The sequence below is a fragment of the Scyliorhinus torazame genome, chromosome 15, assembly GCF_047496885.1.
Source record: "Scyliorhinus torazame isolate Kashiwa2021f chromosome 15, sScyTor2.1, whole genome shotgun sequence".
NCBI lineage: Eukaryota > Metazoa > Chordata > Chondrichthyes > Carcharhiniformes > Scyliorhinidae > Scyliorhinus > Scyliorhinus torazame.
This window is the reverse complement of record NC_092721.1, coordinates 120,373,537-120,445,625: the sequence shown is the minus strand read 5'-3', so window position 1 is coordinate 120,445,625 and position 72,089 is coordinate 120,373,537. Positions and strand designations below refer to the sequence as shown.

The window sequence follows — 72,089 nt, the reverse complement described above, 5'->3', positions numbered from 1 at the left end:
GCAAGGGTACAAAAGGAAGGTGAATGAGTTGCTTTAGAAATCTCAAGTTTCGGTAGATAGTTAATGGTGCCGAGCAATATTGGTCACTGTGGTTTCTAGGGGTGCACTTGATTGCCTTCAAGTTTGAAGAAGGAATTTCCCACAGTTTTTGCTGACCTAAATTGACAAAGTGTTCAAAGGATTGTCGGAGGAGGAATGGGGGAGTTCAGTTTGGACCATATAAGATGGAAAGATATGATAATAATTTCATATAATGTTTCATCTGTTCTTATAAACAATGGGAGATGTTTTCTGAATCCGGTGTGTATTTGGCGGTTCTATTTAATAATTCCTTGGAAGTTCTAATTTGATCTGGTTTATTCATCAAATCAACAATTCATTTGAAGGGCATGGTTCCAAATAATTACAACTCTTCGGCAACTTTTAAAACTTTCCTTTGAGCTGGGTGGTTCATTATAAGAGGCTAATTATATAATGGGAACGTGTGGAATACAGAATCTGTAGAACAACCTAATCATTTAGCAGTGACAAAGCCACAGGTGAATGGTCAAGGATTCATCACAAGTGGAAGAAAAAGACACATTTTGTGGTCCAACATTGAACGTTGTGTTTATGCATGTTGTTGAATTATGTTTATTTATCTGTAATGAGCTGCATGAGGTCACCCACCATAGATAGCTGTCTGAAGTGTTCTCAATGCAAGTTCAATGACCTTCAACCTCCTAAACTGAGGTTGCCTTGATTGAGCACCAGGATAAGTAATTGACTACAGAAAGCATCAAGCCTTTTCTCAAGGGAATTTCTTCAGTATTTCTGTTGAATTGTAAGTGGAATTGTATTATTTGGTTAATTGTTCTGAATTTGCTGTCAATATTTATATTGATACTGTGGTTCATATTTGTGGTGATGTGATGGCATGAATGGGCTGAAGGAATGTAATTGAATATGGGTGGTAAGGACGGTGGGTTAAGCTTTGCAGAATTGTTGGTGAATTGAGGATGGGAGGGTTGGTTCACCTGAAGAGGTCTTGGATGAGCTGTTAGCTGAGGCCCAGCAGCTACGGACACCGGTGATCACTGCTACTCCGGCAATTCATATTCTCCTCTTTCTGTTCCAGTTCCCACTCCTGCTGCAATTATTTTTTGTCTGGGTGGATATAAGGCTCAGTACCACATTATCACAAAGTTACAAAGTGACAGTGGAAGCAATGTTTGGCAGGGTAACTCTCTGCTTTGCAGTTGTGACTATGTTCCAACATGATTCATGATCCACATCCTAAGCAAATAACACTTGTAGCCTAGAAGACACCTTATAATCTGACCACCTGTTTGGAAAAATGGTAGCACAGAGGACCAGTGTAGAATGAATGTGTACATGTAGATGAGAAATAGGAGGTGTCCAAGGATGGATCCTTGGAGGACACCGGAGGTAACAATGTGGGAGGGGCAAGAGAAGTCATTCAACATGGTACTTTATAAGATATAAAGTATCTATAATGATACTTTATAAGATATAAAGCAGATATAAAGTATAAGCTGAACTGGGTGAGAGCAGAGCCATTCAGCTGGTTGACGGTGGACAGGCTTTGGAGGAGGGTGTGTTCAACCGTTTCAAAGGCTGCAGACAAGTAAAGAAGGACAAAGAGAAATAGTTTACCTTTGTGAAGTCACATAGGATGTCATTTGTGACTTTCATAATAATAATAATTTTAATTAGTGTCACAAGTAGGCTTACACTAACAATGCAATGAAGTTACTGTGAAAGTCCCCTAGTCGCCACACTACGGTGCCTGTTCGGGTACACTGAGGGAGAATTCAGAATGTCCAATTCACCAAACAGCATGTATTTTGGAACTTGTGGGAGGAACCCGGAGCACCTGGAGGAAACCCACGCAGACACAGGGAGAACGTACAGACTCCGCACAGACAGTGACCCAAGCCGGGAATTGAACCCAGGTCCCTGGCACTGTGCTAACCACTGTGCCGCCCAAAGAATCGGGTCGATAATGTGGCAAGGGTGGACATGCAATTAGAGTCATTTGAACACACAATTCTTGGGAAGACAAGCATGGATTTGGAAAGTGACAGCATGGATACCAGAAAATGGGCACAAATCTGTTTGAAGCATTTCCTAGGGCCCTAAAGCAATTGGGCACTGAGAGAGTGGAACCCTTCTCAATTCAAAAAGATGCCAGAACGCTGATGCAAAACAGGGAAGGTAACACCGGAGCATGCCTTAGAACCATGCACATCTGAAATGGCAGGAGAGCCCAGAATTTCTCACATACAGCTTTTGCCCATGGGGAAAGTAGGAGTTACTTCTGGTGGAGAGAGCCTCTGTCATCTCCCTGATCCAATGGCAAACTGGAAGACGTGGCTGGCCACAGTGCTGCAACCTGAACCAGTTGGTTAAAAGCTAGAACCATAGAATCACGACAGTGCAGAAGGAGATCATTCGGCCCATTGAGTCTGCACCGACCCTCTGAATGATGCCCTATATTCCCCACCCTATCACCGCAACCCCACCTACCCTGCACATAATCTGGACACGAAGGAGCAATTTTATCATGGCCAATACACCTAAACTGGAGCACCCTGAGGAAACCCACAGAGAGACGGGGAGAAAGTACAAACTCTGCACAATCGTCCAAGGCCAGAATTGAACCTGGGACCCTGGCACTGTGAGGTAGCAGTACTAACCACTGTGCCACCATGCTGCACTGACAACCATAGGCAGTGCTGATCGTTTCTTGCTTTGAGTTTTGAGCTGGTTGCAGTGGATGAAAGAGCTCAGTAATAACCCTTTTTGTGAACCTGCTGCACCTGCTATTCAGAGAGAGAAGAAATTCTCCTCTGGGAACCCAGAGTGGGCACAGCGTCCTGCAGCACACGCAACCTTCTCTACTCTCAGCTTCTGCCCTTTCCGATCCTTTGCTGTTCCTCCTCATCCTCAGGTTCCCCAAATGCAAGCCTACCAGACTAACCATGAAGAAAGCCCAAAACAGCAATAATTTCTCAGAAATCAGAATTTGATTTTACATTCGAAAACAGAAATCAACCAGCAGTTTAAAAATACAAAGAGCAGGTGGCACAGTGGAGCACTGCCGCCTCACGGCACCGAGGACCCAGTTTCGATCCCGACCCCGGATCACTGTCCGTGTGGAGTTTACACATTCGCCCTGTGTCTGTGTGGGTCTCACCGTCACAACCCAAAAATGAGCAGGGTGAGTGGATTGGCCACACTAAATTGCCCCTTAATTGGAAATAAAATACAAAGTGCAACTAACTTATCCTTTAAAAAAACATTGTTGATGGGTCTTTCATGCCTGTTGTGTTTCTGGGTGGGATTCTCCATTGGCGGGATCCTCCGCTTCACCGGCAGCTTGCGCTTCCGCGTACACTCACCCCTCGCCATGTCAGGAGCCCCTAGACGCAAGACCCCAGACGCCTGCGAGAACATTAAGAGGACTGAGCTCAGGTACCCTTCCCTGATCCACACACTCACTCTCTGGTCGCAGGGATATCCCCAGTTTGGAGGCAAAGCTCTTCGGTGTTTGATTGTTGGCTGCCTCTGTGGTGTTGATGCCCCCAGGGTTTCGGCAAAGTGTCCGGGTCTCACAGTATAATTAAAATGCTGTGCAATAAAACTCGTCTGGGACATTGCACATGTACTCACGAGAATGCATTTGAGAGCTATGCAGTGCTCACATAACTAACACTGCCAATAATGTATTAGCAAGAGTCTTCAGCTGTGCAGCAAGCAGTTGCTCACAGTCAAATGGAGTGAAAGTAAGCTTCACCATATAACCATGATCAGGCCTCTGTCCTGGAGGTGTATGGCGGAAAAGACAGATAGCAGCTGTAGTTGCTTCTGTTATGGGTACACAATTTGGGGGATGGTCTGTGGGGCCCGTAGGGGTCGGTTGATGTCTCTAATGTGGTGAAACTCCAATGTTTACATACATTGACCACATCAAAGAAATGTGAGTGCATTCCAATCACTCGAGCATGTGGTTGCACTTACCTCTCTTTGATGTGGTCACCATTTGTGAACATTAGTGAAGGGAGCTGAATGAATCAAGGCTGCAGCTGGTTTGAACAATAGAACATTACAGCGCAATACAGGCCCTTCGGCCCTCGATGTTGCGCCGACCTGTGAAACCACTCTAAAGCCCATCTACACTATTCCATTATCATGCATATGTTTATCCAATGACCATTTAAATGCCCTTAATGTTGGCGGGTTCGCTACTGTGCAGGCAGGGCATTCCACGCCCCTACTACTCTCTGAGTAAAGAACCTACCTCTGACATCTGTCCTATATCTATCTCCCCTCAATTTAAAGCTATGTCCCCTCGTGCTAGCCATCACCGTTAGAGGAAAAAGGCTCTCACTGTCCACCCTATCTAATCCTCTGATCATCTTGTATGCCTCTATTAAGTCACCTCTTTACCTTCTTCACTCTAACGAAAACACCCTCAAGTCCCTCAGCCTTTCCTCATAAGATCTTCCCTCCATACCAGGCAACATTCTGGTAAATCTCCTCTGCACCCTTTCCAATGCTTCCAAATCCATCCAATAATGCGGCGACCAGAACTGCACGCAATACTCCAAAGTCGGCCGCACCAGAGTTTTGTACAGCTGCAACGTGACCCCATGGCTCCGAAACTTAATCCCTCTACCAATAAAAGCTAACACACCGTACGCCTTCTTAACAACCCTATTAAACTGGGTGGTAACTTTCAGGGATCTATGTACACGGACACCGAGATCTCTCTGCTCATCCACACTACCAAGAATCTTACCATTAGCCCAGTACTCTGTATTCCTGTTACTCCTTCCAAAATGAATCACCTCACACTTTTCTGCATTAAACTCCATTTGCCACTTCTCAGCCCAGCTCTGCAGCTTATCTATGTCCCTCTGTAACCTGCAATATCCTTCCGCACTGTCTACAACTCCACCAACTTTAGTGTCATCTGCAAATTTACTCACCCATCCTTCTACGCCCTCCTCCAGGTCATTTATAAAAATAACAAACAGCAGTGGCCCCAAAACAGATCCTTGTGGTACACCACTAGTAACTGAACTCCAGGCTGAAAATTTCCCATCAACCACCACCCCCTGTTTTCTTACAGCTAGCCAATTTATGATCCAAACCGTTAAATCACCCTCAATCCCATGCCTCCGTATTTTCTGCAATAGCCTACCGTGGGGAACCTTATCAAACGCTTTAATGAAATCCATATACACCACATCAACTGCAACACCCTCGTCCACCTGTTTGGTCACCTTCTCAAAGAATTCAATAAGGTTTATGAGGCACGACCTACCCTTCACAAAACAGTGCTGACTATCCCTAATCAAACTATTCCTTTCTAGAAGGTTATAAATCCTATCTCTTATAAACCTTTCCAAGACTTTGCCCACAACAGAATTAAGGCTCACTGGTCTATAGTTACCGGGGTTGTCTCTACTCCCCTTCTTGAACAAGGGGACAACATTTGCTATCCTCCAGTCTTCTGGCACTATTCTTGTAGACAATGATGACATAAAGATCAAAGCCAAAGGGTCTGCAATCTCCTCCCTAGCTTCCCAGAGAATCCTAGGATAAATCCCATCTGGTCCAGGGGACTTATCTATTTTCACACTTTCCAGAATTGCTAACACCTCCACCTTATGAACCTCAATCCCGTCTAGTCTAGTAGCCTGTATCTCAGTATTCTCCTCAACAACATTGTCTTTTTCCTGTGTGAATACTGACAAAAAATATTCATTTCGTGCCTCTCCTATCTCCTCGGACTCCACGCACAACTTCCCATTACTGTCCTTGACTGGCCCTACTCTTACCCTAGTCATTCTTTTATTCCCGACATACCTCCAGAAAGCTTTAGGGTTTTCCTTGATCCCACCTGCCAAGGACTTCTCATGTCCCCTCCTGGCTCTTCTTAGCTCTCTCTTTAGGTCCTTCCTGGCTAACATGTAACTCTCAAGCGCCCTAACTGAAACTTCACGTTTCAATACGGTAGCATAGTGGTTAGCACAATTGCTTCACAGCTCCAGGGTCCCAGGTTCGATTCCCCGCTTTGGTCACTGTCTGTGCGGAGTCTGTACATTCTCCCCGTGTGTGCGTGGGTTTCCTCCGGGTGCTCCGGTTTCCTCCCACAGTCCAAAGATGTGCAGGTTAGGTGGATTGACCATGCTAAATTGCCCTTAGTGTCCAAAATTGCCCTTAGTGTTGGGTAGGGTTACTGGGTTATGGGGATAGGGTGGAAGTGTGGCCTTGGGTAGGGTGCTCTTTCCAAGAGCCGGTGCAGACTCGACGGGCCGAATGGCCTCCTTCTGCACCGTAAAGTTCTATGAAATCTTTACATAAGCCTCCTTCTTCCTCTTGACAAGTGATTCAACTACTTTAGTAAAACACGGTTCCCTCGCTCGACCACTTCCTCTCTGCCTGACAGGTACATACTTAAGCTCCACATTTCAATTGTGCCCATCCCCTGCAGTTTCCTTCCTCATCCTATGCATCCTAAGTCTTGCCTAATTGAATCATAATTGCCTTTCCACCAGCTATAACTCTTGCCCTGCAGTCTATACCTGTCCCTTTCTATCGCTAAAGTAAATGTAACCGAATTGTGGTCACTATCACCAAAGTGCTCACCTACCTCCAAATCTAACACCTGTCCTGGTTCATTACTCAGTACCAAATCCAATGTGGCCTCGCCTCTTGTTGGCCTATCTACATACTGTGTCAGGAAATCCTCCTGCACACATTGGACAAAAATGTACCCATCTAAAATACTCGAACTATAGCGTTTCCAGTCAATATTTGGAAAGTTAAAGTCCCCCACCACAACTACCCTGTTACTTTCGCTCCTATCCAGAATCATTTTTGCAATTCTTTCCTCTACATCTCTGGAACTTTTCGGAGGCCTATAGAAAACTCCCAACAGGGTGACCTCTCCTTTCCTGTTTCTAACCTCAGCCCATACTACCTCAGTAGACGAGTCCTCATCAAACGTCCTTTCTGCCACCGTAATACTGTCCTTGACTAACAATGCCACATCTCCCCCTCTTTTAACACCCTCCCTGAGTTTACTGAAACATCTAAACCCCGGAACCTGCAGCAACCATTCCTGTCCCTGCTCTATCCATATCTCCGAAATGGCCACAACATCGAAGTCCCAGGGACCAACCCATGCTGCAAGTTCACGCATCTTATTCCGGATGCTCCTGGCGTTGAAGTAGACACACTTCAAACCACCTTCCTGCCTGCCGGTACACTTCTGCGACCTTGAAACCTTACTCATGACCTCACTACTCTCAACCTCCTGTATACTGGAGCTACAATTCAGGTTCCCATCCCCCTGCTGAATTAGTTTAAACCCTCCCGAAGAGCATTAGCAAATTTCCCCCCCCCAGGATATTGGTACCCCTCTGGTTCAGATGTAGACCATCCCGTTTGTAGAGGTCCCACCTACCCCAGAATAAGCCCCAATTATCCAGGTATCTGAATCCCTCCCTCCTGCACCATCCCTGTAGCCACGTGTTCAACTGTTCTCTCTCCCTATTCCTCGTCTCGCTAGCACGTGGCAAGAGTAACAATCCAGAGAAAATAACTGTTTGTTCTAGCTCTAAGATTCCACCCAGCTCCCTGAATACCTGCCTTACATCCCCATCCCTTTTCCTACCTATGTCATTGGTGCCTATGTGGACCACGACTTGGGGCTGCTCCCCTCCCCCATAAAGATCCCGAAAACATGATCCGAGGCATCAGGGACCCTGGCACCTGGGAGGCAACACACCAACCGCGAGTCTCTCTTGTTCCCACAAAATCTCCTATCTGTCCCCCTAACTATGGAGTCCCCAATGACTAATGCTCTACTCCTCTCTCCCCTTCCCTTCTGAGCAACAGGGACAGACGCTGCGCCAGAGACCTGTACCCTATGGCTTACCCCTGGTAAGTCCCCCCCCACCAGTATCCAAAGCAGTATACTTGTTACTAAGGGGAACGACCACAGGGGATCCCTGTACTGACGGCTTCCTCCCAGCCCCTCTCACCGTCACCCATCTATCTTCATTCTTCGGAGTAACTACATCCCTGAAGCTTCTATCTATGACCACCTCTACCTCCCGAATGATCTGAAGTTCATCCAGCTCCAGCTCCAGTTCCCTAACGCGGTTTTCAGGAGCTGGAGATGGGTGCACTTCCCACAGGTGCAAAGTCCCTCACCGCAAATATTCTGCGGGAGGAACATTTCACTGCCTTCCCTGCCATCCCCTCTAGATAACTTGCGGATAAAACAAGAAAAAGAAAGAAAGAAAGAGCTTACCTGATATTCACTCAACCCCTTAGGTTAGAGGAGGTGGCTCCTCTCCCGCACTTTTAAATCTCTGGCTCCTCTGCTGCTTTTAAATCTCCGGCTCCTCTCCCGCTTTTAAATCTCCGGCTCCTCTCCCACTTTTAAATCTCCGGCTCCTCTCCCGCTTTTAAATCTCCGGCTCCTCTCCCGCTTTTAAATCTCCGGCTCCTCTCCTGCTTTTAAATCTTCGTCTCCTCTCCCGCTTTAAAATCTTCGGCTCCTCTCCCGCTTTTAAATCTCCGGCTCCTCTCCCGCTTTTAAATCTCCGGCCCCTCTCCCGCTTTTAAATCTCCGGCTCCCCTCCCGCTTTTAAATCTCCGTCTCCTCTCCCGCTTTTCAATCTCCGGCTCCTCTCCTGCTTTTAAATCTTCGTCTCCTCTCCCGCTTTAAAATCTTCGGCTCCTCTCCCGCTTTTAAATCTCCGGCTCCTCTCCCGCTTTTAAATCTCCGGCTCCTCTCCCGCTTTGAAATCTCCGGCTCCTCTCCCGCTTTTAAATCTCCGGCCCCTCTCCCGTGCTTTTAAATCTCCGGCTCCTCTCCCGCTTTTAAATCTCCGGCTCCTCTCCCGCTTTTAAATCTCCGGCTCCTCTCCCGCTTTGAAATCTCCTGCTCCTCTCCCGCTTTGAAATCTCCTGCTCCTCTCCCGCGCTTTTCAGTTTGTGCAGGCTGTCAATCACAGCCCACTATTAGAATGTTATGATTGGCTTGTAACTAATGGATCTGTGGAGTTTAAGCACAGGTCACAGCTGTTCTTTGAGGAATGGACACGTGGAGCATCCGGGTAAATGATATGACTAATTTTTTTCACTGCCCCTGTCTGGTCTGCTCTCTAGCTTGACATTTTTTTCCTTACGGCCCACGGCGAAGAATCACTGAAATGACTACATGATGACATTAATAAGTTCCATCCAACCATCAGACTCACCATGGACTACTCTCCAAAATCAGTTGCATTCTTGGACACGCTCATCTCCATCAAGGACAGTCACCTCAGCACTTCGCTTTACCGCAAACTCACGGATAACCTCACGATGCTCCACTTCTCCAGCTTCCACCCTAAACACATTAAAGAAGCCATCCCCTATGGACAAGCTCTCCATATACACAGGATCTGCTCAGACGAGGGGGAGCGTAACAGACATCTACAGACGTTGAAAGATGCCCTCGTACGAACGGGATATGGCGCTCGACTCATTGATTGACAGTTCCAACGCGCCACAGCAAAAAACCGCACCGACCTCCTCAGAAGACAAACATGGGACACAACCGACAGAATATCCTTCATCGTCCAGTACTTCCCCGGAGCGGAGAAACTACGACATCTTCTTCACAGCCTCCAACACGTCATCGATGAAGATGAACATCTTGCCAAGGTCATCCCCACACCCCACTACTTGCTTTCAAACAACTGTTCAACCTCAAACAAACCAGAGGCCTCCATGGTGACAGACACGGACAGGGTCAGAGATATGGGAAAGGACATGCGGGAGCAAGGACCGCAGTGCTAACCGGGGGCACCGTATAGCCCATTTGACCTGGTTAGGCACGAGAGTACACACCATGATAACATGTCGACCTTTCACTCCCTGCAGACAATGGATATTGGAATTCAACCAGCAATGGTGGCCTTTCTGCTAGTCACCGCAGCCCTGGGGATGCACTGCAGCAGTACGAGCTGGAGCTGCATTGTTTGGCCCCTTATTCCGCACTGTAACCAATCACTGTGTGTCGATGTACCATTTGTCAATGTACTCTGTTGATTATTCTTTTGTCTACTATGTACGTACTGTGTACGTTCCCTCGGCCACAGAAAAATACTTTTCACTGTACCTCGGTACATGTGACAATCAATTCAGATCAAATCAAAGGAGGAGTATGCAGCAGCGAAAAAGGAGGCAGGTGCTCAGGATGGAGAGCATGCCCCCCAACAGGCCAAAGAGGAAGAGGAGGAGGTGTAAAGGAGGCGCACCATGAGACCTGCTGTGCCTGGCATTCAAGGACCTGCTGAACGGGCGTGGCGTCGAAGATTCCAGCTGAGCTGGGGTCAGGTGCGACAGGTTAGGTGGATTGGCCATGATAAATTGCCCTTAGTGTTGGGTGGGGTTACTGGGAAATGGGGATCGGGTGTAGGTGTTGACCTTGGATAGGGTGCTCTTTCCAAGAGTCGGTGCAGTCTCGATGGGCCAAATGGCCTCCTTCTGCACTGTAAATTCTATGTCTATGTTAATACCTGCCAGATAATAGCGCACCTGGCACCGCAGGGGAACGGGGGAGGACAACCCCTCCCAGTGTCCATCAAGGTGACGGTCACCCCGAACCTTTACGCCGCAAGCTCCTTTGAGGCACCGAGTGGGGACTTATCCAGGATCTCATAGAGCTCAGTGCACAGATGCAGCCGTGCTGTCATGGAGGCCCTATATGCCCAATCAGCACAATATATCCATTTTAATGTGGACTGAGCCCATCAGGATGCCTGGACAGCGGGGTTTGCTGCCATCGCTGAGATGTCTCGGGTCCAGGTGGTGAATGACGGAATGCTTGTCGCTCTATGAGCACCTGCAGATGACAGGCCGCTCTACACAAACCGAAAGGGGTCCCACTTGATGAACGTGCAGCTGATATATGACGATCAGATTCGCATCATGCACGTCTGTGCCTAAGACTCGGGCACTGTGCACAACTCCTTCATCCTTGCACACCCGATGATACCCGGCCTCTTTCAGACGCCCCCCCCGGCTGGGGGGATTGGCTCCTGGGTGACAGGGGTTGTCCACTGTGGTCGTGCTGATGACACATATCCGGAAGCCACAGACCGATGCAGAGACCCGCGACAACGGTGCCTATGCAGCGACCAGGGTTGTGATCGAGTGGTGCTTCGGCCTCCTGAAGATGCGGTTCAGGTGCCTGGACCGCTCTGGAGGGGCCCTCTAGTATAGCGGTGAGAGGGTCGCCCACATCATGGTGGCCTGCTGCATCCTGCACAACATCGCGCAGCAGAGGGATGACACGCTGGAGGAGGAGGATGAACGGAGGAGGATGAACTTCAGTCCTCGTCCGACGAGCAAGATGCGGGGGAGGGCGAGAATGGATAGTACATGGTGCCCAGGCAGGCACGGGAGGCTGCATAACATGCGCCAGGGCCAATGCGTACCTGCTGCTCTGATTGCCTCCAGGTTCACTGACTGCGGGAGAGGGGAGCTGGCCTGGAGCATGGACTCCGCATCCCATTCCCCCTTCCTACCACCCCTCACCTCCGGCCAACACTCCCCCCCCCACCCCTCCCCCACCTGCAACCCCCACCGTGATCCATACCTGCCATACTTTGGGGGGGGGGGGGTGCGGGGAGGAAGACCTGCCTGTGCAAAATTAATTAGATTCCAAGTGCAGGTTGCGGTGCAAGTTCCTGCCATTCTGGTGGTGGGACATCGCACTTAGCCTCAAATGGGAAAAATCCACCAGTATTTCTATCCAGTTTAAGGACAAAGTTGTACAGACGATATGGTCTGATATTGTGCGATAAATCGCCAGAATATTTCATATCCTATGTTCATTTTCAAACTTGCTTTATCAGAAGAACCTTGCCACATGACAAGCTCAAATGTCATTGACGGATGCATCAAAAAATCATGCTCAATAAAAAAGAAGGCACACTCTCAATGTCATTGGGTGTGTGCTTGGTTGCTAAGCAGTAACTGGGCATCATCTCAACATCTGTAAGTTCAAAGCAGTTCCATCCATTTAGCATGGAATGGAGGTAGTGGGAGATGATATAAATGCAACAACAAAAACGCGTTCTTGACTGAGGAAGGAGCAGAATAACCAGTGTGTTTGTAAAAATATTACAACATTTATTATGGCATGCTTATTTTTTTAAATGTGTTGTCTTTAAATAAATGTTAGGAAACACAGGGATAGCACCATCAACAGCAAAAAACTTCCTCATTAGATATAAGGGGAATGTTCATTCCGTTGCAAATTATTTTCCCTCTACTTTTAAATGGGGTTTCTAGCAGCACATCAATGGTTGAGAGAGCAGACTAGAGGTCAGGCCCAGGTGTCTGAAACCCTCTGGTAGGAGAGACACAAAGAAGAATTACTTACTGATTATATTTCTCTCTGGCCTTTGCTTGGTTTCTTTATTCTAATTGATGGGCAGATTTTGTAACAAGTGCCAATATTATAGCTCTTCCGGTCAGCCACCGCCAATTACAATAAAACGTACATTACCTTTTCTCATCCTTCCTGTTCAGAGCAAGGAGTGAGTTATAGTCGCACAAATCCATTAGCAGAACTGATGAGCAGAAGGAGCAGCAAGGCCCCGTCCTATTTCACCAGCTCAATTAACTTTCCTTCCAGGTTCCTGACTTCCAGGTAAGAAAACCACAAGGAACTAATGTTGTGATTTGCTGAAAAATCCATCTCTATGAGGGAATCCCACAGCAACTTTGATATATGACTCTGGCTATTTGACTCCACCTGGACTGCCCCTTCATAAGTGAAAACATTTTCTTAAACTGGCTTGCAACATGCTTCTTCCTATGATAAGCCAAAACAGAACTGTTCCTTAGTTTGTAATCAGTTAAAAGTACACTATCTTCTTGAACTGTATCTTTCCCAAGTGCAAGTGTATGTGCGTTTGCATGAGTGTGTGCGTGTGCATGTGTGATTGACTGAGATAGTGTTTCGACCTTTGGGGTGAATGTGTGAATAAATAATCATCTTTATTTAAACCTACAGGAGCTTGCTGCTGGTTAAATAATCAGGGGCTTAGAAGAAATGTACAAAATTCTGAAGGGGCTTGATAGAACAGACACCGAGAGATTGGCTCAATTGGTTGGGGAGTCTAAAATATGTAGTGGAGGGAGCACAGTCCAGGATAAGGGCACAATCACTTAGAACTGAGTTGAGGAGAAATTACATCATTCAAAGGGTTGTGAATTTTTAGAGATCACTACCCCAGAGGTTTGGGGATGGTCCATCATTGAATTTATCCAAGAATGGGATTGACAGTTTTTTGGTCTCTCAGGGAATTAAAGGATGATGGGAGGTGATTGGTAAACCGGGTTTATCCCAGGATCAACCATGATCACAGTGAATGGAGGTACAGGCACAATGGGCCATATAGTCACATCTACTCCTACTTCTGGGTTTGAATTTTTCAAATAGCGAGGTCTTGCTTCCCAATATCCAAAGAGTCATTGCCAACTTCGAATGCCCCACAGATATTTTGTGCGCAACTAAGCGTAAAGTGGCTGCATGGGGGACTTCTGCCCCTGACCTGGGAGGAAGTCGCACCTTAGAGAGCTGCCGGACAATTAGATTGCCCGACAGCTTTCCATGAGTGACAATGCTGCAGTAAACAGAAGAAGAAATGCAGGAGGATGTCAAAGCCAAAGTCGGGACACCAGAGGTGCAAATAAGTTCAAGGGGTCCCACGGCTTATGGTGTAGGAAAGGCCTGGAGGGCATGAAGAGGGTGATCAGGGTCTCTGGGGATAGGCCTCTGGGGAGACGCCACGGCAGGAGAGAGATCTGAGGCCACCAGACCGCCCGACTTCAGAGAATGCTTCTGATGGAGGCACCTGCTCAACCCACCCCTCACTTCACTTCACGAGATGTATTTCAAACCTCCCCCACAGATGCTTTATCCTCAATTGAGACAAAAGTAGGCTTCCCGTCTAAGGCTGCCCCAGTGTAGAATCGATGTGTGGTTAGGGTGGGCAGGAATGGGAACTCTGTGGGAATCCTGAATCTTCAATTCCACACATGCATGCCACCCGCCCCATCCCCACCTAAAAACCTGCTGGTGGGGAGGGTAAAATTCTGGCCCTGGTGTTCTTGCCAGTAAGGGAAAGGGATTGGAGTTCCAGTATATCCCTCGTCTATGCCTGTAACATCTGTCACACTGTACTCCAGAACAAAACAAAACAAAAATATATAGAAATGATACCAATTAAATGATAAATTGTAATTCGAACAACTACTTTAAAATCATTTCACTGTCCTACTTTAATCCATAAATATTGTGCTTATTGAGCAAGTGAAACAACTTTCAGGCCCATCTTCCAAACTGACCGCAATGCTGGGTAGTAACACATCGCAAAAACCTGCCTGGTGTGTCCACAAACTGTATCATAAATCTGCATAGCAACAGCGGTAAACAAATTTAACAAAAATATAATAAGATTCAAGATGTCCAGCAACAGGTAGAAATCTGCCTAGAGACAGCAGTAGACAATGTATAAAAGGTCCCATTGGATATGTGTCTTTCCAAATAACAAGTTTGATGGCCATTTAGATAATAATCAGATGTGAACAGCTTATGAGGAGAAACAACTTATAGACTTTTGGGAAGGTTCATGAGGTATATATATGTTAATGCACAGTCAAGGAAGTTAATAGGGGCAGACAGCAAAATACTCAGAGGCATAATCAAAGTAAATCAAAGGTTGAATTGACTGAATGATCAGAAACCAGAGGAGGCAGTTAACATTCAGCAGTCTCAGAAAGCAGACAAGCCAGCTTCCAACCACCAAGCCTGAAGGCCAAAGTTTTTCAACTAGCAGTCTAGAGGTCGTATTTACAAGAAACAAGCCTCTGAGCCTTAGAGCCAAGGCAGTGCAGAAAACCTCTGTAATTGTAGTTTGAAATATCTTCACTGGACTAGGAAAAGACATTTCCCAGACTTGAGTATCTTTCCTGTATTGTGCAGTAATTATAAGCTAGTTATTAATTTGGATGTTGTTTGGGGAAACTGGGAAGTCTTACGGATTTCAGGTATTTAAAACAATTTGTTCCTGGGATGTGGGCATCGCTGGCTAGGCGAGCATTTGTTGCCCATCCCTAAGTGCCCTTGAACTGAGTGGCATGCTAGGCCATTTCAGACAGGGGCAGTTAAGAGTACCACACCATTGAATGGGTCTGGAGTCACATGTAGACCAAGTCTGGGTAAGGAAGGCAGATTTCCTTCCCTGAAGGACATTAGTGAACTAGATGGATTTTTATGACAATCGGGAATGGTTTCATGGTCATCATTAGACTTTTAATTCCAGATCTTTATTGAATTCAAATTTCACCGGCTGCCATGTTGGGATTTGAACCCAGGACCCCAGAGCATTACCCTGGGTCTCTGAATTACTAGTGCAGTGACAATGCCACTACGCCACTGCCTTCCCTACAATCTACTATCATAGATATATTTTGGAACAAGTTCTATATAAACTGTGCGTGTGTTTAGTAATTCATACATGTTAAGTGCGTAAGGGCAAAGTAGTCCTGTTTGTATGTATTTGTCTTTTCTTTACTTTAACAAATGTAATGTAAATGATAAACATTTTCTCGTTAGGATCTGCACTATACTTTATGTATTTTTGACTGTTTTATCGTGGCATCAGATCTGCAACTTTAAAAAGGATCCCGCAAATGTCTTTTTGCTTTAATTTGTAGTGATTTTTAATGCGGAGGACAATGATTTAGTGCCTCCAAACCAGCATACAAAAGATGAAGCAGGAAGATGGCATGTTATTCCAGACCTCTAATAGTTGTGCTAAATTTGTGCTAGCCTTTCATCAGTCTTTACAATGGACTAAGATCTTCAGAAAATTTCTGATAGCAACAATAGTGCTATGTCATTGCAATGTCAGGGTAAATCATTTGGGGGGAAATCATTTTTTTAAAAACAATTTGTAGCACAGAGAATGAATTTGAAAAACAGAATCATTTTACGGTCTTGGATACTTTTAAAAGAGATGTATCCTTGTATCTTATACTTTCAGTACATCACAGTTTTTGATAAATGCGAACAATATAATTTGACAAAATGAGGTACAATGGCATATTTGCATGCAGGTGATTTTTAAGCAAATAGAATTTTTAAAACTATCCCTTTTCCCCTCTCCAGATGGGAAAAGCTCTGAAAACGTAAAATCTGAATTTCTTGATGATAAAAGAGTTAATAACTTGAATAGTGAGCAGATAATAACTGTGATGGTGCAGATCCCCGCGTACGTATACCACCCTGCCTCTGGCAGTAATCCTGGCTTTAGGGAGCTGAAATTTCCTAAAGATGTATTAGTGTCTCATACACATGTGCTCTTGTGCACTCTTAATCCCTTTCACCAGCTTCTTAGCGAGTTTCTTTGTATTTAAATTTTTTCCCTCTGACCAGCTAAATCCCTTTGGACAAAGTGACAGGAGCTTTTCAGCACTCAGGGCTGGGTGACAGCTGGTGTGGAGTTTCTAAAAGACTGCAAAGTGTTCCTTGCTGGCTTTTAAAAAATATATACTTTTTTCATAAAATATGTGAAAGAAACATTACAAAATATTTCAAATTGTTCTAACAGTAAAGTGCAATGATAGTCATATTTTCTCCAGAGACCAAGATGCACCCTGAGGTGCTTCAAATCAGTAATGAGAACATTACAAGCATTTCAATATTTTCATTACAGTGAGTACAGTTCTGTTTCAACTATATACATTAGTCATGATGCACTCTGAGGTGCTTCAAGACAGATACATATGGTTAGGATTAAGCACACAGTCCGAGGGGTTTTGCACGGTTTCCAGCCCCTCGGTCTACATTGCCTTACACAGTGGTCTTTCTCCATTGCTCCTTAGTGGCGTCTGCCCCAAGCTTGAGTGCGATCCTGAGCACGTCGTCCTGGACCTTGGAATATGCCAGTCTGCTACACTGGGTCGAGGACGATTCTTTGCACTGCATGATCAACAGGTCTCGGGCAGACCAAAGAGCATCCTTCACTGATTTTGTGATCCTCCAGCAGCAGCTGAGGTTTGTCTCGGTGTGCGTCTGTGGGAACAACATGTAGAGTGTTCTTTGCAGGCTGTCTTCAAGAACGGTGTCAGCCACCAGCTGAACGATTTGTTTGTTTCTCTCCTCGAGCAGCAATCAATCGAAAAGACTCACAGCACACTCTGATGTATGATCATGGTTGTCCATACAGATATTTTTAGAAAAGTTAAAAAAAGGTTGAGATTTCAGCAATTTACAATCCAGTATTTACATTAATTTAAAGAAAAATAATTTGACTGAAAATAGACTCCTGATTTACTAATCTGTAATGATAATTGCTACATAAAGTCCAAGTGTTTGTTATAAGAGAAAGATGTGCATCCAGCATGTGATGTCTCAGTGAGTTTACTCAGTGAGCAGCAAGCATTTTGGACCAAAATGGGCCAAGATTTAGAATTCAGTTCTGTGTTGATTAAATTGTTCTCAGTGGAGCAGCAGTGTGGTGCTACAATTGATCTTCATGTTCCTGGGCCGGATACTCCGTGAAAGCCTGCAGGTGAATTATGGACAATTAGATAAGGTACTGGTGAGGGACTGGCACTCAAGGAATTGTACATGTGTCAGAAATCAATAACTCTGCGAGAGCACAAAAAGAGATAAAATTCATAAGAGCAATAGAAATTGTGTGGATTGAGTATAAATCTTAACATTGCCCCATGATCTGAAACATTCAATTCTTCCATCTTGATTGCTATGTAATTTAAATAGTTAATTATTCAAATTCTAGACAGCATTTATGAGTCAACCATGGTCAACTGGAAGTTCAAGTTTTTATCAGAAATAAAATCCTTTGAAGCATCAAGTATTTTACGCCTGAAAATCATGAATTTTAAGCAATTAAATTCAAATCAAATATTTGAACTGAGAATCATTTTGCGACTGTAATTTACTTATTTTTGACATAATTTAACTGCTTGGTAGTGGCTGTTTCGCATTTGTATTTTTAATAAAATACCAGAATCATCATTAGTGGAGACAGCTCAGCAAACTGTTGACGGTTATTGTTGAATGGGACAGTTGTAAAAGACTGAAAAAAACCCAGAGAAACCAATGTATTTTCTGCATTTCCATATCTGTACTGTGATGTAAATCTGTTTCTAAGTGCTGCAGGTGAATTTTTACTGATCAAGATATAGTAAATAATTGGTCGCAATGGCAGTTGCGCTCATTACCACAGAGATGCACTGTGAGTACAATTCTTTTGTGCACTTATAGGCTTTCTTTAACATTTCTGAAGGCTCTGAATTCAATCAGATGAGTTCAGTCAGTAACTAAGCATTTCCAGAGCTGCATTTTACTAGGCTGTTGTGATTAGATTCTCCAAGTTTTCCTGGTAAAGCTTCTGCCTGATATCCAGTGATTTGCATGTGACAGCAACGTTAAATGTAACAAGATGAGCGAGGAAAGCAAAGCGATCTCAGACATATTTAATTGAGAACAAGTGATGGCATTTAATGACAACAAAAAAGTGGTGGGCTATAGATTCCAAAACAAAGGCACAGTTCTGATTTAGCTGTGTAGTAGGCTGAACATAATTAACCAATTATGATGCATGGAAGCTGGGGCATGGTACAATCTTGTAGCAAAGGGTCTGTGAAATCGATGAAGTCCTACGTTATCACATTAAGTTGTCTTCTTATTTCTAATTACATTGTGCACAAAAGAACATGAAGTAAGAAAAGATCTTTGAAAGCATCAAGCCCATTTCTTCCAATAACCACATGCAGTCTATTGGCCTGAAATTTGTGGTCGTAATGATGGTGGAACTTACAGAGCTTTCTGGTATCACGGTATAAAACTGACAACAATTTCTGGTCTATGCATATATGCAGTTAAATTTGGAAATCTGAAAGTTACTGTCAGGGTGGCACGGTAGCACAATGGTTAGCACCGTTGCTTCACAGCGCCAGGGTCCTAGGTTCGATTCCCGGCTTGGGTCACTGTCTGTGCGGTGTCTGCATGTTCTCCCCGTGCCTGCGTGGGTTTCCTCCAGGTGCTCCGGTTTCCTCCCACATGTCCCGTAAGGCGTGCTGTTAGGTGAATTGGACATTCTGAATCTCCCTCTGGGTACCCGAACAGACGCCGGAATGTGACGACTAGGGGCTTTTTCACAGTAACTTCATTGCAGTGTGAATGTAAGCCTACTTGTGACAATAAAGATTATTATTATGCTTTTCTACAGGTAATGCTGTTACCATCTTCACATATGCAGTTTAAGGCTTATAGAGTTTTCGTAATCACCAGACATCTGAAAGGACTTTATAACCAATGAAGTACTTTTTGAAGTGAGTCACTGTTGTAATGTAGGAAACACGGCAGCCAGTTTTCACACAAAAAACTCTCACAAAAAGCAACGTGACGATGACCAGATAAACTGTTTTTGTGATGTTGATTGAGGAATAAATATTGGCCAGGACACTGACGAAAACTCCCATGCTCTTCTTTGAACCACTGCGAGGGGATCTCTTACAAACACTCGAGGAGGCAGATGGAGCCTCAGTTTACTGTTTAATGCAACAACAGCACCTCCAACAGTGCAGTATTCCCTCAGTACTATACTGCAGTGTCAATCTTCACCTTTGTGCCTTAATTGTAGAGTGGGACTTGAACCCAGGACCTTGTGATTCAGAGATTAAAATCCTACCAACTGAAGCTCTACTGATACTTTATGTGGAATTATTTATTTGATGTGAATTGCAACTTTTAACAGACTATTCTTTTTGTACAAATCAATAAAAATGTTAAATCTAACTGAGTTTTAACAAAGTACTTTAAGTAATAAGAAACATCATGGTTTTTAAAAATAGTGAAAATACTTTTACATTAGTTCTTGAAGTATGTTTATGATATTTAAGTTATTCTCTTAATCCAAAATGAGAGCCAAATCTTTATCCCACTTTATGTACAATGGTGAAACTGTGAAATTTATTCCACGCTTTATACTCACAACTTTGCTGTCGGTGAGAATAATTCAATCTGATTGGCAGAGCAGCTTGCCTGTTGCTTGCCAGTTTGGATGCCACAGATCCTGTATAAATGATGCCAACTCCAAAGCAACATTGGTTTGGAGAAAATATTCACTCTAGGGCAGGCTAAGGCCCAGATTTCAGGAGCGAAATTCTCCATCCCGCCCCGCCACATTTCTGCCCCGACCCGCCGGCGGGATGCTCCGTTACACCAGCCGGTCAATGGGGTTTCCCATTGTGGGGCAGCCCCACGCCGTCGGGAAGCCCCCGGGCGCCGGCAAAACAGAGACTCCCGCCGGCGGAGAATAACGCCCCTGGTTCAGTTCAGGTGCACAAGGATGGAACCATTTCTGGCTCTGCAAACACGGTCTTTAAAAATGGCCACTACAGGTCGGATGTTTGTTCCGGGGTCGGGGTGCTGGATTATAAATTGAGTACCCCCTGGAAACTCACAAGCTCTCAGCACTCACCCTCACACCCGACGCACCCCCATGCCCCATTCATGCCAATCTATGCCACCTCATACCTCCACCCATGCGAAGGCTCATTGCTACCAATGCCCCCATATCACATGTCCTTTAATAAGCCCTGTGCCAATGTATTGCTAACTCATGCAAGCCCATACCCCCCCCCCCCCGTCCACCACTCTTTAATATTACCCCTTCCATGCCAATTCACCTAGTACGTTTGACAGTTCCATGACAGCTTTGACAGGTCCTTGACAGTTTCTGACAGTTCATTGACAGTTTGAAGGTTCCTTGACAGCTTAACAGTTCCAATGCATTTATGCACTCTTTACCCACAAACATGTTTACTTTTAATAATCCCCCAAAGAATGTATTACCTCCCCTAAAGGGTGTCTTACTTCTACTAAAGGTGTCCTGAGACCAGATCTGAAGGGGTATCTTACATCTACAAAGAGGTATCCTGGCTATCCAAATGAACCGATCTATTTCAGGCTTCCCAAAACCTGGTCTAATTTGCATACTGTAGCCTTCACACTCCTGGTTTACCAAAATCTCACTTCAGTGGAGGCAACTGGTGATTTAAATGGCCAGCTGGTTCCATAACCTGTTCATGCGTGAACCCTGATACGACTCCATTTTATCCTGCAAAAATGGAACATACTGTGTCTGGAGGCGGGACTTAGAACCTCCAAGATTTTTGCCATGACAGACATGCTCTTCAACTTGTTAACAATCTGAACTGAAGTCTTTGTGGGCAGCTTTTTTTGAGGTCACTGGCAAGCCGCACCCCTGAAAAAGTCAGGCTATTGTCATGAGTAGGCACTATTTACAAATCCAAAACCAAATATATGAAAGCTTGGGAGGCATAGGCTTAATCACTGTTTCAGTTCTGATACTTAACTTACGATTTGAAAATTCAACAACTTAAATAAATGTATAAATCAATATACCCATATAATAATTCATAATGTTTAAGATTCATTTATGTCCTGCCACTAAGCCACCAGATCGTGGAGGTCAGTTGAACTTTTGGCAATGGTATAAATGGGGTGATATTGGATCATTCACCAGTTATACACCACTTCTGCTTTCAAATTCCACTTCAGGAGCCAAATATAGATTCAGTGATGTATGGAGGAAATATTGCTTCATTTATACAGTTGTCTTTCCAACGAGACATTCAAGTCAGGCCCCATCTGGTTGCTCAGGTTCATGTAAAAAATACTATTCCCTTAATAGAAGAACAGCAGAGACATTTCCTGATACCCTGGGCAACATTTATATCTCGATCAGCAGCATGAAAATGGTCATTGCTGTTTGTGAGACAATATTGTTCACAAATTGACTGCTGAATCTGCTCGCAAAAAAGCAGTGACCACATTTTAAAAGTAATTCAGTGGTTGTAAAGTGGTTTGAGATACAATGATGACCTGAAAGACTTTGGGCTGGATTCTCCGGTCGCCGACACCAAAATTGCGTTTGGTGATCGCCTAGAAAATCCAAGTTTCTGGTCAAATCAGGGGTGGCACTGCTTTCGCAATGTTCTATGCCCTCCAAAGCAGCGTACTCTAGGAGTATGCCGCGCCACGTATCGATGGCCTCAGAACATTTCCTGAGGCCCGCCCCCTAATGATCCACCCCCGAATGGCTGAGTTCCCGACGGCGTTGATCACGTGTGCTCTCATCCGGCGGGAACTCGGTGTGATGGCTGTGGGCTTAGTCCAGCGCTGCCACAGTCGGGGGAGGGCCGGTCCGTGGGCAGGGGGGACATTATTAGAGGCTGGGGGCACTGTGGGAGGTGGTCTGGGGCGCGCGAGCGGCCTCCGCCATGTAGCATGGTGCGGCTGCAGCAGGCTGCCGCTGTGCGCATGCGCGGCCACGGCAATTCTCCGGGGTGTATCAGCAGCTAGAGTCGGGTGCTCTACACTGCCATCCTGCTAGCCCTCCAGCAAAACAGGGAACGGTGGCCGTTTTGCGCCATTTTCTCTGCCGTAAAGCGCCACCGTTCCCATGCCGGCGTGGGGAAATAGCCCCAGAATCGGAGAATCCAGCCCTCTGTGTTTTTAAGATACAAAAGTATAAATGCAAAGGTAAATGCAACATGAGAGGGGTGCAAGAAATGTTATCCTGTTTGGCACTCCAAGGCATGCTCACAATTGCATCATATTTGGTTACAGATACAGTAGTCGCATTTCTATGGCATCTATGATGTAGAAATATGTCCTAAGGTGATTCACAGAATTGTAATCTGTCTAAAATTGTCACCAAGCTAACAAAATAAATATTAAGAAGTGGCACCAAAATGCGTGTCAAAGATGTAGGTTTTAAGGGGGATCCAGGAGAACAAGAAATAAGTGGAGAGGAAGAGAGGGAATTCCAGTGCTTCAGACCAAAACAACTGAAGGTAAGGTAATCAACAACCGCTAAACATCACTCTATATAAGGTTATGGCATGTGACAACATTGAATGAAACTGGAAGTTTAGTATACCGAGGGTTTGTAACTTAAGATATAATATATCTTATTCCTTCATTCAAATAGGGTAATGAGAAAATCTAAGCGCACAAAAGCCTGAAAATGATACAAATGGTGAAGGCACAACTTTTATCTCCAAGGAAGCCTGGGATCTGTTCCCTGTCAAAAAAGAATGATTTGAATTTATATAGTGCTTTTCATAACCACCAATGAGGTATGTTTTGAATTGTGGTTACAGTTGTAATATAGGAAACACAGCAGCCAATATACACGTAGCGAGCTCTCACAAACAGCAATGTAATAATGACCAGATAATTTTGGGGGGGCTGATTGAGGGATAAACATAGCCAAGATATGAGGGGAACTCCGCCACACATCTGCAAAATAATGCCATAGGAGCTTTTAGGTTCCCAAGCAGGCCTCAGTTTATATTTTCATGATAAATACAGCACCTCCAACAATACAGCAGCCGCCTCAGTGTTCCATTGCGGTGTCAGCCTTGATTGTTATGCTCACACCCTGGAGTGGGCTTTGAACCCAGAACCTTGCAATTCAGAGACAAGTCTGCGACCAACTGAACCACCGTTGACACAATAAAAAAACTTACACTTGACCTTTGGTCATTTTACCATCATTTGGAAATTACAATGGATATGGCGTTTTTTTTATAAGGCGATTGTAAAAAAATTTTCAAAAACTGCTTTTCATTTGTCAATTTATTGCTTTCTTCATTTTTTTAAGCCTTTTTTTGAAATCCCACCAATAGCAGTTAATCTTAGAATCATAGAATTCCTACAGTGTAGAAGGAGGCTATTTGGCCTATCGAGCCTACACTGACCCTTTGAAAGAGCAGCCTACCTTGGCTCACTCTCCCGCCGTATCCCCGCAACTTAGCCTGCACATCTTTAGACTGTGGGAGGAAACTTGAACACCAGGAGGAAACCCATGCAGACATGGGGAGAATGTTCAAACCCCACAGTCACCCAAGGTTGGAATCAAACCTAGGTTCCGAGCGCTGTGAGGCAGCAGTGCTCACCACTGTGCCATCGTGCCTCCCAAGTCTTCCACTGGGTGAAACATCGAATTACATTTCTTTTTATTTAAAGTTGCCAAATATCAAATAGAAGGTTAGTACTTGAGCTGATCTACCACAGGAACTTGGCAGTCTGGATTGCAAACAGATGTCTTTCATTGTTGACCCAGGGACAACCACCACCCTTTTCAGTGAAAGGCAGTGAAATAATCTTTGCTGTCGGCCTCGTCTCCCTCTTGACAATGCCATGTAGTAGGTCAGTGAATGCGTAGCTGGTGGCCTACCCTGCTGGGACAGAAGAAGAGTCGAAGTTGGAGTAGCAATATGCCAGTTTGATTTTCCTTGATTTGTTGGTGTGAAAGAGAAAAATCCAGTCTCGTAAGTTAGACAAAAGCTCTGAACAAGCATAGTAGAATGTCTAAGCTACATATAAGAAAGCTTTTCCCTGATATTAACAGTTACATAGAAGCTACCAGTTGTTCAGATCATTTGATTAATGACGAAGAAATAAATCTCTGATTTAAACAGATAAAAGTAAGAGGTACTTGAGATTTTAAGTAAATAATATGTGAGGAATTTTATCAACATGGGCAGTCTACTTAAGTGATAGGCTCTGCACCACTATTTGTAATAAGCATACAGACAGATGAGCGGACCTTCTTTATGGAGTGCAACCAAGACACATCATAGCCTGCCTGTAGAAGAGACATTTTAACACGATTGTTCCTGGTTGACAGACCGACTTCAGCTTGTAAGTTAATGGAGAATGTATTTTAAATAACCTAATTTGGTATGTAAATGACACTTAATTAGTATAATTCAATATGTGCTAATGGCATACTAATTATACTTCCAGAATTTCATAAAATAGATTTACAGCTCCTGACATAGAAGTTTACTTTCTAACAGACGTTACTTGGTTTGTAAATTGAGTTCAATTATCATAACATTAATATGTTCACGTTAATAATACAACAAATACGTGCCTTGAGATTCCAACAAGAGGCCTTCTGGGAGATTTTGAACCCGCATTAACTTTCGGTGAGAACGGCGCTGAGGATGGGAAATTCGACGAGAATTGGAAAACACAATTCTCGCTCGCCCACAGAAGCCCAGGAGATTAATTTTTACGGCCGTGATTCACTGGAAAAATTTGCACGTCTGGTTTTGGCCGGGGTGTTTCTCGACGGCTGCAGTGCCAAGATTGATATTGCGATTAAATGGCACTTTACTGTTTTTATGGGCCACAGGGATTTTCGCCCCATCGAGGCCACACTTAGAAAGTTTTCCTACACTGGGAAGCTGAGCTTACTAGTAGGACCTGAACCTCACAGATCGGGGTGCCATTTTGAAAGGTAACCCCGATCTCTACACCCACCTTTCAGAACACCCCGATTTCAGGACCCCCCCATTCACCCAGCTAACTTTTTTGTGGCCCACTCAACCCCTCTTCCATGGGCATGGCACCCCTCCAACCCTGATTTTTGCCAGTGCAAAGATGGCACCTAGGCACTGCTAGTCTGGCTCCTAGGTTGGCACGGCCAGGATGCCAGGTTGGCAGTATTCAGCTGCCCAAGTGCCAGCGGGATTGCCTGGGTACTATCTTGTCCTGTCCCCAACCACCCAAGTGTCTGTAATGGCTTGCAAACCGCCTCCCCCCACACAAAGTGCCATTACACTTGGTCCACAATTGTGGAAGCCAGTGCTAACGGTGCCTGATTGAGACCTCGCAGGTGTGGCCACTGATTCCTGGGCACCAGGTGAATACGGTTTTGGGATATTTAGGTGATTCTAAATGGCTCATATAAATATCATTACCTAGATCACAGCTAGCAAGAGCATGATCCAGATCATGCTGGTTGCTGAATTGGATGACTCACTTGAGGTTTTGCTCACGGCGTGGAGCCCGATTCGAGGTTCTCTCGTGGTTCACCATGCCAGGTGCGAGTGGGAATATCACTCAATATTTTGTGATATCATTAGAGAGCCTTATCGCTAGGACTTCGCCCCTCAATAAATATTCATCAGTTACCGGCATGATGTTACGTCGGTGTAATTTACAACAGCTGTATGAAAACAAGAACCTGGCAACCTCACCGCCGAAGGGGATATTGGAAGTGAGCGCTCAGATCGCCATTAACATCCAGGTTGCTGGTTGCTGAGAGGGCATCGGAGTAGATGTGAGGGACCCAGATAAGTTTAACTCAGGGTTGAGGGGATGGTGGGGTTCAGAATCGGCATCTCGGGGTGGGGTAGTTTGCAGGGGCGTGGCAGAGTCCTAGGCTACTGCATCTCTCCGAGTGATGGATCACTGGGATGTTACTTCTTCCGCCTGCTGTGGACCTTCAGCTTTGAGGTGCTCACCAATGAGTGACCCAGAAGCTTGCCTACCACTTAATCCCACTGAGGTGTGAGTGTCTGTGCTGGTGGAGGGTGAGGGTGACAGCTTTGACAGCTCCTTGATGGTTGTCTCTGAGATACCTTCCTCAGAGCTGCTCTGGTCTCCAGTGTCCAGAGGGCATGAGGATGGTCTGGCTGGTCGACTGATTGACCTGCAAGGGAAGTAAAATGGCAGTAGTGCATCACAAGGGATGAATGATGGGAGAAAGTTAACTCATGTGAGGTTTGCTCCATGGCTGTATGTCTTGAGGGGTCTCACTTTTGTCTGCTGCTCCCACTCGTCCTCTGCACAGGTACGGTCCTACTCCTGTCCTGTCAGCTCAAGAGCTCTCCAGCAGACTGTGTCCATTCAGGCCGGTTGTGTTTGAGTTTGACCTGCAATTAAACAGGTGGGAAGAGTGTAGACACGAGTCCTCCTGGATCAAATGGTGATGAATGCGGCATGCATGGGACATTGAGTTGGAGCGGGAATGTGAGGAGCAGATCATCTACTGGGGGGACCATAGGGTGTGTGCGGGGGTGCGAGGGCACCATGAGAAGTGTTGGGGCCCATGAGGTGGTTAGGAGAGAGATCACCATGGAGATGTGATAGGGTGTGTGAAGGGGTGCAACAGTATACATTAGGAGGCAGACTTACCCTGGCTGCACAAATAAGCTCATTCATCATCTTCTGACTGTTGCCCCATCTTCTTATGCAGCGAGTTGACGCTCACCATCATGGCCACTGCCTCACATGTGGGGGTGGTGTCCTTTCTTGATGGATGTCTGTGCGATCGCGGCAGAGGATGTCACGCCTCAGTGTTCTGTTCTGTGATATAGCCGTGGTAATGATGTTCTAGTTGTTTAACTAAAAAGATGATTTATTAACAAACACTTGGAAAGATAACTAATGAACTATGATACAGACGATGGCTACTAAATGAATTCAGTGAATTCTCCTGGAGCTACTTTAAGTGCGACAGTCTTCTTGTACGACTTACTACCAACTGGCTTGTGTCTCCAGTCACATGATAGATATCTGACGCCACCTGCTGGTCGGAGGTAGTACCGATAACTATGTGCACTGATATGCAACTATATACATTGATGGATACATGCATATCACCACGTCCCCCTTCCTTTGGAAGTATTAATATTTACTGTTCTTTAAACAACCTAATATTCATGATAACGTTAAAATATATTGTCCACAGTTTATTACAAGTTCAGTTTGTCATGTTTACGCTGTAATCAGGTTGATCTCCAGAGTGATGGCTGAATTGGCCAGTTGCGCATGCTTCTCTGATTGCTAGCTCTGTTGGGTGGTCTGTGTCCTCTTGAAGTGTTTTGGAATTACAGCATGAAAGGCCATTGCACTTTCAATAGCGCTCTTCGGTTCCTTCGCAAGACTGAACCATCCTCAGTCAGAACCAGAAATGATTGTGGTCCTGCCTGTTGCAAAACCTTTGCAAGTCTTAACCATCCATTTCCATTGGCATCCTTGAGTCTGAAGGTCTGGATGCAGTGGCTGGAGCTTCCTTTTGGATCTATCATAGAACCCTTTCTGCCTCCTCTTTTGAAAAAGCAGTTTCCACTCCAGTCCTTGATCCACAAGGTGAGTTGCAATGGAAGGCAGGGTCGTCCGCAGCTGTCTATTCATTAGCAGCTGTGTTGCCGACAGTCCATAGACAAGTGGCGCCGAATGGTAGCTTAGAAGTGCCAGATAGATGTCTTTCTGGATTTCAATGGCCTTTTCAGCAGCTGTTTTACAATGTGCACACCCTTTTCTGCCTTCCCTTTTGACTGGGGATATAGAGGATTTGAGGTGATGGGCCTAAAATCATAGTGACAGGTAAATTCAGTCCACTCATAATTTTTTGAAACAAGGACCATTGTCAGACATAACAATACTTGGTATACCGTGCCGGACAAACATCGGTTTAGCATGTTGTACGACACACGATCAGTCGAGTTTGCCAACTGTGCTACCTCCGGATAATTCAGGAAGTATTCAATAACTACAAGGTAATCTCTCCCATTGAAATGGAAAAGATCCATGCCCACTTTCTGCCATGGACTTATGATGATTTCACCCACATGCATCGGCTCTTTGCTTTGCTGGCAGTGGAATTTCTGACATGTGTCACAGTGGTCGACCATGCCTGCAATGTCTTGGCCGATGCCTGGCACTTCTGAATGCCCAAGTACCCTTCATGGAGTTTCTTGAGCATGAAAGTCCTCAAGGAATGCGGAATTACAATCCTATGCTGTCGCAGTAGAAGGCCATTTCCTTCACTCAATTCTGACCGCACATTGTAGTAACCCGAGCAGGAACCCTTCGGCCATCCCTCTCGGAGACACTTGACTACCTTTTGTAGGACTACATCCTTGGCTGTTTCTGCCTTTATTACGCGCGACTTCTCATTGGAGGCTGGAAGCGACAAAATTGACATGTAGTTGCACATCCTCATCAACCAAGTGTACCTCTTTGATGCTGGTGGCTTAAGAAAGCCTGTCAGGGACAGTAAGGTGCTTGCCTGGTGTATAAATGAGGTCAGAATCGAAGCGCTGGGCAGCACTGTGGCACAGTGGTTAGCATTGCTGCCTCACGGCGCCGAGGTCCCAGGTTCGATCCCGGCTCTGGGTCACTGTCTGTGTGGAGTTTGCACATTCTCCCCGTGCTTGCATGGGTTTCACCCCCACACACCCCCTTAATTGGAAAAAATGAATTGGGTACTCTAAATTTATTTTTAAAAAAGAATCGTAGCGCTGGAGCTTCATCATTCGGGCGGTATTCTTGGGAACATTTGGCTTAAATTCTTCTGCACAATGGTTACAAATGCCCTGTGGTCAGTCTCCACCAGAAACGTCGGAAGCCCATACACAAAGTCATGGAATTTTTCCAAACTCGTGACTAACCAAAGGCATTCTTTTTCAATCGGTGCATACCTGTGCTCCATTTCGGACGTCGCTCTGGACGTGTATACCACTGGCATACTGCACCCTGCTGCGGCAATTCTGCTTCTCGGCCATCCTGAGACGCATCGGTCGAACTTTTTGTCTTTTTTGCCGGGTCACACAATGCGAGGACTGGCGCTGTTGTCAGTGAGATACGCAATGCTTGCCATTCCTGCTCATGTTTGGGAGACCATTGAAACACTACAACCTTTTTTATCGAGTCTTGTAGTTGGGAAGTTTTGGAGGCCAGGTTGGGAATAAACTTGCCAATGAAGTTGATCATCCCTAGTATGGGTAAGATGCCATTTTTGTTGATGGGATGTGACATCATCAGAATAGCCTTTATCTTTTCATTATCCGGCTGCACACCTTGTGCCGAGAGCCTGCCCCTAAAAAGGTGATGGTATCAACCCCGATTTGACATTGTTTTATTGAGCTTGAGGCCATTTTCCTTCACCCATTGTAGAATTCGGAGAAGTCTTTCATCATGCTCCTCACATGTGGAACCCCAGATTATGACATAATCATCGATATAAATGCAGACACCTGGTAACACTTCAACTACGTGCTCCATGGCACAATGGAAAATTTCAGACGCAAAATTATGCAGGACGGCGTTCTCAGGAAGCAGTAATGCCTGAAGGGTGCATTAAACATGCACAGCCTTGTGCTGCCTTTGTCCAGCTTGAGCTGCCAGAAGCCTTGTGATGCATCCAACTACCTGAAACATGTCGCTCCAGCCACCTCGCACGCTATTTCTTCCCTCTTTGGAATTGGGTACTGCTCCCTTTTGATGTTAAGGTTTGAAGTCTTTGGGGTCCATGCACATCCTCAAGTCACCATTTCTCTTTTTTTTTTAATAAACATTTTATTGAGGTATTTTTGGCATTGTAACAACAACAAAATAAACAATGTATATGAAACTATAAACATAGTGCAAAAGCTGTCTCCCTTCCTTACAGGTCCCACCTTTATTAACCCCCTACTCTAAGCTAAACTAACCCCTCCCCACTTCTGCTGACGATTAATTTTCCACGAAGAAGTCGACGAATGGTTGCCACCTCCGGGCGAACCCTAACAGTGACCCTCTCAAGGCGAACTTGATTTTCTCCAAACAGAGAAAGCTAGCCATGTCCGATAGCCAGGTCTCCGACTTTGGGGACTTTGAGTCCCTCCAAGCTAATAGTATCCATCTCCAGGCTACCAGGGAAGCAAAGGCTAGAATTTCTGCATCTTTCTCCTCCTGGATTCCCGGGTCTTCTGAAACCCTGAAAATTGCCACCTCTGGACTCAGTGCCACCCTTGCTTTTAATACCGTGGACATGACACATCTGCAAACCCCTGCCAAAATCTCCTAAGCTTCGGATACGTCCAGAACATGTGGACATGGTTCGCTGGTCCTCCCGCACATTTTGCTCACCTGTCATCCACCCCAAAGAATCTGCTCCTCCAGGCCACTGTCATGTGAGCCCGCTGAAAAACATTGAATTGTATCAGGCTGAGCCTGGCACATGTTGCGGATGCGTTGACTCTACTCAACGGGTCCGCCCATCGACCATCCTCTATCTCTCCTTCCAGCTCCTCCTCCTACTTGCGGTTCAGCTCCTTGGTCTGCGTCTCCTCTGACCCCATAAGTTCCTTGTAAATGTCAGCGACGCTCCCTTCTCCGACCCACCCTCTGGAAACTACCCTGTCCTGAATCCCCCTTAGGGGTAGGAGCGGGAAGGTTGACACCTGTTTACGTAGGAAGTCCTGCATCTGCAGATACCTGAATTTTTTTCCCCTCGCCAACACAAACTCCTCCTCCAGCGTCCTCATACTCGGGAAGCTACCCTCTATAAACATATCCCCCATCCTCTCAATCCCTGCTCTCCGCCATATCCGGAACTCCCCGTCCATACTTCCCGGGGCAAACCGGTGATTATTACAAATTGGGGACCAGACCGATACTCCCTCTGCTCCCACATTTCTCCTCCATTGTCCCCAGATTCTCAGGGCCGCCACCACCATGGGGCTGGAGGAGTACCATGCCAGCGGGAATGGCAGAGGTGCAGTTACCAACACCCCCAGACTGGTGTCGTTGCATGAAGCTGCCTCCATACGCTCCCATGCCTCCCCCTCCCCCACCACCCACTGCCTGATCGTGGCTATATTCGCTGCCCAGTAATAGATACTCAAATTTGGCAGCGCCTGCCCGCCCTCTCCACGACTCCGCTCAAGCATTATCTTCCTTACTCGGGGTGTCTTGCCCGCCCAAATGAAGCCAGTGATAACTTTGTTGACCCGCTTAAAAAAGGGCCGCGGAATAAAGATGGGGAGACACTGAAATACAAACAGGAACCTCGGGAGGACCGTCATCTTCACCGTCTGCACCCTCCCAGCCAGTGACAACCGCACAATTGGGTAATCCTGAAACAACTTTGTTAGTTAACCGTTGAAATATGGCTGGGGCATTTTTCATGCCAAATGGCATAACTTCGAATTGGTATATACCATCTGGAGTCACAGAAGTTTAAAGGTACTCTCACATGACAATACATACAGAAGCAGGTCGTCTGCATAGAGCGAGACTCCCGCGCCCCCCCCCCCCCCCCCCCCCCCCCCCCCCCCCCCCCCAGACCAGCCCCTTCAGGCTCTCAGAGGATACAGTTTAAAATAGTCCGGTGTAGTCCTATTCGTCCGTACGCTTGCCACAGGAGCCTGATACAGCAACCTGACCCAGTCAATAAAGCCCCGCCCAAATCCGAACCGTCCCAGTACCTCCCACAGATAATCCCATTCTACCCGATCAAAAGTCTTTTCTGCATCCATTGCGATCACTACCTCCACCTCCCTACCTTCTGGGGGCACCATGATCACGTTTAACAACCTTCTTACATTGGCCACTAATGGCCTATCCTTAACAAACCCCGTCTGGTCCTCCCCAATAATGTCCGGAACACAATCCTCAACCCTGGAGGCCAAAATTTTGGCCAGCAATTTAGCACCACTTTCAACAGGGATATCGGCCTGTAGGACCCACACAGCTCCGGGTTCTTGTCCCGCTTAAGAATCAGCAAAATCGTGGCCTGTGACATCGTCGGGAGCAGCACCCTTATTTTTCTTGCCTCATTGAACATCCTCATCAACACCGGCCCCAATATCCCAGAGAACTTTTTATAAAACTCCACTGGGTACCCGTCCGGCCCCGGGGCTTTATCCAACTGCGTGGCCTTCAGACCCTCCACTATCTCTTCCAACCCGATCGGGGCCCCCAGCCCTTCCACCAGCTCCCCGTCCACCTTTTGGAAATTCAGCCCCTCCAAGAAGTGCCTCATCCCCTCCGGCCCCGTAGGGGGTACCGACCTGTACAGCCTACTGTAGAAATCCCTAAACGCCTTATTCACCCCTGCTGAATCTCCAACCAGGTTCCCATCTCCCGTCATTTACTTTCCCTATCTCCCTGGCTGCCTCCCTCTTTCTAAGCTGCTGTGCAAGCATTCTGCTGGCCTTCTCCCCATGTTCATAGATCGCCCCCCTCGCCTTTCTCAGCTGCTCCACCGCCCTCCCTGTGGTTAACAAGCTGAACTCCGCCTGTATCCTCTGTTGTTCCCTTAAAAGCTCTGCGTCTGGGGTCTCCGCACACCTCCTATCGATCTGTAGTATCTCCTTTATCAGTCGGTCTGTCTCTGCCCTGTCCACCTTCTCCCTATGGGTCCATATCGAGATCAGCTCCCCTCTGACCACCGCCTTCAGTGCTTCCCAGACCACCGCTGCTGAAATTTCCCCCGTGTCGTTGACCTGCAGGTAGTTCTGATACATTTCCTCAGTCGCTCGAACACCCCTTCGTCAGCCAAAAGTCCCACATCTAACCTCCATTGCGGGCGCTGGTTACTGTCTTTACTAACCTGCAGGTAAACCCAGTGCGGAGCATGGTCTGAGATTGTGATCGCCGAGTACCACCACCCCTGCTCAAAATAAAGAAATCAATTCGGGAGTACACTTTATGCACGTGTGTGTAGAAGCAGAACTCCTTCACCCTCGGCTGCCCAAATCTCCATGGATCCACCCCCCCCCCCCCCCCCCCCCCCATCTGCTCCATGAACCCTTATAGTTCCTTTGCCATTGCTGGCACCCTGCCCATTTTCGAGCTTGCCCTGTCCAATCCGGGGTCAATAACTGTGTTGAAGTCCCCTCCCATGACCAACCTGTGCGAGTCCAGGTCCGGTATCTTCCCCGGCATCCTCATTATAAATTCCACTTCATCCTAATTTGGCGCATACACATTTACTAATACCACCTGCACCCCCTCCAGTTTCCCACTGACCATAATGTACCGATCTCCCACATCCGAGACTATTCTACCCACCTCAAACACCACCCGCTTATTGATCAGGATCGCAACCCCTCTAGCCTTTGAGTCTTGTCCCGAGTGAAAGACCTGACTGACCCAGCCTTTCCTCAATCTAATCTGGTCAGTTACTCTAAGGTGCGCAAACACACGTGCCCTCTTGACCGGCCCATTTAACCCTCAAACATTCCAGGTGATCAGCCTAGTTGAGGGGCTCATTGTTCCCCCCCCCCCTTCGCCGATCAACCATTCCCTTTTTTGTGCCCACCTCCAGCCCATGCTCCGCGCCTCCACCGGTCCGCCCCCAGGCAGCCTTCGCCCCCAACCTCCTCTCTGTCCCTTAGCCCAAGTCCCTCCCTCGTCAGCAGAACATTTACACCCCCTCCCCTCCGAGTAACAACACTCTGAACCCAACCCCTTTAATAAACCAAACATATGCACCCCCCCACTGCGCTTCGGTGAGCTAGCCCGCCCAGCTAGCTTGGTGGCCCCCATCCCTGGCGCCGGATAGTCTCCCACCTATTGTTCCCTCTCCACCCTCCCCCCCGCTCATACAAACATACTCCAACATCAAACAATCCCCACACAATTGCCCGACAGAAAAACACCAAGATCTAAACAAGCACACCTCCATCCCCCAAAAGTGCAAATGAAAACCTTAACTTCCTCAGCTCTACCGCTGGTCCCAAATCAATGCAAAAGGCATTACAAACAGCTTCCACAAAACAAAAATGAGAAACTTTTTTTTTAAAAGAACGAAAAAACACAAAAAAACCCAAGAAGGTTGCAGCAAAGTTCAAAATTTCTCAGTCCATCACCAGTCCTTTCCTTTTCGCAAAATCCAGCGCGTCCTCAGGTGACTCAAACTAAAAGTGCTGTTCTCGTGCGTGACCCAGAGCTGGGCCAGATACAACAGTCCGAACGTCACCTTTTTCTTAAAAAGGATCGACCTAATCTGGTTGAAGCCTGCTCTTCTCCTGGCCACCTCCACACAGGTCTTGGTAAACCCGCAGGATAGTGTTGTCCCGCTTACAGCTCCGTGTCTGCTTGGCCCACTGTAGAATACGCTCCTTATCCAAGTACCTGTGGAATCTCATCACCATTGCTCTCGGTGGCTCTCCCATTCGCGGCTTCCTCGCGAGTGCTCTGTGAGCCCTGTCCACCTCCAAAGGCCGGGAGAATGCCCCATCGCCAGCAACTTCTCAAACATATCTGCGATGTATGCCCCAGCGTACGCTCCTTCGGACCCCTCCGGGAGCCCAACGATGCTCAAGGTCTGCCAGCATCTCTAGGTCCTCCACCTCCTCCAGGAGCTCCTTCTTCTGGTCTCTCAGCATCGCCTCCTCCAACTCCACCGCAGTTTGATCTTCCTCCTGCTCAGCCAGCGCCTTCTCTACCTTCTGGATCGCCCGATCTTGGGCGTCCAATCTAAGCTCCAGCCGCTCAATTGACTCTTTTATCAGGTCCAAGCAGTCCCGTTTCTGCTTAGCAAAGCCTTCCTAAATAACTTGCATCAGCTGCTCCGGTGACCACTGGGTCGACAAACCAGAGGTCCGGTCCTCCACTATGCTGTCTCCTGCTGCAGCTTCAGCCCAAGCCTTCTCTGTCTTTCTGTTTCTGCCTTTACGAGCATTTCTAGTCATTCTCTCCATGCACCGATGTGGGAATTCATAGAATCAACAGTGCAGAAGGAGGCCATTTGGCCCATCGAATCTGCACCAGCTCTTGGAAAGAGCACCCTACCCAACCCATACCTCCACCCTATCCCCATAACCCAGTAACCCCACCCAACACTAAGGGCAATTTTGGACACTGAGGGCAATTTATCATGGCCAATCCACCAAACCTGCACATCTTTGGACTGTGGGAGGAAACCGGAGCACCCGGAGGAAACCCACAAGGATGTGCAGACTCCGCACAGACAGTGACCGAAGCCGGGAATCGAACCTGGGACCCTGGAGCTGTGAAGCAATTGTGCTAACCACTATGCTACCGTGCTGCAAATTCAGTACATATTTGCCTCTGTCATCAGTTTTACAATTCAAGTCCAGTAGAAAATCGGGGGAAAAGGTCCAAAAGTCCAACCAGAGCAGGAGCCACCAAATGTGCGACTTACTCCTTCATAGCCGCCACCGGAAGCCATCATTCCTCTTTTTAACACACACCATTGAGTTAACCCAGTCAGTGGGTTCCTCTATGCGCCTTCAGTTTGTCCCTCAGTGGAGCAGGTACACGTCTCAGCGCTGTCTCCACTATGGAGAATGTTATCATACACATTCTGTCCTTGACAGTCACTGCAAGCTCATGTACTCCTAATGTTGTGATTTCATGACCATTATAGTCCTTTAGGAGTACTGTTCTGCGGACCATTTTCGGCTTGATTCACAGTCATTTCAACGCTGACAAAATGATTAGATTGGCCTACGCTCCCGTGTCTAGCTTACATTTGATTAGTGTGTCATTAACCATCAACAGACTCGTCCATCTATCCTCTATGGTCTATGCATCCGCATCACTATGACTGCAAATTGTGAGTAAAAATTTGCCGCTTTGGTTGGTCGGACTATTCATGTCCCCCGTCAAGATCATGTTCACTGCAATCAGGTCGTCGATGCATATGTCACTATCCAGACTAATTGGTCCTGTTTGGTCAACTGTTGGACGTGAGGTACATCGCCGACCGAAATGACTCATTCTGACACACATGTAACAGACTTTTCCAAATGCAGTACATCATTGTGGCAAATGTCTATTGCCGCATTGCTGGCACAAAATGGCGGATCCAGTCAGACACTCAAAATGGTCACCCGCACTGAGACCCCATTTCTTTTTTCACTGCGTCCTAAGTGTCTGCCTGCACTGAGACCACATTTCTTTTTTGACTCATCACAGTGCTTATGGCGCCGGCGTCTTCTTCGAGATTGGCGCCAAAATGGTTCAGGTTGAGCGTAATAATCTGCTGTACAGCGAGCTCATTTTGATGGCAGATCTTGATAGCATTTTCTAATTTCAGGTCCTCTTCCCTCAATAACCTCTCACGTAGTTTGTCATTCGATACGCCAAACACTATCTGGCTGCGGATCATCGATGGGTTTAACATACTAAAATTGCATGACTGTGCCTTCAACCGCAAGTCAGTTACAAAATAATCGACAGATTCGCCGGTTTTTTGAGTACGCGTGCAAAATATATAACGTTCAAATGTTTAATTCTTCTTCAGAAGCAATGCTGATCAAAGTACTGTATTACTGCATCAAAGCTTTTGCTTTCGTCTTCGCTGTCGAAGGCGCAGGTATTGTATATTTCTAGTTTTTGAGGACGTACTACCATGAGCAGCAACGTACTACACCTCTCATCAGGCTGTGCCTGCAGGCCAAGGGCTAAAACACACCAATTTTCATCTATTTTACCTTAGACTTGAAGGGGTGCCTTCAAACCTTCCGTCTCGAACTTCACAGTCTTTCATTACATTGAGCTGTAGATGGCTGTAGTTCACCAGGTTGGTCGAAGAATCTTCTCTTTTCGTTCTTCAGCCTATTTTGCCCATCATCTCTGTTGTTATCTCTAAGTGTTCTGTATCTCTGGTACCATGTTGTGTTCTGTGATCCAACCGTTGTAATGATGTACACAGAACATCTAGTTATTTAACTAAAAAGATGATTTATTGACAAACACGTGGAAAGAAACCTAACGAGCTATAATTTCAGTGAATTCTCTTGGAGCTATTCTCTGTGCGACTATCTTCTTGTACGACTTACTGCCAACTGCCTCCAGTCAAGTGATAGATGTCTGCTGCCACCTGCTGGTCGGAGGTTGTACCGATAACTATGTGCACTGATATAAACTATATACATTGATGTGTACATGCATATCACCACACTCAGCTCCACACCATCCAGGGGTTTGGTGAAGTCTCTCTCCATGAAACATGGTGCTGTCTTCTTGGCTGCCGTCCCCCTGACTGGACATAGAAAAGTGCTGGGGAGACCTTTAAAAGGAGCACCCCACCCCAGAGATTAAGTTTACCCAGGGCGAGCATATTGGAGGCAAACAGCCACGTGCATGGCGTGAATCACGTTGAAAATAAAATGTTGCTGAAGACGTTGAATATTCGGTGAGTTCTCCCATCGGCACTGGTGGGACTTTCTCACCGCAACCGACACTTTAAAAAATATGGTAAGATTCTGCGTCTTTATATTTTGAGCAGGTGAGGGATGCTGAGAAGGTGGATAGATGTCGATTGGTCTATGAGTAGAGATGGGATTGTTTGGTTTTATTACCTTTCCATGCTCCTAACGTATATTCCGAGTTTCAATGAAACTATCGTGTATATGCAATTATATCGTGTGTAGCTTATTCTGCCCGTAAAACTGAATCCGTGTCTATCTCCTGACTGGCAAAGTCTCCAGAAGTTACAACACTTAGACCAAGGCAACAGCTGATTTAAAAAATACTGAGTGCACAAGGTAGATTTATTACTTATTAGAGCTGGCTGTAAGCTTAAACACAAGCTGATTTTAAATGTACATCACATGACTAATTTTCCCAACGTTCAGTGTTGATCATCAGTCTCAACCACTGTGAACACACAAGAGTAAATCATGGTTGCAATCCATAATGCTTCTCATCTATTAATCATGTGATTCAAGCCTACGATTTTCTGTAATCTGTTCCCAATGGTTGAAGCTCCCCTATGACAGCCTACATTTGGAAAATCAGCTATTACCTGTTCTACCGTTGCATGAATACTGCATACCTTGAAAGCATTAGATTACATAACACTGCAGCGAAAAAACAGATTAATTTCAAATTCAAAACATAAGGCCCATACTGCTAGCAAATATATAAACCCACAAGGCATGATGCCTGCCTGTATGATGCTGTGAAATAAAACTCAAAATATTAGGTAAAATAACTCACTGAATATTCAGCCTCTTTAACAACATGTGTGTCACAATCTGTTGTATGTTTTAAATTAATCTACTATCACAGTGCTGATTATAATATTCTGCCCCATTGTATTGAGAATGGTAAGAATTTTTTTCATACAGCTTATAAACAAAAACACAGTCGTAACGTTATATTTCAATACAGTCATACATCGCAGGATTCAAAGATATTGATTAACATTGGGCATGTTTTGTCGCGGTGGTGGCAACTTGCCATTGGCTGGCATCAGGATCTTCCAGTCATGCTGGTGTCAATGGGGATTCCCATTGTCTTCACCCTCTTGTCGCCGAGGAACCCACGGCCGGGAGTTGCTGTCGGTGGGACCGGAAGGTCCCGCCAGCGGGAATGGCCAGAAAATCCCACCCTCTTGAATTTATTCTCATGCTTTATGTGATCCAAACTTGTTTACTAGCTTGCAACATGGGCTGAATTGTCAGGATGACTGAGAATTGGCGTGCAGTACGTGCATGCCGACTTTTAGAAGCCCACTGCCGTATGATGCTCAATTGAGCTCTGATTGGCAGTGGGCAGCACTTCCATCTGCCCTTGGAATGAGGTCCCGCCTTGGACCTCTGATTGGCCAACAGCCTCCAACCCATCTGGGCATAGGGCTGCAGTGGCCAGAAGAGCTCCTGCAGCGCTCTGCTTGGAACTAAGTCCCAGGACCATATTTAAGGTAAGTCCAAGGGGTTCTGCGGGTGGGAGGGATGAGGATGAACTGTGGGTCGTGAGTGGGGTAATTGCAGCATTGGTGAAGAATGTTGGAAAGGGGAATGGAGGGCTGGAGTTCTCGGGTCCTGGAGGCACGGCGCCCCAAATCTGAAGGGCCCTTCCTGCCCGAGATGCAGAATTGTTTATTTTTTGGTCATCCATGTGGCATTATGTAGAATGTCTAAAATGTAAAGTGTTAATGTAATATCATAATTGGCCACTAGATGGAGCTAGATACAGAACTATATAAAGCACTGATTCTCAGACTTGTGGGAGAGGTCTGGAGAGAGTGCAGAGGAGAGGGCTAGAGAGTGCAGAGTACAGTTATAGATAGAGTGTAGAGACTAGTGGTAGTCGAGTGCAGAGTGTAGATTACAAGATTGTTGCTTGCTATGGGAGTCTGTGGTCGAGCTTTAATAAGTAATGTAATAAATATTAGCTTTGGTATTGAACTCAGCTTCTATGGTCTTTGTGAACACTACAACATCCATCCTGATAATAAGAATCACAAAGAACCCCACAATCCACCCTGCTTTGGCCCGGGCCTGCAAGCCTAAACATTGAGGCTAGGTGGGAAAAAGCCCTGAAGTGACTGGCTTTAATAGGGGAAAGGGTTTGTTTCCTGTCTAGGGAACTGACCGCCCCACCTTGAAATTGTGCCTGGGTTGGGACGGGAATCCCATCCATGCGATTTTACATTGCCCCTGCCTCAGAATTTGCCTGGGGGGGAACCTAAAATTGTGCCTTATGAGTTTAATAATCTTTATTAGTGTCACAAGTAGGCTTACATTAATACTGTAATGAAGTTACTGTGAGATTGCATGCGTCCTGTCTCTTAATTCCCAAACAGAAATTTCAACCACTTCCGCGGAGTGCCAACATCATGACCCTCACCCCCCCAAGAGAAAATTCAACCCAAGTGTGAAGTGATTTGCAAGTATGTCCTACATTGCAAGATACAGTGAAAACCTGGACACTGTAAACAGCTTGTACCTAGAAATTCATAAAAGTAAATTGAAATTACAATACGCAAACGGGGCATTTGACCCAATCAGTTTTTGTTGGTATTTACCTCCCACATCAGCAAACTGTTCCAGTCACATTTCTTCATTCTCTTCCTTTCTACCTCTTTTCTTCCATTCAACTTTCCAACTAATCCTGAATATTGATGATTTAGCCACCAGTTCTGCAAGTGAATCCAAAGCTTTTAGCAACATCATCCCATATATTCATAATTTTAAACAATTCCATTGTATTTTCCTAAATCTGAGCTGTTATAACAAGACAACTCAAGTTTTCATGTCTTTATTTGTATTTATATTTCTTCCTACCAGGCTCGTATTTTGCTCTCACCATTTGAGATCGTCTAAACCCCTTGGGGGTGTCACACACTCACATACATCATTTATTCTCAGTGTCTCTCAGCATACAAATTATGCTCTCCATCTTTTGTGATTTCTTCACAGTCAAACAGGGAAATCTTATTTTCCAATCAACCTGATTTGCATAAATAAATTAACTCCAATTAACATAATTCATTAATATGTTAGATTACAAACAGTTACACTGATATTTGTGTATAAAATTAAATGAATTTACCTCAGAATTTCAAAATTGCTGTTGCTTCTTTTCAAAATGACACTGCAATCAACCAACACGCTGTCAGTTGTCATCTGATTATAAGTGCACAAGAAAACATCAAAGCCATTGCTTCCGAAGAACAAGGTATTTGTCCTATCATGGACCCTGCAAATCTCTTAAAGAAAGTTATTTCTTGCTCTCAGGAACTCCCCGAATAACGTTCTCCAACCTTATAAACTACATTACTTCTTCATGCCAGCATTTTCAACAGTACGCTTCCGTCGTTACATAATCTGCTGAAGAGTATCTATTTATACATATCCTCATAATCTTTAATCTCATTTTAAACCAGATATCCATCCACTTATTTAAAAGATTTAATTAACACAGTACGAGTTGCTTTTGCTCTTGTACTTGTTTCATGTGGGTTACTGCTCTGTAGGAAAATATTTCCCTTCTCATTTTCCTTGAGATTTGTGTAAGGGTCCTTCCTGTTCTTTACTTTAATTCCTCTTTCTTTTATTTTGCCATTATTATTTTTGATCCATGGATGATTAATGAATGTGTATCTTTAAGTCAAGCAGAATTAATGGGCATGTATTTTTAAGGTAAGCAGCAGAATTCTATAGTTAAGGAGAGAATACCACTTCCTGTTGGTTTGAACAGGAGACTCCAGACTTGTCAGCACCAGAGGAAGAAATGGACTGGGACTGGCTGGTGGCCAATGAATGGGCCCAAAAGGTTGCACTCTGCCTGGTAATGTGTAGTGATTGGATCCTATTCTAGTGGAATGCTTTTCAGAGTCCCAAGGAGTTTCAGTTTGATCTCCTGGCAGCTTAGAGAGAATATCCTGCTCTTTTCTTTCTGTGTTTCTCTCCAGAAAGCCTCTGGCTGCTGTATTTCTGAACCTGAAGAGTACCGAAATGAATCTATCTATAGGAATACCAGTACAGGCTGGAAACAAAGACCAGAACTTGCTAATCTCTCCCTAAAGTCTATGACTGCTATACTTCTGAATTTGTGGAGAACCTGCAGAGAAGACCATTACAGGCTGCGGACAGAGACTTTAACTTGCAAGCTTGCTGTGAAGGACAGCGTGTTAAAAATCACCATCTGAAAGAAAGACTCTTTTCTCTTTTGCTTATTACTTTTACCCTTTTCCACCCCTCTGTGTTTGTCTTTCGTGTGGGTGTACAAAGAGGAGGGAGAGTTAAAGTGAGGAGTTAAGAATTAGTTAATAGTTAATAGGATTAGTTAAAAATAGAATTTGCTGCATATTTCATTATAATTCTTGTTATAAATAAATAGTAATTGTGTTTAAATGTACAAACCTGGTGACAGTAATTATTGGACAGCCAAGGGCCAAAGACTTTGGGTATTTTTATAAGAATTATTCATCAATTCACTTGTGTTGTGACTCTGGAATAAGCGGGGCTGGAATTGACCACGCACTTACCCAAGGTGTTGTAACATTAGTCAATGTTTTGTTGCTTATGCTCTCCTGGCTTCAGTTCACAATGCGAATAGCTGTTTACAACTATAATATGCATATGCCTCAGTATTTTAAGTGCTCAATTATGTCTCCTCTCCATCTTCTGCTCTTCTCCAAAACTTGTGTATTGCAAGTCTGAATGCTATGTCTAAAGTTACCCATCCTTCTCTTCAACAGTGCAGTAGGTGTCAGGACGGAGAGAGTTGGGGCCTGTATGTTCACAAATTGTTGAATGTGGCAATGCAGATTGAGGAAATAGTTCAAAAGGCAGATGGAATCCTCAGCTTTATAAACAGAGAAATGGAGTACAAAGGCAAGGAAAGAATGTTGAATCTTTATAAAACACAAGCTTGGCTTCAATTGGAGTATCCGGTCTCAAATCTGGACCACATTTCAGAAAGGATGTGAAGGCTTTAGAGAGGGTGCAGAAAATATTTACAAACATGGTTCAGTTATGTGGATATATTGGAGACATTGTAATTATTATCCTTTGTGAAGAGAAGGTTGAGAGGAGGTTTGCTAGATGTTGTTATGATACCTGTGAAGACCAACAAACTGAAAGAAACAAATTATACCAAATGATGCGAATGAGAAGGGTAGAGGGAATCCTGAAGGGGGAGGGCAAACAGGCAGAGGTCATTGTACATATTGGTACTAACGACATAGGCAGGAAGGGGCATGAGGTCCTGCAGCAGGAGTTCAGGGAGCTAGGCAGAAAGTTAAAAGACAGGACCTCGAGGGTTGTAATCTCAGGATTACTCCCTGTGCCACGTGCCAGTGAGGCTAGAAATAGGAAGATAGAGCAGATAAACACGTGGCTAAACAGCTGGTGTAGGAGGGAGGGTTTCCGTTATCTAGACCACTGGGAGCTCTTCCGGGGCAGGTGTGACCTGTATAAGATGGACGGGTTGCATCTAAACCGGAGAGGCATAAATATCCTGGCCGCGAGGTTTGCTAGTGTCACACGGGAGGGTTTAAACTAGTATGGCAGGGGGGTGGGCACGGGAGCAATAGGTCAGAAGGTGAGAGCATTGAGGGAGAACTAGGGAATAGGGACAGTGTGGCTCTGAGGCAGAGCAGACGGGGAGAAGTTGCTGAACACAGCGGGTCTGGTGGCCTGAAGTGCATATGTTTTAATGCAAGGAGCATTACGGGTAAGGCAGATGAACTTAGAGCTTGGATTACTACTTGGAACTATGATGTTGTTGCCATTACAGAGACCTGGTTGAGGGAAGGGCAGGATTGGCAGCTAAACATTCCAGGATTTAGATGTTTCAGGCGGGATAGAGGGGGATGTAAAAGGGGAGGCGGAGTTGCGCTACTTGTTCGGGAGAATATCACAGCTATACTGCGAGAGGACACCTCAGAGGGCAGTGAGGCTATATGGGTAGAGATCAGGAATAAGAAGGGTGCAGTCACAATGTTGGGGGTATACTACAGGCCTCCCAACAGCCAGCGGGAGATAGAGGAGCAGCTAGGTAGACAGATTTTGGAAAAGAGTAAAAACAACAGGGTTGTGGTGATGGGAGACTTCAACTTCCGAAATATTGACTGGGACTCACTTCGTGCCAGGGGCTTAGACGGGGCGGAGTTTGTAAGGCGCATCCACGAGGGCTTCTTAAAACAATATGTAAACAGTCCAACTAGGGAAGGGGCGGTACTGGACCTGGTATTGGGGAATGAGCCCGGCCAGGTGGTAGATGTTTCAGTAGGGGAGCATTTCGGTAACAGTGACCACAATTCAGTAAGTTTTAAAGTACTGGTGGACAAGGATAAGAGTGGTCCGAGGATGAATGTGCTAAATTGGGGGAAGGCTAATTCTAACAATATTAGGTGGGAACTGAAGAACATAGATTGGGGGCGGATGTTTGAGGGAAAATCAACATCTGACATGTGGGAGGCTTTCAAGTGTCAGTTGAAAGGAATACAGGACCGGCATGTTCCTGTGAGGAAGAAAGATAAATACGGCAATTTTCGGGAACCTTGGATGACGAGTGATATTGTAGGCCTCGTCAAAAAGAAAAAGGAAGCATTTGTCAGGGCTAAAAGGCTGGGAACAGACGAAGCCTGTGTGGCATATAAGGAAAATAGGAAGGAACTTAAGCAAGGAGTCAGCAGGGCTAGAAGGGGTCACGAAAAGTCATTGGCAAATAGGGTTAAGGAAAATCCCAAGGCTTTTTACACGTACATAAAAAGCAAGAGGGTAGCCAGGGAAAGGGTTGGCCCACTGAAGGATAGGCAAGGGAATCTATGTGTGGAGCCAGAGGAAATGGGCGAGGTACTAAATGAATACTTTGCATCAGTATTCACCAAAGAGAAGGAATTGGTAGATGTTGAGTCTGGAGAAGGGGGTGTAGATAGCCTGGGTCACATTGTGATCCAAAAAGATGAGGTGTTGGGTGTCTTAAAAAATCTTAAGGTAGACAAGTCCCCAGGGCCTGATGGGATCTACCCCAGAATACTGAAGGAGGCTGGAGAGGAAATTGCTGAGGCCTTGACAGAAATCTTTGGATCCTCGCTGTCTTCAGGGGATGTCCCGGAGGACTGGAGAATACCCAATGTTGTTCCTCTGTTTAAGAAGGGTAGCAAGGATAATCCCGGGAACTACAGGCCGGTGAGCCTTACTTCAGTGGTAGGGAAATTACTGGAGAGAATTCTTCGAGACAGGATCTACTCCCATTTGGAAGCAAATGGACGTATTAGTGAGAGGCAGCACGGTTTTGTGAAGGGGAGGTCGTGTCTCACTAACTTGATAGAGTTTTTCGAGGAGGTCACTAAGATGCAGGTAGGGCAGTAGATGTTGTCTATATGGACTTCAGTAAGGCCTTTGACAAGGTCCCTCATGGTAGACTAGTACAAAAGGTGAAGTCACACGGGATCAAGGGTGAACTGGCAAGGTGGATACAGAACTGGCTAGGCCATAGAAGGCAGAGGGTAGCAATGAAGGGATGCTTTTCTAATTGGAGGGCTGTGACCAGTGGTGTTCCACAGGGATCAGTGCTGGGACCTTTGCTCTTTGTAGTATATATAAATGATTTGGAGGAAAATGTAACTGGTCTGATTAGTAAGTTTGCAGACGACACAAAGGTTGGTGGAATTGCGGATAGCGATGAGGACTGTCTGAGGATACAGAAGGATTTAGATTGTCTGGAGACTTGGGCGGAGAGATGGCAGATGGAGTTTAATCCGGACAAATGTGAGGTAATGCATTTTGGAAGGTCTAATGCAGGTAGGGAATATACAGTGAATGGTAGAACCCTCAAGAGTATTGAAAGTCAAAGAGATCTAGGAGTACAGGTCCACAGGTCATTGAAAGGGGCAACACAGGTGGAGAAGGTAGTCAAGAAGGCATACGGCATGCTTGCCTTCATTGGCCGGGGCATTGAGTATAAGAATTGGCAAGTCATGTTGCAGCTGTATAGAACCTTCGTTCGGCCACACTTGGAGTATAGTGTTCAATTCTGGTCGCCACACTACCAGAAGGATGTGGAGGCTTTAGAGAGGGTGAAGAAGAGATTTACCAGAATGTTGCCTGGTATGGAGGGCATAAGCTATGAGGAGCGATTGAATAAACTCGGTTTGTTCTCACTGGAACGAAGGAGGTTGAGGGGAGACTTGATAGAGGTCTACAAAATTATGAGGGGCATAGACAGAGTGGATAGTCAGAGGCTTTTCCCCAGGGTAGAGGGGTCAATTACTAGGGGGCATAGGTTTAAGGTGAGAGGGGCAAGGTTTAGAGTAGATGTACGAGGCAAGTTTTTACGCAGAGGGTAGTGGGTACCTGGAACTCGCTACCGGAGGAGGTAGTGGAAGCAGGGACGATAGGGACATTTAAGGGGCATCTTGACAAATATATGAATAGGATGGGAATAGAAGGATACGGACCCAGGAAGTGTAGAAGATTGTAGTTTAGTCGGGCAGTATGGTCGGCGCGGGATTGGAGGGCCGAAGGGCCTGTTCCTGTGCTGTACATTTCTTTGTTCTTTGTTCTTTGTACAAAGTTTCACTTTTTATAACTTTAAAAATCAACATAAATTAAACTGGAATTAACAGACAAATTGCGGTCGATATAAAATATCAGTTAAATTTTTAATACCAATTGCAACAAAGAAAAATCTCATGGATTTATTGGGCAACCACTCAGCAAATGTGACATTAATTCCAGTCCTTCAAAGCTCTGAAAACTCTCGAATAGAATTCCAGCTTCTGTTAGCCATCAATTCCCATCAGACAGCAGTTTTACTCCACCTGCATTCCACCGGTCCAATTTTCCAAAGGCATACTTTCCATGATCTCTCTCAACTCTGTCCCTGGATGCAGTCTTCATAGGCCTAAATGTTGCATCCATTGGGTGTAAACACACAGCGGGCCTGGAAGCAGGCACAAAATGTATTTCTGGTGGCGGTCAGACCCAGGCTGGCCAATTAATGGTCATTCAGTAGGAAGCACGCTCTGTGAAAGGCTGTGCATACCCAGGGAAGGTAGGAAAAGGGCCAGCTCTGAGGAAAGGGAGGGTACGGGTTGGCTTTTCCAACATGCTGCCTCAGGGCGACGGAACTGCTGACCCGTGAAAAATAAATACCGATGCTCAAACAATGCCACGAGTGTCTAGGCAGTGCAATCATACATAGACCTTAGTTCCCAGACAAACTTGTTAATTTTGTTTGAGCTCTGATATTTCATCCCGCCCTAGATCGAGGTTGCAGTTAAAACATAAAAGCCGCCTGACCAATCAGCCCAGCCGCCCGATGTAGTGGCAGACGGGCAATGTAAAGTCCAGTCAATTGGTGCTTACTTTAGTTAAATTGGCTTTCATGTTTGTCAGCAGGTGGGCTCATGACTCCCGTACGCGCCCACTGACCAAAATATAATTCAAGGGCACAATGACATTCGGACGCACACCCGATGTCTTCTCACATGATTTTCTGCGCTCTGGATCAGGAGCACATCTGAACTTTATATGTAAATTTCTGACCATAATCTTCTTTTCCCAGCTCCACCAAATTCCTTCTTTTGCTCTTCTTCAGAAGACCTTGGCACATGGAGTCTGTTTCTATCCTCACCCGAGGTCATGCGATGGCATCTTTTTGGTTAGCATGGACTATTAGAGAAGCTGGGATGTTTCTATTGATGGCCCATTGGGTTGCGCAAGGGCAATACACTGTGGATGTGCTGCAGACCGTGCCTCATGTTGATCGTTGCCGTTATTGTTGCTGCCACCTGACACCAGTTGATTTGCTTTGTTTTGCTTCCCTCGGGGAAACTAAACACACCCGCACAAAGCAAATCAAAATGAAACTCAACTGTGCTCTTCCCTACAATGGTATCAATCTTCAACAATATTTCAGATCAATGAGCATAATTTACTCGATCTCCATATCTATTCGAAGAAACTCTTGGAGATTGAACCAAAACAAACATGGCTGCTTTCTCCTTGGCCAATACCTGATACTCCATCACAAGATGAGCAAAACAGTGAGGGGTCGAGAGAGAGTGGATAGAAATAAATTGTTCCAAGTGAAAGAAGTGTCAGGCACCAGAGGTCACAGATTTTACTTATTTGCGATAGAACCAAAAACTTACATGAGGAAAAATTGTTTTGCACAGTGTCTTATTCCGATTTGGAATGCACTGCCTGAAAAGGTGGTGGAAGCAACTTCAATCATGGCTTTTAAAAATAAATTGCGTAAACACCTCAGGGAAAATTATTTGCAGGGTTAAGGGAAGAGGCCCAGACTGTGCAACCAGATAAATTGTTCTTGCAGAGAGCCAACACAGACTTAATGGGATGAATATTTGTTCTCGAGTCGGGAGTATCGAATCAAGAAAATTATCAGACAGGGCAGCACGGTGGTGCAGTGGGTTAGCCCTGCTGCCTCACGGCGCTGAGGTTCCAGGTCACTGTCCATGTGGAGTTTGCACATTCTCCCCGTGTTTGCGTGGGTTTTGCCCCCACAATCCAAAAAGATGTACAGGCTAGGTGGATTGGCCATGCTAAATTGCTCCTTAATTGGAAAAGGTGAATTGGGAAGTCTAAATTTATTTAAAAAAAAGAAAGTTATCAGATCTGCAACCCAACTCAGGAGAAAGTACCACAAAACTATAGATTTTCATTCCTGAGGTTTCTGGGAATGCGGGAGGAGGGGAGTGGGAGGTTGTGGAGGGGTGGGGGGGAAGCTAACAGGACTGGGACTCAACTGTCCCTGGAAACAGTTCAGAAGCAGCTGCAGGGACTGCAGTATGTTATGGTGGGCTAGTAAAAGGCCTGTCTGGGGCTTTGTCCCTATTGTGTTAAAAGCAATGAAACAATAAATAGTTCTCATCCCTCACACCCCTTTATCCCCCCGCCATATACTCTCCACATTTATTCCATCTTAGTCTATCTCAGGCCACACCCAACCCATAGCACCTCCGACACTCCTTACCAAATTATGCTCCTCCCCACCCACTCTCATGGCGCCTCATATCCTGCATAGCAAGCCCTATATCACCCACTTATCCCCATGGGCCTTTATAGCACCTAATCCAACTTAGTGCCAGTTTATGCAAACCCATGCTCCCCACTTATCCCCAAGGCCTGTTACAGCCCTGATGCTTATTTAGTTCTAGCTCATGCCAACCCATGTCCCCCCACCCACCATGTTTTCCTTTTACACCCTCCATGCCAACATATCAAGCGTCACAATGGGAATGCCTGAGGAGCCATGGTGAGATTAAATAAAATAAAGTTCTAAGTATCTATTGCAGACATTTGTTAAGATATTTATAAATAGGTCTCAATGATTACATTTAAATCTATTCAAGTACTTAATCTATGACAAAACAAATATTTCCTTGAAGTAGTTAATCCCTTCTGAAAGCAAATATTTTCTTCATGTATGTACTCCTGCGAGATCATGACTTCCGAGTTTCAACCTCCCTCGATGGTGGAGTAATGTGAAAAACGGCGTGGGAGCCCGGGAACCTCATTCTCTTACATTAGTGTGTCATTAATGAGCACTCACTCTGTGGCATCCCCCCCTCACTGAATAGTCAGAGGGCGCTGGCTTGCCATTTAAAATGGGTTTACATAAATGTGAACCTGCCAACCTCACCTCCAAAGAGAATATTGGAGGTGAGCATTCAGGTCACCCTCACGTTCTTGGTAAGTCGCAGAGAGGGCAACGGAGAGGACGCGGGGCACCCAGTAAAGTTCAACTTCAGGCCAGGTGGTTCAGTATCGCTATCTTGGGGAGAGGGATTGCTCGCAGGCCTTACCTTCCCTTTGTGTTGGGGCGCACCTTCATTTCAATGGGTCTGGCAGCTGGCATGTGGGCAGTGCTTCCCAAATCGTCCTTTTTGTGCTTGTGCCCTTCCAGATTGGGAGCTGGAAAGTAGTTGGAAGGAGATGACTACAGAGGATCAGCACCGGGGCGACTGTGAGGATTTTGAGTGGGGTCCCACGAGAGACCAGACTGTAAGGGCCGAGTGAGAAACTCAGGAAAGGTGTGCTTTCCAGCTCAGGAGGCCTGAAAACCCTCTCAATGGGAGAATATAATAATATAATAATCTTTATTGTCACAAGTAGGCTTACATTAACACTGCAATGAAGTTACTGTGAAAAGCCCCTAGTCACCATATTCCGGCGCCTGTTCGGGTAGACAGAGGGAGAATTTAGAATGTTCAAATTACCTAACAGCACGTCTTTCGGGACTTGTGGGAGGGAACCGGAGCACCCGGAGGAAACCCACGCAGACCCCATGGGGAGAACGTGCAGACTCCGCATAGACAGTGACCCAAGCCGGGAATCGAACCTGGGACCCTGGAACTATGAAGCAACAGTGCTAACCACTGTACTACTGTGCTACCGAAGGCAACTGATGTGAGATTTGAACCCCACTCTCAAGCAGCAGTGTGAGGATAAAGGGGATACGCTGCATGGAAGGCGAAGCTCGCAAGCTATGAATGTTTGACTGTCAGGGATTTGTGTCAGAACAGAAGGCTGTTACAGAAAAATGGATCATTTAATTTGCAGTTCTTTTGTGTATTTTAGTTTAATAACATCAAAATACAGAAAACAGTATAACAAAGACACCAAACACATGGCAGCCCAGAACACACTTCCAACCTCCCTACCCCTCTCCCCTGCCGCCCCCCCCGACCTACATCAGCGGAAAGGCACACCAGCCCAACCCACCAGAATAGACCACTCCAACACGGAGCACGGTGGAGGAGAGAAAGAATAGTCCACACCTCTCAAGAGGGGCATAATTCAGCCCGGAATAACCCCGGCACATTATAAACCATAGCAAGTACAGATGATTTCAAAAGACAAGGAATAACGGCACCAGCTGCCGAGGCAGCGCCCCCCCCCCCCCCCGGCCGCAGAGGCTCGCATCGGTGGAACGGTGCTCAGTACGTGTGCGGAAAAGTATGCGATGAAAGTAGTGCATGTATATCGGTGTAAGAGTGTGCATGCATAAAGAGTATATGTGTGAATGACTGCTTGTGCGTGCGTGGTTGTCAGAGTATGTGTGCGTGAAAACGAGCAGCCCAACTCACTGGAAAAGGTCTCGCTGACACGGGAAAACGGAAGAAAGAGATGGCATATCCCCACCCTCACCAGCATCTGTAGCGTGCACCGAAAGAAAACACAAAAAACGGACAGAAACAGAGCGAAGACATCAGCTCAGATAGTAGACAAAAAAACAGCACCAATACAATAACAATCATATGAGCAAACATCAAGCAACAATATGCAACAGCTGGGTGAATAAGGGTGCTATCTAAAGTGTCAGGATGACCTGCTAATTTCAGTCTTCATACAAATCAAATGTGCCTCCTCTGCCACAAGAGTCAGTCAGTTGCCTGATCAGCGACCTGTCCTTTCCTCGATAAGTCAATTGTGCCAATTAAGTTAGTTTAGCAATACATAAGTGTGCCACTGATTGTGCCGCTGGGCTGCGCAGGGGATGGAGTGCCTTATTGACACTTCCAACCACATTTTAGTTTGATGTTTGAAGGTTCATTTGTAATTTGCCTTTTTTAAGGCAGTATCGCTTTAAGATGCTGCCCCTTTTAATTTGGCCCTCAGTTCATTGAGTTTAGATTATTTGGTTTCATCAAAATAATTGGAGCCAAAATCTTAACTATTTGGAAGTCTTGGCCCCAAATTATGCACTCCACTGCTCATACTAACGTCAACATTAGAGAGATCACAATATTGTAGACCCAATGCAAGACGTTATGGTGAAGTCTCTCATCACTCCCACGTTCAAGGTCATGATGGGGGGACGGGGGGGGGGGGGGGGGGGGGGGGGGGGGGCGGGGGGGGGGGGGGGGTGGTATTGTTGACGTTCCCCATGAGGTAAAAATGCTGGTCCAATGCATGCATTCAACTTCCCTATCGACTAACACTTGGGTTGGGGGGGGAGAGAGTAGTCCGGCGTTAGGTACCACTAAGGCTCGCTAGGATCAACGCGCTTCAACCCAGGTGGAGTCGAGAGGAACAACGGTGGGAAAGTGGTTATTGTGTTAAAGGAGAGGTAATGAGGTGCAGTGGAGAGGTGCTCACTGAGGACGGAGCACACGGGTGGATGTCCCAGAAGCCTGGAGGGCTGAGGGTCAGTGCACTATCAAGAATACTCAGCGCTCACTTTGATGCTCTCTTCCTTTCAGTTTATGATTCTGGACAACCATGGAGCCAGTTGAGTTGGCTATTCTTTAATTGCTATCAACCAGTAGCAGTGACATTGATGTACCGCTGCCCTTGGCCAGGGCCAGCGACCTGCATATGAGGGGGAGGCTGGGCCCATTGCTCTTCCGGAAGCAGAAACATAGATGGCGGACCCTCATTGGAGACACTAAAGCCAAAGGGTCTTCCAATGTCGAACATCCTACCTCCAGATGTCAGAGTTGCTGTGCTGAAGAAGACTCAGTCTATCCCGGGGGACGATGGATTATCTTTGCCAGGTGATAAAAGAGTTGGCACCACATTGATTGGGATGTCACCCTTTAGCTAAGGCCCTGAAAGTCACAGCTGCTCTGGACTTCCATGTCAATGGCTCACAGGTAATCTGTGTGCCATCTCCAAGTCAGTCATGCATAAGTGCATAGAGGATGTCACAGATGGGCTATTCGCGAGGGCCCTCATGTACATCAACTTGGACTGGGGCCAGTCAAGCCTGGACACCAGGGCCATGGGTTTTGCCCACTTATGAGGCATGCTCTAGGTGCAGGGCATCATCGACTGCATCCATGTGGTCCTGCGGTCTCCATGGTGGCATGGGCTGCCACTCATGAGCTGCAAGGGATGCCATTCCCTCAATGACCAGATCACCTGTGACCACACGCTATGTATCATGCAAGTGTGTGCCCATTTCTTGGGGAGCATCCATTATAATCACATCTTGCAGCGCTCGCAGATCCCAACTGTCTTTGAACGAGCAAAAGGGTGGAGTATGGCTCCTCGGGGATCAAGGGTACCCACTCAGGAGGTGGATAGTAGAAGCATATAAAATAGGAGCAGGTCCATTCATTATGAGGTGGAGGGCAACGACAGTCAAGAAGCAAAGGAAGAGAGGGTGGAAGGACCTCAAGCGATGGCCAAAGCGCGCAAGGGGTGAAGGGCTCAGGATGACCTTAGAGCATCTTGGTTTGGGAAGGACCAGGACTAGGGGTATAACATCAACTCACTAATGCGGTACATGTAGGAGGTCCTCGTGATGGTTCCTACATTCATGTGCAGGGCGCTAAAGCCATTGGCCGCATGCTGTAGGAGAATGAAAATGACTTGCATTGAGGACAGAGGAATGCTCCTCTCATCCTCAGTGATATATCTGACTCCTGCAAGTCAGAGAGGTGAAGGTGTCTTCCAATGAATGCCAATCCAAGGTGGGCAAACTCTCAACTATTTGTCAGCCATTGGCATCTTCATCAATTGACTCTGTCTACACCTTGGGAAAGAGGGCAGCAGAATCAAAGACCCCTCCCACCTGGGTTATTCTCTCTATCAATCTTCTACTATCAGGTAGGAGATGCAAAAGTCTGAGAACACGCACCAACAGGCTCAAAAACAGCTTCTTCCCCGCTGTTACCAGACTCCTGAATGACCCTCTTATGGACTGAACTGACTCCACACATCTTCTCTACTGAGTAGTACTACACTCCGTATGCTTCATCCGATGTCTGTGTCAATGTATTTATATTGTGTATTTATCGTATGTTCTATGTTTTTCATGTATGGAACGATCTGTCTGGACTGTACGCAGTACAATACTTTTCACTGCACCTCGGTGCACACGACAATAAATCAAATCCAATCCAATCCAACTAGGTGCCTAGATTTCCTTACTCTTCCTCACCCTCCTACTACATTTAGGTGTTTCCCTAGGATCCACAGCTGAGGTTGAGGCTGCGTGCTGACTTCCACACCCTGCTGCCTGAGATGACATTGGCGGACAACCCATGGGAAGCCTGGATCTTGAGGTTCTGTGTCTACATTCGGGCCCCACGGGTGTTGCAGTGCTGCCCTCCTCGGTGCATGAGGCTGGAGGTGTATTGATCACAGGGAGGGGGGTGTCAGATGGGCTGGACATCCCCAGAGGATCCTGGGTGGAAAGGCCCACGGTGCGCTCTTACCGACCATGATCCCTGAAAGTGCCTGGGGGCCCTCCATGGGATAGAGGGGCAGCTGGAGTAAGATTCAGAAGCCCCATCATCCTCTGGCACTGACACTCATGGTTTCCCACTAGTGCCTGCACCATGCAGTTGAAGCCCTGTACCATGGAGCTCATAACATGCCCTGTTGAAGCCCTGCACTATGGAGCTCATACCGTGGGCAGCACGGTAGCATTGTGGACAGCACAATTGCTTCACAGCTCCAGGGTCTCAGGTTTGATTCTGGCTTGGGTCACTGTCTGTGCGGAATCTGCACATCCTCCCCATGTGTGCGTGGGTTTCCTCCGGGTGCTCCGGTTTCCTCCCACAGTCCAAAGATGTGCGGGTTAGGTGGATTGGCCATGATAAATTGCCCTTAGTGTCCAAAATTGCCCTTAGTGTTGGGTGGGGTTACTGGGTTATGGGGATAGGGTGAAGGTGTTGACCTTGGGTAGGGTGCTCTTTCCAAGAGCCGGTGCAGACTCGATGGGCCGAACGGCCTCCTTCTGCACTGTAAATTCTATGATAATCTATGATAACAACAGCCATGGAGGTCATGAGCAGGACCATGGAGGGGAAACCCCTCCATGAAGTGCACATCCTGCGTCATGATCTCCACAGCTTACAGCACCCTTGCAGTGTTGGCCTCATTGCGTAGGAGTGGTTGCACCACCTCCTCGGACATTATATGATAGGACCCCTCCAGCCGGTCTTGCAATCTGAGGTGGGATGCTGTCATCCCTTCCTGATTCTTGCGACTCTGCTTTGCAGTTTCTTCAGCTCTAGGACGACTAGACCAAAGTGCATGCCATCCAACTGAGGCTAACCGAGTCCTTCTGGCAGTCCTCTGAGTGCCGGATCCCTGGGTGGGATTCTCCGGTTGACAATGCAAAAAATCAGGGGCGAAATTCTCCTACCCGCCCCGCCACATTTCTGCCCCGACCGGCCGGCGGGAGTCTCCGTAACACCGGCCGGTCAATGGGGTTTCCCATTGTGGGGCAGCCCCAAGCCGTCGGGAAACCCCCGGGCGCCGGCAAAACGGAGACTCCCGCCGGCGGAGAATGACGCCCCAGGTTCAGCGATCGGCCAGAGAATCCACATTTCCAACGAAATTGGGTGCGGCACTGCTTTTGCGATGCTCCGCCTCCTCCAAAGCAGAGTACACTAGGAGTACATCGCACGCCGTATCGACGGTCTCAGGACGTTGCCTCAGGCACCCCCCGCCCCCCCCCGATGCTCCACCACCAACCAGCCGAGTTCCCGACGGCGTGGGTCTCTCATGGAAACATCGGGAACGCGGCGTGGTGGCTGCGGATTCAGTCCAGCCATCGCCACAGTCAGGTGAGGGCCAATCCGCGGGCACGGGAGACTTTGGCAGGGGTAGGGGCACTGTTGGTGGGTGGACCGGAGCTCGCGAGCTTGCCAAATTGGAGCACTATTTTGCAAGCCGGGTCCACGCTCGGCCGGCACCATGTTGCACAGACCGCCGCCGTGCGCATGCGTGGCCACGGACTTGGTAATTCTCCGCGCCATATCAGCAGCTAGAGCCGGGAGCTCTACGCTGCCTTCCTGCTAGCCCCCAGCCAAATGGAGGATCAATGGCTGTTTTGCGACAAATTTTCGGTCGGAAAAGGCCACCGTTCCCATGCCGGCTTCAGGACATAGCCTCCAGCCCTCTGGCTCTGCCTGTTATGGATCACCAGGTGTGAGGTGCTCACCAGTAAGTGCCCCAGAGGCCCTTAATCCCACCAAGGTGTGAGTATCTGCGCTGATGGAGGATGTGAGTGACAGCTGTGATGCCTCCTTGATGCCTATCTCCAAATTGACTCTCTTGGAGCTGCTCGCGTCTGTCCAGAGGGCACAAAAATGTTGGAGGCTGGTCGTCTGATTGATCTGCAAGGGAAATGAGATGGCAATAGCGCATCCCGGGGGCAGACTGATGGGAGAAAATTAACTCATGTGTGGCTTGAACAATGACTGTGTGCCTAGAGGGTCTCACGTTTGTCTGCAGCCCTCACTTCATCCTTTGCCCAGGTGCGGTTTTGCTCCTTGCCGGCCAACTCAAGGGCTCTTTCCTCAAAGTCCGTGAGGCATCTGAGCTTCAGCATGACTCTGGCCGGCTGTCCCTGCTTATGCCAGCTATGCTTATTTTTATCCTGCAATGAGACAAATGTTGAGAGTGTCGCCGGGAGTCCTGCCAGTTCAGATGGTGACGAAGTCTCGCCTGCGTGGGACTTGAGAGGGAGCGGAGATGTCAGGTGCAGATGGCTACTGGGGGAATATAAGAACTGATTAAGTGGGAGAGTGCCGCATGATTGGTATTGGGAACCAGTGAAGTGGTTAGATGAGAGATGACATTGGATGTGTGAAGGGAGTGTGAAGGGGTGCAGCGGGAGACGTGAGGAGAAAGACCTATCTTGGCCACATGAAGGTCATTCATCTTCTTGCAACATTTTTGCCCTGTCCTCTTCTGTAGTGAGCTGGTACTCACTATGTCTGCCACTGTCTCCCAGGCGGGAATGGTGACCTTGGTGGAAGGACATCTGCAGGAATTCAGGTATAGGACATCCTGTCTCTACTTCATACCACCCAGGGGTTTGGTCAGGGCTTCCTCTGAGAATCTTGGAGCTTGCTCCCCGGCAGCACAACCCCCCCCCCCCCCCACCTTCCCCGAATGGATCAGGAGCAAGTGCTGGGGAGACATTTGCATGGAGCTCCCCATTGATTTCAGAGATGAAGTTGTCCTGGGTGAGTGATGTGGGTTGAAATTTTTTTTAACTGGCTGAATATCCCACGTGATTTCTCGCTGCTGCTGCTGGCAGGATTTTCTCTGCTATGTCACCGGAACTGACACTTTGAAAAAGTATGGTTAGATTCCACCGAATGAGTTGTAATTTGGAATTCACAGGAACTAAAATTGCTTCTATCTGAAGGAAACTACAATTTCACATGTGCAGCTTCCTCTGTGAACCACGGGTGTGCTGCGCTAAACCTGCGCCACCCTCCCCTCCCATTCCTCACATCACCTGCCAATTATTATTGTTAATTATGTTTTGATATTTGGTGCCCATATTGTGTGCAATCTTTAATAATCTTTACTAGTGTCACAAGTAGGCTTACATCAACACTGCAATGAAGTTACTGTGAAAATCCCCTCGTCGCCACATTCCGGCGCTTGTTTGGGTACACAAGAGGGAGAATTCAGAATGTCCAAATTACCTAATAGCACATCTTTTGGGACTTGTGGGAGGAAACTGGAGCACCTGAAGCAACCCCACGCAGACACGGGGAGAACGTGCAGACTCCGCACAGACAGTGACCCAAGCCGGGAATCAAACCCTGGTGCTGTGAAGCAACAGTGCTAACCACTGTCGCCCATATTTTAAAAGTAAACTCATTAAAGAGCTAAACAAGGTCAGAATAACCTATCTGAACAAATAATCAAATGCTATGTTGAAGTATTCTACTTATTAGCTTTGTTGCTCAACATGGATTTACACGAGTTTAATTTCCTGAATGTGCGCTGCAACTACTTGGCTTTACCCACCAGCGACACCTAGCGGGAAAACTTTAGCAGGTTCCACGTGAAGTTTCTTTGGTTAAAAATAATGGTTAATGAATTGTGGGGAGCACACCCTTGGTATTCAGGTATGTGTTTCTGGTAGGAAAAACAATGCACCGAGAACGCACGTGGTGAAAGTTGGACTTTGTGAATCTCTGGGAATTCTTTGATTAGGGAAATGCAGCAGTTGAAGTTATCCATTGACATTTGATATACAGACAAAGATTATCAGAAAGGCTAAGACTCATGCAGTTGATTGCAAATTTTGTTCAGTAATGGAAAACAAATAGTTATGATACATGGGGAAAAAGGTGAGAGGAAGAACAGAAATGAGTGGAATTCTGCAACAGTTTTTGCTGCTTCGCCTGCTGTTCATACAATTTATCAATGATATAAATTAAGATGTTCCTTGTAATCTTATGAAATACTAATGGGTTTCCTGTGGTGTTGTTCACGGTGAATCAGATGTGATAAAAGACATGGTGAGGAGTAATTTACAAAGATTGACTGGACAGTGGGTGGGGATTCTGTCTGTCCACTTGATGCAGCTGGCAGGAGGATAATGTCAATTTTCTAACAGGTAAGGTGCCAGTGCCAACTGCACTCCCTGTGAACAACTTGGCAATTGAGAGGGTGAGAAATTCAGCTGATACTTATCTTTAGCCAACAGCACCTTAAGAGGGAGATGTGCTTTTGGATGCGGGTATCTGAAAAGGTATTTCCATAATATCCCGCAGCCTGACTTGATACAAAGGCCCCTGGATCATCTAATGCAGAAATAGAGGTTACAGCAGGAAAAAGCAAAGATTCCTGCTGCTCCTGGTCCCCAGAAAGTGCTGAAAAGAAATTCTTAAAAGACAATAATCTTCTGCACCCAACCTTTCCAACTTTTTACAAGTCAGGTTTCCCTAAGACCTTGGAAAACTCAACAGCATGTGCTAAAAATAAAAAGATTACTGAAACAGAGTCATGCATCCTTAAAAAGATTTCAGTGGCCAACCATCGAGGGCGGATTGGTCACCTATCTTCATGCCCTTAGGTTTAGGTGGAAATTCTTAATGAAGCCAAACGTAACAGGAGCTCCCCAACAGGATTGCTTCTTGTACCATGCCTGGCTATCCACCTACTTCATTTGCTGGCCTGCTTTAACTGGCTTCTGCGGGCTCACTTCTGCTCTGCTTGCAATTATCACAGATATTTGAAGTCACTCCTTGGCCAGACAAAGGAATAAGACTCATGGACATATGTCAATATGCCCGTCATAAATTAATATTCTCTTTTCTGGAGCAATCAACCTGCATTCCAATAAGCTGGTTAAGCTTGGAAAACAATAGAGACCCAAGAGGAAAAGTTATGAAGCATTTCTGCTGGGTAATAGCTTGGATTAGAATAACTTCAGCAAAAATATGCACTATATCTGACTCTGGATAAATATGGAAATCACAAATATTTAAAAAACTGTGTATATTTATATTGTTGGTGTCTTTTTGAGCATATCATGCCTTCAGTTTATTTTTTAAAACATAATGAATGAAATGAGTGACACTGAAGCAAAGCAATGATTTAAATGTAATTCATCTGTAGTAAAGAAAACAAAAAAATTGATTTATTTAGGCTTAAATTATCTGCCATTCCTATGAATAGGGCTTTAAATAAGACCCCAAAACAAGTTTGTCAGAGTAAAGGGTTTGTAATAAAATTTAATGTGCTACAAAACTTTTAATCTAGCAGATGTTGGAAAATTAAAGTGCAGTTATATTAACATGTGCAATAAAACAAATTGACAGATGTCATATTGCATTTGAATATTTAAACAAATGTTGAAATATCAAGCACCACCAGGATAGAGCACTAAGTATTAGACACGCGGATAATTAATGTACTAAAAGAACGCCTCGCAACTTGGTTTTGAGATCTATTTAACAGCATTCTGATAATATGGCACACAACATGTAATTCAGGTCTACAGTACATAGGAAACTAATGTCTTAAAAGTAGTCTTAAAATTCTGACACCAAGATAATGTGAAAACGGTTGCCATACTCTGGATAAAAGATGAAATAACAGACATAAAAATAGATTGAAACTGTTCAAAATGTAGCCAGACAGAAACTGAAACAGTGCTAATGGTAATTGTTTCCTTATTCTGTGCTCATCATTTGCTGTGTAGCATTGCTATTTGTTTGATTCCAGTGTAGTGGTGATGAGCCCATGAAATAAAACAGTAAATTTAATAACAGGCAGACAGCACCATGGAATTAATCCTTCCCAGTTTAAAAAACTGGGACAGAGCAAATTTTTATTGAATCCGCCTGCAGCGCTCAAATTATAATGTGCTTTCAGTAGATTACAGGTCAGTCACACCAATCTGGAAGATATTATTTTCATTCCTTTGCTCTTATTCTCTACATTCTGGCAGCACTATTGATGAAGACCTCAGGAAAAAATACCAAAGCCCAAGACACTCTGATGGCCTTTCCTCTATGTAATTATACTTACTCTTGATAACGCCACCGACATGCCTTATTGGTACTGGCACTGGCTGGTTTCCCCTTCAGAGAGATGGATTGTTTCTGGGGGCCTGATGGTCTTCAAATTATCTGAGCAGAGTAAAAGAAAGCAGAGTGAATTTTATTTTAACTCATTTTATTTCTAAATTTATTCCTTGGTAGCTGGAAGGTGATGACTGCCCTGGCAGTCACAACAGTTGTTATCTGTGAACTTGATTATGTTTTAGGCCCAGTTTCTCATTTTGAGAAAGACACAGTTAATGAGAAGAGAAATGAAAAGTGCATTGAGTCAAAGTGTGTTTGTGGCAATTTGTGACACATTCATGCCAGTCAGTACTTTATTTATTCCTCCTTCTGCAGTGATGTTTCTTTGAGGGCAAGAAAAAAAGGAGTAGATAAGCAAATTCACGAGAAGACTGTTAGTGCCGTCGTAATGAAATTATCTGTATCTGTCCTTCCATTGTTGGCAGTAATTGGAGCAATGTTCTTCCATAGAACAAAATGCTCGCAAAGCCCATCTGAACAAAACATCTTGCCCCATTATTTCACAGCACATTTTTCATTGGCACTGCTCGTTTTATTTTCCATGTGTGTTTATTAGCAGGATCTTTTCTGCTTCAGCAAATAATAGGCTGTTAAATAACCTGTTTGAGCTTTGAAAGAAAATGTATGATAGCATGAAGATGATTGGCCGATGCTAATTAAGAAATAAAATAATTTCCCTTCTTGTGATCAATGGTAGGAGTGCTTAGAAGAAGCACCTGGAACAGACATCTTCACAATAGGAAAGTAATTACTTCTACTCGTTCAACATAACACAAGCTTTGACCTTTCATTGCGGTCCATCCTGACCCAATGGAAGTAAAAATCAGGAGAGATGTCAGATTGGCTGCAGACTCACGAGTAACCAATTTACTTTATTGCACAAAGAAAAGATTTACCCCATTGTTTTTATTTTATTGTCTTAAGTTAACTATCAGCCTTGTTAGGTGCCAACTGTGACTTATTTGGTAGCATTCTCACCTTTGACTTGAAAGGTTGTAGGCTTAAGTCCCACTCTATAAACGTGAGTACAGAAATCTAGGATGATCTTCCGGTGTAGTATTGAGGAGGTACTGCCTTTCAGGTTAAATGTTGATCTGAGGCCTGGTTTACTTTTTTCGGTGGATGTAAAAGATCCCATGACTCCATTTTGAAGAAGAGCAGGGAATTATTCTGGTATCCTTGTCAATATGTATCCTTCCATCAACATCACAAAAACAGATGACCTGGTTATTATCATTTTATTTGGCAATTACCAATTTACATTTACTTCAGTGAAGTTTTCAGTTTTTGTCTTGAAGAAGTCTGCAAATAGCCTTAGCTCGCCACTCCTTCCATGAACATATTCAACCAGTTTCCATCCACCACCATGACCTCTTTTGTCTGCCCAGATATGTTTTCTCATTAAAAAAGTTCTCTTTTAACGCAACTCACATCCTCATTCGTTATAAGTCCACTGACTAGCACAACTACCTTAACTGCATGTTCTCACACTCTGTATGGATTCGATTCCATTTGCCCAGTTTCAGTGTCTCTGTCAAATCTGTTCTGATGATACAACCTTCCATACCAGCGCCTCTGATATATCTTGTTCCTCAACTGCGGACTTCCCAAATTGTGTTGACAGCGCCCAGGACCGTGCCTGATCCATTCCTCCCACTTTTGCTCTCTCCCTTCTCTTCCCTTTACACCTGTCCTTTACTTCCTTTCTCTTCATTGCCTAAGGCCCCAAGCAATAATTTACATGCGCTTCTTTCAATTTACTTTACTGTATGCACTGCTCATAATGTAGTCCCCTCTACTTTGGGGAAACCAAATGCATATTGGGCGATTGTTTAGTGGAATATCCATGGTCAGCCCACAAGTATGACCCTGAGCCTTCAGTGGCCTGTCATGTTAATTCTCAATCTTTTTCTTATGCTGACATGTCTGTCTTGGCCTACTGCAATATTCCAGTGAAGCTCAAAGCGAGCTCAAGGAACAGAATTCCACCTTTTAATTCGGCATTTTAAAGCTCTGGACTGAACATTAAATTCAATAATTTCACACTATAACCTCTGTCCGCCTCATTTTGTCTGCTTTTCTTTGCATATGTCAGTCTTAACTTTTTTCCCATTTTTGCTTCAGATGGCAATGGTTCATTGTTCAGCCATTCACACTTCCTCTCGACCCATCTTTTGTTTCTTTATTTGTTCTATTAACACTCCCTTTGGCTTTGTGCCACCAACTCCTTTGTCATTTAATGTTTCCCATCTTCCAATTTTCACAGACATTGCTTTATTTTTTCCATAAATCCCCATTTCATCTACTTAAAAGCAATTGCATGTCTAACTTTTCCCAGTTCTGATGAAAAGTCACAACCTGAAACATGGGCCGGGGTTCTCCAAGCCTCCGCGCTGCAATCGCGCTCGGGTCCGATGCCACTCCCGTGATTCTCCGGCGACCGGAGAATGGCCGCCAGGCGCACATGCGCGGTTGACGCGGCACCGGTCGGGGGCCGTTGAAACAGGCCCCCGCGGTGATTCTCCGCGGACAACCGGCCAAGTTCCTGCTGGCGTGGTTCAGGTATGGTTCCACCCAGCTGCGGTGGCCGTCCTGGTGGGGGGCGGGGGGATTTGTCACCGGAGGGGGGGCCCACGACGGCCAGGCCCGCAATCGGGGGTCACCGTTCGATGGGCAAGTGCGATATGGGGGGGGGGGGGTCTACCTCTTCAGCGCAGGCCCGCTGTGTGGGTCCGCCATGTCGCACGGGGCCGGCGCCGCAGGCGGCCGCCGGGTGCTAACGCGGACCCACGGCTGGAAGTATCGGCAGCCAGAGCTGCGTCGACTACTCCGGGGCCCCGCTAGCCCCCTTAAAAATGGAGAATCACTCCGGACTTTTGAGAAGAAAGTCCGGAGTGCTTCGTGCCTGTTTTCCTGCGGGCGTGGGGACATAGCCCCATTATTGGAGAATTTCGCCCTGAACTCTGTTTCTCCCTCCACAGATGCTATCAGACCTGCTGAGTATTTCCAGCATTTTCTGTTTATGTTTCAGCACGTTATGTTTCAGCACATGTTTCTTGATAATCGGATCTATAGCAAATATACCAGCCGTGGAAAAGGTATAAGTGTATCTATATGGTCAACTACTGTTAATGGTGCACCAATGTATCAGAGAGAGAATGATATGACCTAGGGAGAGAGTAGGGATTAGGAGAGAAGAAAACACTTCTGAACAGAGAGAAAGATAGGTTGAGGGATGTCCTGCAATGGTCCGGTGTGGCAGGAGAATGAAGAAAAATAATTGTAGAGGTGAGCAGAAAGAAACATTAAAGGAAATAGAAAGATACACTTTTAGAAAAAAAGAGGAACACAATTTCTCATGTTATTCTAATGTTGTAATCTTTGGGCTATTGGCTGTACAAGATACCAGGCACCAATTGCTCATAAGTCATGGGTACATATGTTGTGAGTTCATTGGTTAAGACTAGACACATGCGAACATGTATACTTAGGTACAAAACGTGAAGAAATGTGAACTCTGTGTGTGCTCTGTTCAAAGCAGAAGTGAAACTAAGATTGGATCACATAGAGTCATAGAGTCATAGAATTTACAGTGCAGAAGGAGGCCATTCGGCCCATCGAGTCTGCACCGTCTCTTGGAATGAGCATCCCACCCAAGGTCCACACCTCCACCCCATCCACATAACCCAGCAACCCTACCCAACACTAAGGGCAACTTTGGACACTATGGGCAATTTAGCATGGCCAATCCACCTAACCCGCACATCTTTGGACATGATACATTTCCCTTCTAGTGATGCCGTGGCTGATATCAGTTAAAGAAATATTGTAACAACTCTCTTTCTTTTCAAAGATACTTCTCCCCCTCCAAAGAAGTAAAACTAGGTACAACACAAAAGCAGCACGGTAGTGCAGTGGTTAGCACTGCTGCCTCACGGCACCGAGGTCCCAGATTCTATCCTAACTCTGGGTCATTGCCTGTGTGGAGTTTGCACATTCTCCTTGTGTCTGTGTGGGTCTCACCCCCACAACCTAAAAGATGATCAGGGTAGGTGGATTGGCCACATAGGATGCTGAGATGTAAAACTGTCCCAACTGTAAACTTGGCAATTCTGAATCTGCATGTTTATTCTGAAAGTTGGTCAGCATCTCTTGCAGTTTTAAAAGTTGCTCTCTAGTTTCTGAGCGAGTAGAATGGGTAAGAGGAGATAAATTGGTATGCAGTGGTCTGCCAAACATCAGCTTTGCCAGTGACGGAACAGTTACACTTAAAAGTGTAACTCTCAGATGTAACATTGCAATGTGTAGATGTTGCTTGATCCGTCTACATTTGAGAATTAGGAATTTCACCACATGAAACATTCATTCAGCTTGGCTGCTAGATCAAGAGCAATGAAGAGAAGTAGAATGGTTGATATTTCACTTCTCACACATATCCTGCAATCCTGAATTGCAGACCGTTATCCAGAATTATAGGTCTTGGCACACCAAATAAACTGAAAATAGCACTTAAGAGTGTGCACACCAGGTGTGCTTGATGTATTGTACAATTGTTGCATAATGGGGTACTTGGAAAGTAGTCGGCAATGTCAATGAAATCAGTGCCATGGACATGGAAGAGGTCAGATGCAATTTTGGATCAAGGGTGTGTAGGAACTTAATTTGCAATCAATGGTGTGTTATGCTGAGTTGGTAGGTAAAGGGCATATACCATGCACTTATTTTCAATATCTTCCATGTTATTGTTCATACCCAAACAATAATTGTCTCTCTTTGTCATCCAATCTATGCCCATGTGTGAATAATGACATTGTTGAAGAACATCAGTGTCATGATATTCAAACACACACATCATGATAGACACACCAACAGACAAATCAGAACACACAACACCACAACCAATCACAGACAAAGACAGGGACAGTATAAAAGGACAAACACGACACCTGGTGGACAGTAGATCTGGGGACAAGGACAACGATAAGACCTGTTTTAACATCACAGACAGGGAGTCCCCACGTGCAGAGAGAGTATCAAGACAAAACTGTAGATAGTAAGTTTGAATAAAACAGCGTTGTACCAAATACAACTGTGTTGGCTTATCTGTGTGTCAGAACGCCCAACACCACATGGTACAGGAGTGGATCGATACCTGCCGACTAACCTGCCATTCTGGACATGGACCTCGCCAATAAACCGCAGCCGTTGCAAGTCGCGGGGAACCTTGGTACCAATTGGAAGCTCTTCAAGCAGCAATTCGACCTGTACATCCGAGCCAACGAGAAACAGAGTGCCTCGGATGAAACAAAGATTGCAAGGCTCCTCTCCTACGCAGGTCAGCACGCCATCGATGTCTTCGACTCACTGGTGTTCGAAGAAGGTGAAAACCAATCCAAGTATGACACAGTCATCCTCAAGCGAGACCAGCACTTTAATATTGAAGTGAATGAAAGTTTTGAAAGATATCTCTTTCAGCAACGCCTGCAAGGTAAGGAGGAGCTTTTTCAACCCTTTTTGACGCACCTCCGAATTCTAGCGCAGTCCTGCGGTTACGGCAACACCTCAGAGTCCATGATCAGGGACCAGATTGTTTTTGGCGTTGCCTCCAGTGGCCTACGCCAGCAGCTTCTTAAAATCAACAGCCTCACCTTAGCGTCTGCAGTGGAAGCCTGTGTCCTCCACGAGAATGCAACCAGCCGTTTTGCCCGATTTCAGGCGTCCGAATTGGCACGGAGGGGGTCCCCAGCCGTCGAATCGGCAAGCCAGGCGGCCCACGACGCCAAACTCATCCAGGCCATTGATTATGTCCCGACCCGCGGCCCCGACGAGAGCGGCCGCTTCCCGCGCTTTTCGCGGTCACCCGCGCTTGTGCGCGCCAAAACCAACGGCAACATCGAGGGACGCACCGTGCCGGCGCGCCCAATGCAAGATCGCACTGCGCATGCGCAGTGGCGCAACGAACGCCGTGACGTCATGACGTGCGGCAACTGTGGAGCTGTACACTTAAAGGGGCAATGTCTTGCTAAAAACCGACAGTGCCTCCGATGTGGCAAGATGGGCCACTATGCTGCCTACTGTCGTGCGGCTCAACCCATGGATCCTACACATCTCCGACAACCTCGCAGACACGTCAGGACCGTCCAGCCCACGCATCAAGACTTCCAGCTAAATGATGCAGATGACCAGGATGCCTTCCGGGTTTCCGTCATCGATGTAAACAGGGTCAATGCCATCAATCCGGCCGATGAGTGGAGTGCCACCCTAACGGTCAACCGATCGCACGTCACCTTCCGTCTGGACACCGGCGCATCCGCCAACCTGATTGCATATTCTGAATTCAGGCCATGAAGGTCAAACCACCCATCACGCCATCCCGGCTCAAGATGGTTGATTATAACGGGAACGTCATCCCGTCCATGGGTTCTTGCCAGCTACAGATAACTCACAAAACGCACACGGCCACACTCCCCTTCGAAGTTGTTGGCTCATCAAAAGATTTGTTACTGGGCGCACAGGCGTGTAAGGTCCTTCACCTGGTACAGCGCATTATGTCTCTCTCTCCAGATGAGATATCCAACTTCCTGGATGCTTAGTTCCACGCAAATCTCCATTCCCTCCTTGCTCACAACCAGGAGGTATTTAAAGGCATGGGGACATTGCCATACACTTACAAGATTCGCCTCAAACCGGACGCCATTCCGGTCGTTCACGCATCTCGCAGGGTTCCTGCGCCACTCAAAGACCGCCTCAAGTTGCAGCTGCAGGCTCTTCAGGACCAAGGGGTCCTATCCAGGGTCACGGAGCCCACGCCATGGGTCAGCTCCATGGTCTGTGTAAAAAAGCCCTCTGGCGAGCTCCGCATATGCATAGATCCTAAAGATCTAAATAACAACATTATGCGGGAACACTATCCCATCCCGAAACGAGAGGAAATCACCAGCGAGATGGCCCAAGCCAAAATATTTACCAAACTGGATGCGTCCAAAGGATTTTGGCAGATCCAATTGGACCCGGCCAGCCGAAGGCTATGCACGTTTAACACCCCTTTCGGCAGATTCTGCTACAACCGGATGCCATTTGGCATCATCTCGGCATCTGAGGTTTTCCACCGAATCATGGAGCAGATGATGGAAGGCATCGAAGGGGTACGTGTATATGTGGACGATATCATCATTTGGTCCACCACTCCGCAGGAGCACATGCATCGTCTACGACGCGCCTTCGCCCGCATACGACAAAATGGCCTGCGTCTCAACCGCGCCAAGTGTGCCTTTGGCCAGACTGAGCTGAAGTTCCTCGGGGACCACATCTCACAATCAGGGGTCCGTCCCGATGCAGACAAAATTAGCGCCATCACAGCCATGCCACGGCCGGCTGACAAGAAGGCTGTCCTAAGATTCTTGGGCATGGTCAACTTCCTTGGGAAGTTCATTCCCAACCTTGCTTCTCATACAACGGCTATGCGCCATCTCGTGAAGAAATCAACAGAATTCCAATGGCAACAATCGCACCAGCTGGAATGGGAGGAGCTCAAGCACAAACTGGTCACGGCACCAGTGTTGGCGTTCTTTGACACGGCTCGCCCCACAAAAATCTCAACGGATGCCAGCCAATCTGGTATTGGAGCAGTACTCTTGCAGAAAGATAGCACGTTGTCATGGGCCCCGGTTGCATATGCCTCACGAGCCATGACCCCTACGGAACAGCGCTACGCGCAAATAGAAAAAGAATGCCTGGGCTTGTTAACTGGATTGGACAAGTTCCATGACTATGTGTATGGTCTTCCACGATTCACGGTCGAAACTGACCACCGCCCCCTGGTCAACATAATAAACAAGGACCTGAATGACATGACCCCTCGCCTCCAGCGCATCTTACTTAAACTCAGGAGGTATGATTTCGAACTGATCTACACTCCGGGGAAGGATCTCATCGTGGCGGACACGCACTCCCGAGCAGTGAGTACACCACCAGATGTGGAGGGGTTCGTATGTCAAATTGAGGCACACGTTACTCTGACAGCAGCAAATCTGCCGGCTGACGACCCAAGTCTGGCCCACATACGCGCAGAGACAGCGACTGACCCCCTTCTACAGCGAGTGATGCGCCACATGGCGGAAGGGTGGCTCAAAGGGCAGTGCCCGCAGTTTTATAATGTGCGAGATGACCTTACCAACATTGACGGGGTCCTTATGAAGTCAGACAGGATAGTCATTCCACACAGCATGCGCCAGATGATTCTTAATCAACTACACGAAGGCCATTTGGGAGTCGAGAAATGCAGACGGAGGGCCCAAGAGGCGGTATATTGGCCGGGTATTAATGAAGACATAGCCAACATGGTGCTCAATTGCACAACCAGTCAGAGGTTGCAGCCGGCCCAACCTCCGGAGACGCTTCTACCACACGAGATGGTGACGTCCCCCTGGGCGAAGGTGGGTGTTGACCTATTTCACCCGCTCGGCAGAGATTACATCATTATTATAGATTACTTTTCCAACTACCCGGAAGTCATACCTCTACATGATCTGACATCGTCCGCAGTCATTGGGGCCTGCAAGGAAACATTTGCTCGCCATGGCATTCCAATGACTGTCATGTCGGACAATGGACCCTGTTTCGCCAGCCGTGAATAGTCGTCCTTTGCCGCAGCATATGGTTCCACTCATGTGACGTCCAGTCCTCTACATCCACAGTCGAATGGGAAGGCAGAGAAGGGCGTTCACATTGCCAAGCGGCTCCTCTGCAAGGCGGCTGCTGCCGGATCGGACTTTAACCTCGCCTTGCTGGCCTATCGATTGGCCCCGCTAGCCACGGGTCTCTCGCCAGCACAGCTCCTGATGGGTCGCTCCCTCAGGACGACGGTGCCATCCATCCTGGCACCAACAACGGACCATGTTACGGTTCTTCGTAAGATGCAAATGCAGCATGATCGCCAGAAGAGTCTGTACGACACATGGGCGACGGACCTTCCCCCCCTGTCCTCCGGAGACAAAGTACGCATCCATCTACCGAATGGTGGCTGGTCAGCACCGGCCGAAGTTCTCCGACGTGTGGCTCCCCGCTCGTTCCTGATACGCATGCCGGATGGTTCAGTGCGTCACCGCAATCGGCGCGCCCTTCGCCGACTTCCACGCTCGCAGCCACACTGTACACACACGCCGGATCCTCAACAGGCTTCCGAGGATGACTTCGTGGAGCTGCCGCAGATCACGCCCCTTCCATCGCCACCCATGGCCAGGCTTGCACATCAGCCGGTGGTTCTTGACCCACCCTTGAGGCGGTCAACCTGAATTCGTCGCACACCCATTAGACTGGACTTATAACACTGTTCATACGTTTAAAAAGTTGAACACTACTGTATTATAACCTGTTGTTGTTTATCGTTCCAGATATCGTTTGACCGGACCACTATTCAAAGTTTTTTTTCGCATTCATGTTTTGTTATGGTACAACCTCGTTAGCGTGACGCACCCGACATCGCCCCATGTAAATAGTTACGTCATATGCACATGCTGTACACAACACACACACACACTCTTAGATGCACTCACGACACGATTATATTTATAACCACGTAGGCACATATCATTGTAAAAAGGGGGGATGTCATGATATTCAAACACACACATCATGATAGACACACCAACAGACAAATCAGAACACACAACACCACAACCAATCACAGACAAAGACAGGGACAGTATAAAAGGACAAACACGACACCTCGTGGACAGTAGATCTGGGGACAAGGACAACGACAAGACCTGTTTTAACATCACAGACAGGGAGTCCTCACGCGCAGAGTATCAAGACAAAACTGTAGATAGTAAGTTTGAATAAAACAGCGTTGTACCAAATACAACTGTGTTGGCTTATCTGTGTGTCAGAACGCCCAACACCACAATCAGGTCACAAAGATAATGGTATGATGACCTGCCTGCCTTGAAAAATGACTCCCTGGGAGATGACTAACTTGTTCTGAGAAGGCTAAAATGGTCTCATGCTGAATTGAAGCAGCCCATCCACGGGTGATGGTTTGGCATACCGCGGAGTGGTTCACCGTTTCTTCTTTTAGCTGCTTTCAAAATGTTCCTGATCAATTTGAAGGACATTTCAAAGCTTGATGTCAATTATGCTAACTTGTAGAACTAAGGATATAAGTTCTGTTTTTGCTGGGTTAGGCAGGGTGTAAGTGCATCCAATGTGACCATCAAATTACCTGGCTTGTACTTAATATCACAACCATGTCCTAGTATATGCTTTAGCTTTGGGGAAAACTTGTCCAGAGGCTCAGCATCTGACTCAGACTCAGCGGAGTCCTGGGATTCAGTAGAGCTCCGACTGCTGACCCCCTTGGATGTTCCTGCCTCCACCTGATGTGCATCAGCAACTGTGCGGTGCCCATAAGATTGTGCCCCAGAAGCCTGTCCACTAATGGAACCCACCAAGGTGTGTGTCTCTGTGCTGGTGAAGTGTAGGGGTGATAGCTGTGGTACCTCTATGGTGGTGTCCTCGGAGCTTTCCTCTGAGGTGGTCTCTTAGGTGGTGATGGTGGTGGTGGGAGGGGGGGGGGGGGGGGAGGAAGACTCCATATGATCCAGCCCCATCAGATGGAGATCCTGCGAGATAAAGGTCATGTAGTCAGTGAGAGGGAAGGATCATTTTGTCTGACATGAACAACTCATTTGAGACAGGTCATCTGGGTGAAGGGACAATGGATCCTCACTTCTGCAGCGCAGGCTAACCTCGCTGTCAGTGACTGCTGTCTCCTTGGGCAACCCTGCAATTTCCAGGACCCTTCCCCCATCTTGATCCTTTCCTGGATCCTATTTTCTTCTGCAGGGACAAAGAGGGGGCTTTGTGAACTGCCTACTTGATGGATCAGAGGGGTCTATCACAGATGGCATGTGTGGACCACCACAACTGGACATGAAGGGGTTGTGCTAGTGTGTGCCAGACGTGCAAAGGAACCAGCACGAAGATCAGATGTGGGGTGGGTGCGAGATGTCAGCCAGTGATTTGTGGGGGGACGGTTGGGAATTTGAGAGGTGGCAGGTGGAAAAGATGCCAGGGGACAGGTGGTAACTTACCCTTGCAGCTCGGTGGAAGTCTTCTTCCAACATTGGATGCTGGTCCTTATGGTCATGTTGCCCACGCTGACAGTCACTGCCACTGCCTTCCAGGTGGTATTGGTGATGCTAGCTGCTGGTCCTCTGATCCCAATGGGTGTAATGATATGTATCTATGCTGGTATGTAAAGAGTTAACAACTGCATCATAGTGTAAGACAACCACTAGATGGCAGCACTAGATTCATGTATAAAGAGAGGGGGTGCGATTCTCCGCACCCCCGCCGGTTGGGAGAATCCCCTGGCACGCCATTTTTCCCCGCGACGCGGGACCGACGCCCTCCCGCGATTCACCCAAGCGGCGAGAACGGCCCCGTCGAGCTCTGTGCGGCGCAGGCCGGAGAATCGCCCGGGACACCCAAAATGGCGATTCTCCGCTACACCCGCTATTCTCCGGCACGGATAGGCCGAGCGGCCTGCCCAAAACGACGGCTTCCCGCCGGCGCCATCCACACCTGGTCGCTGCTGGCGGGAACAGCGCGGGAACGCTGGGGGGCGGCCTGTGGGGGGGCGAGGGGGGTTCTTTCACCAGGGTAGGACTCAAAAGGGGTCTGGCACGCGATCGGTGCCGGCCTCTCTGAAGGAGGACCACCTTTCCTCCGCGCCTCGCAAGATCCATCCGACATCTTCTTGCGGGGCGGCCTCAGCGAGGACGGCAACCACGCATGCGCGGGTGACGCCAGTTACGTGGC

General features: G+C 46.6%; 1 long non-coding RNA gene across 1 annotated transcript; it reads right to left on the bottom strand.

Annotated features, from left to right (window-relative positions):
• Positions 1–27,232: 27,232 nt before the first annotated feature.
• Positions 27,233–60,277, bottom strand: LOC140391429 (uncharacterized). Its single transcript, XR_011935062.1, has 3 exons — positions 60,211–60,277; positions 40,512–40,625; positions 27,233–27,358 (listed from the first exon to the last, which is right to left on the bottom strand). It is a non-coding gene; the product is annotated as an uncharacterized lncRNA (long non-coding RNA).
• Positions 60,278–72,089: the final 11,812 nt, after the last annotated feature.